Source organism: Lactuca sativa, chromosome 9 (genome assembly GCF_002870075.4).
Source record: "Lactuca sativa cultivar Salinas chromosome 9, Lsat_Salinas_v11, whole genome shotgun sequence".
In the NCBI taxonomy this organism is placed as follows: domain Eukaryota; kingdom Viridiplantae; phylum Streptophyta; class Magnoliopsida; order Asterales; family Asteraceae; genus Lactuca; species Lactuca sativa.
Genome location: NC_056631.2, coordinates 65,889,739 through 65,961,827, shown reverse-complemented (window position 1 = coordinate 65,961,827; position 72,089 = coordinate 65,889,739). Strand labels below are relative to the sequence as shown.

At 35.1% G+C, this 72,089-nt stretch overlaps 5 protein-coding genes across 6 annotated transcripts in view; 3 read left to right on the top strand and 2 right to left on the bottom strand.

Moving 5' to 3' along the window:
- Positions 1-18,168: 18,168 nt before the first annotated feature.
- Positions 18,169-19,672, top strand: LOC111920443 (non-specific lipid transfer protein GPI-anchored 16). The gene is made up of 4 exons (XM_023916026.3): positions 18,169-18,515; positions 18,599-18,625; positions 19,118-19,198; positions 19,291-19,672. Exons 1-4 carry the CDS (start codon positions 18,188-18,190, stop codon positions 19,500-19,502), a joined length of 648 nt encoding a protein of 215 aa, XP_023771794.1. The 5' UTR covers positions 18,169-18,187; the 3' UTR covers positions 19,503-19,672.
- Positions 19,673-23,716: 4,044 nt separating this feature from the next.
- On the top strand, positions 23,717-25,541 carry LOC111920409 (uncharacterized). The gene is made up of 6 exons (XM_023915992.3): positions 23,717-23,869; positions 24,426-24,502; positions 24,577-24,672; positions 24,797-24,900; positions 24,986-25,122; positions 25,207-25,541. Exons 2-6 carry the CDS (start codon positions 24,443-24,445, stop codon positions 25,287-25,289), a joined length of 480 nt encoding a protein of 159 aa, XP_023771760.1. The 5' UTR covers positions 23,717-23,869; positions 24,426-24,442; the 3' UTR covers positions 25,290-25,541.
- A 1,436-nt stretch (positions 25,542-26,977) lies between these two features.
- On the top strand, positions 26,978-37,637 carry LOC111920408 (MAG2-interacting protein 2). The gene is made up of 12 exons (XM_023915991.3): positions 26,978-27,249; positions 27,324-27,372; positions 28,555-28,728; positions 28,864-29,065; positions 29,218-29,441; positions 29,542-30,463; positions 30,636-31,552; positions 31,622-31,704; positions 32,464-32,823; positions 33,020-34,133; positions 34,525-34,790; positions 34,956-37,637. The coding sequence occupies exons 1-12, from the start codon at positions 27,145-27,147 to the stop codon at positions 37,488-37,490; spliced, it is 6,951 nt and encodes a 2,316-aa protein (XP_023771759.1). The 5' UTR covers positions 26,978-27,144; the 3' UTR covers positions 37,491-37,637.
- Positions 37,638-40,041: 2,404 nt separating this feature from the next.
- Positions 40,042-42,780, bottom strand: LOC111920407 (vacuolar protein sorting-associated protein 26A). 2 transcript variants are annotated; one of them, XM_023915989.3, is made up of 12 exons: positions 42,631-42,780; positions 42,322-42,380; positions 42,143-42,217; positions 41,966-42,040; positions 41,793-41,865; positions 41,666-41,710; positions 41,422-41,533; positions 41,234-41,297; positions 41,090-41,134; positions 40,905-40,960; positions 40,586-40,761; positions 40,042-40,497 (listed from the first exon to the last, which is right to left on the bottom strand). In XM_023915989.3, the coding sequence occupies exons 2-12, from the start codon at positions 42,322-42,324 to the stop codon at positions 40,316-40,318; spliced, it is 906 nt and encodes a 301-aa protein (XP_023771757.1). In that variant the 5' UTR covers positions 42,325-42,380; positions 42,631-42,780; the 3' UTR covers positions 40,042-40,315. The 2 variants fall into 2 exon arrangements, with proteins under 2 accessions (XP_023771757.1, XP_023771758.1); XM_023915990.3 differs by having other exon boundaries at positions 42,636-42,758.
- Positions 42,781-71,527: 28,747 nt separating this feature from the next.
- LOC111920406 (AAA-ATPase At2g46620) overlaps positions 71,528-72,089 on the bottom strand; it is a 2,010-nt gene continuing 1,448 nt past the window's right edge. The window contains exon 1 of the mRNA XM_023915988.3: positions 71,528-72,089. This exon is cut by the window's right edge and continues 1,448 nt beyond it. Coding sequence (XP_023771756.1) covers positions 71,626-72,089 — 464 coding nt within the window. The 3' untranslated portion in view covers positions 71,528-71,625.

Genomic DNA, 72,089 nt, shown 5'->3' with positions numbered 1-72,089 from the left:
AAAAGCCGCTGTCGAACTCTGATGCGTCCATTAGATATTGATCATTCTTCCGTTCTACAAAATATCGTATGAACTGAGACATGGATTATAATCATTCTCTCTGTTCATGTGTTGTTTCCTGATTTTCCATTTATGACGACTGGCTGATTGAACAAATCAAATCAATCCAGGCTTGGCCAAGTGCTTAAGGTGTCATCACTAAATCATCGAGGGCCCCACAGATATCGCTTTTATCCCTCTTAGGGTAAAAGGAACGGATAAACTTTGACTCATATGTTTGCTCTATTTACTCATCAAATCACACACAACAATACGTTTTATAACACCAAGTTACTGGTGCGTTTACATATTATCAATGTGCAACCGACTTGTAAACTATAACTATATGTCTCCGTTTGAAGAATATAAGATATTATTGTCTCACAACCACTTGTGATGAAATCCATAAAGTGATTCATGTGAGCATGGGATTAATCTAATACTCAAAATTTATTACTGGAGTACTCATGAACATTGTAGCAAACTTGTGCTATTTCTAAATGCTTAGACGATCTACACTCAGATTCATGACAGTCTTGCCTCATTACATACTTCCAAAGTATGATTGACTGTGGATGTTCAAATAACCTAATTATTCGGGAAGTAAAACATGCAAAGTGAAACACAAGAATAATTGAATCCAATATGGTTTCAAAACATTTGAATATAAATAAAACACTAATTATTTAATTCACCATATTGATTACACATTATTCATTGTATAAATTTTCGACTAATCAACTTAATACTTGAATTAAAACAATAGTTATCCCATGCTCCAAGCATGCACACTATGTTTACCTATGGTCCTTAAATTGTGAAAATAGATCAATTGTAAACATTTACAATAACACTCATTTCATAATTCCAAATCCTTATCGTAAGTATAAGAATACCAAGTTCTTGCCACTTACTATAATCTATTCGGTTCTAAACTTAAATGCAAAGATCCTTTTGTAATGACCATGTGCACAAGTCACAGAGACTTGGCAATAGATATTACAAAGTATTCCAATGGAGAGTAATTCCATGGAAACGAAGTCTCATATTCAAAGTACATTCCTTTGAACATCCTTCTTGCATTAAGGTTTATAATCTTACACATATTTTATGATTAACTTCCACTTATGGAAACATTTCTATTTTGATTATCACTTCTGAACAAGAGTTACCTCTTATCAGAACATGTCAATACGGTCCTTCCAAAATTATACTATACTTCCAACTGTCCATGAGCAACCAATCTTTGGTAAACCTCATATTGTCCTTGACAATTACTTAACCATTTTAGTCTTATCTTGTTCTAGTCCCTTTTCCCTCTTAACGCCCTAGAATTTGGAAGAATTCAGAGCAGGCGAATATTATGGCATATGTAATCGATCCTATACCCGAAGCATATGGGATACAATTCATAATGTCTCACATAAAGACATGATACTAGACCGGTCTCTTGCTATAATATTTCCATATATAGAATTTCAAATGTTGAAACATTTCAACACGACATTCACATATGTCTATGACTAAATTAAAATTTCAATATAAGCTTTTGGATTTGAAATGAAGTACAAATTCCTCTCCCTTAATTATAGCAAAACAACATTTCAAACTCTGCGACTTTGCGAATTGAGACTTTTGTTTTCTATAATTAACATTGCTTACTCACAACACTTAACGTAATAATTGTGCTCCCATTGACATAATAATTACATTATTATTAGCATAACACTTATGCTCCCACTAGCTTTGACATGTATCTAGAAATAAGCTGGACTTCTAGAAATCAATACTTATTGACTTTCTTACCAAAGTTCAGATTTCTGGTACAAGTTGCTTCGATAAGCCTTTATCTAGGCTTCTCAACCTCATACGCCTTTCCTTAGATAGCTCACATGTGTGCCTGAACAGTTTTAGAACTTACAGCAATAAGTCTCAAATGTTTAGACCTTTTGCTATTTCTCACAATCCGAACTATGAAGAGAGATTTCGTAATCATAATCGAATTTGAGAACGCAGCTAACACAACTGCTATCTCCTTAAGATCTACCAGTAAAAGCATTTCCTCAATCATTTTCATGAAGGAGAGAAACCTTTTTCCACTTAGATTTTATAGTGTAGGTGTTCCTATCCATGTGAATTTGTCATAACCATAATCACAAGACAAGGTCTGTGACAAATCCAAACTAATATGGACTGAACTTGTTTAATCTTAATTTCTTGCCATCTGGTAGTACAAGGGTCATACCATTGCTTCCAAGTTATTGTGCAACTCACCCTTATTGATCAATGTACTTTCACTAATCCATGTGCTTTACCTTATGCAAACAATTGAGAACTCATAGAACTCACATACATAGTCAACTTTAACTGGAGTGAGCACAGAAACAAGAATATGTCAACACGATAGGTTACAAACCTCAAGTCGTGCACTAGTGATTAATAGTAGGTTTACTCTTGATTAGTTCTTGAACTTTTCAAGATCTTTAAGACTCCCACTAACCTCTTGACATATAAGATTCTCTTCTCAAGAAACATTTCTTGACAAACAAATATTCAAGAGTTAGTGCAGATTCTTATCAAGAATGACACTTCATATAATTGTTCTCAATTGGTCTTTGTCTTATCCAAGACATCACAATTACCAATTATAAATGTGAATGGGTAAGAAAACTTTTCTACTCCATATTTCATGATGTGTTATAAACCAACTTAGGATATGTCACTCAAGACTCTAAGACTCGATTCTGGAACGAAGTATGACTCATCATTTTGATTTTAACCATTTTAACAATTCATGATTCCTCTTCTTAGCCATACAAATGTACTAAGATGTCCTTAGAGGATCAATTGCGACATGGTTCCATAATCATAAGGATGGTCATAAAACACGATGCTTAAGTACACTCATTTCCTTTCAGATTGGAGAAACTTTTATCTTTCTGTCTAATTGATTCTTCTAATTCGTTCTGCTATACATTGAAACTTTTATAATGATTCAGAATTACACTTAATCTTGTAAGAATAACCATATTTACTGAACTTCCAGTAAATCATGACGAATAGACTTTATCATTCTTTGTGGTGGATCCGACCAGTGCACATCAATGTGTACTAGATCCTTTATTCCTTCACTTGACTCACATACATATGCGAACAAGAAATTAGTCTTAATTTCCCAATGATGAAAAACCTCATTCATCACACAATACAAGTCGCATGATTCCAAATTTTGGTCCAATTGAAAATTGAGTAATGAGAATCCTTCCTTATTTAGTAAATTATGAAATTTCCACACGAATCAAATTCATTTCCAACATTGCTAATAATATATGAACACCAATGTTCACCAATGCCATCGCAAGGATAATATAAAATAATAAAAAATCAAGATTTTTCTTTATTTATAAAAATGCGGAAAACTTGTCCTTACAATGCAAATACATATGAAAACTATGTTTCTAAATATTCTTAAGCAATCTATCATAACTACTCAACAGCATCTCAAAAATCTGATCATCGAACCATGCGATCGAAATCCATCTCTTCGCGACCAGACTCAGCTCACTCTTCCTTTAAACTTCCTTTCTTTTCTTCGATCCTACAAAACATCAAAATGAAATCTTATCACATCATGTATTAAGAATCTATAAACAGGAACTTAATAGAGTTAGATAATGGACTTACCTGAAGAAGAGTCATACATTTTGACTTTACCATCCTTGTGATCCTTCAGGGAAATACGGTAGCTTCGCATCCAATGCCCCTTCTCTTGGCAATAGAAACAAACAGACTCTTTCAGAATGGTACACAGGACAATATCAGACTTAGCCTTTCTCTTTACCACTTGGTCAAACGGTTTGACCTTGGCAGATCCCTTTCCATTGGGGAGAGAAAACTTTTCTGGACTTCCAATGTTGACATTGTCAATGTCCATGGAAGTTTGGGAGATTGATCTTCCAATCAAATTTGCTTTACCAGTGCGCCAAATCATCGCTGATTCAGTAGCAATTAGCAAATATGTTAGATCAATGAGGGTCACGTCCTGATCTGTCATATAGTAGTCTTTAACAAACTGACCATACGACTCGGGAAGTGATTGAAGAACCAAGTTGACATCCAACTTCCTCAGGAAAATGACACCCAACATTCCCAGCCTGTCAATATACAACCTCATCTCCAAGATGTGAACATAGACAAACTTTCCATCTTCGTGTTTACTGGCCAATAGGGTTTGAGTGACCTTGAACTTTTCAAGTCGACGAACAAGAGGGTCAGGGAGAATTATTGGAGGAGGTGAAGGAAGTGAAGTATGATTTCCGTTTCCACGATCCAAACGTGGAACATCATCTTCATGGGGAAAGCTTTTTCCAAAAGATTCGGGAAGACCATAGTTGTCAGAATCAGACATCTATAAAGGGAGAAATTCAAGTGAGTTTATTTAATCCTTAATATAACACCCAAATGATATGTTAAGGCTAGGACCCAACACAACATTTCACAATTCGGAAGAGGGATTTCGTAATCCAATTGCAAATTATTTTTCGGTAGGTAAATGACGATTTACCAATTCCACCGCGAAAACGAATTAGGTTTTTAAATGAAACTCCTAGATCTTTTGAGATTCATTGAACCTTTTCAATGGTATGTTTAATCTCGATTATGACCTTCAAGTTTGTGACTGGGATACCGAGGATCACAAACAAGTAGTGAATAACCATGCAAATTAACTTGGTACTCTCGATGTCATTAATCACCTAATCAATATGCCGGTTAACCACACACGCTCCATTGATCAATTATAATTTACGAGAAACCCATTTCCATCCTTCATTAGTCCACATTAGTGTGTCGGTTAACCACACACGCTCCACTAACTGACCAATAAGGTGTAATGTACAATTTCATGGGTTAGCATCAAATTCACATTTTCCTAAAGTAACTAAGATCGGGAATTTATAAAAGGTTTAGTTACTTTATATTTCATTATACTTTTGATGAGGATTTAAATGTCTTATCAAACTCGTTCGGCTAACGACCCTCCACTGGTCAAGGAAGCGGTGGGTGAGAGTGGACACCCATTCAATCGTTGTCATTTTATAGGCAATTTCCTTATACCCCCTTATAGAACAACTTCATGAATGAGGCCTACTAACGGTAAGATTGACTTTTTAACTTATACATATATAATAAATAAGACTTTTAATTTTATATAGTATAAGGGTGTATTTTAAACATTTAAAATACTTTGTGGTTTAATCTATTAATAAATTAGACTTTTAATTTAATTAAACTTGAACCATGTCATTATGGATTTATTAATTCTCTCTTTTAGTTAAACACTTAACTAATTTAATAAAACCATAATGGTGTAATTTGAACTATTCAAAATATCAAGCTTCTAAATTTAAGATTTCAAAATTAAGGCTACTTAATTAAATTTTAAGTTACAAAACCAAGAGGTGCCTATTTTGAACCTTTTCAAATTACTAGAGTTTTAGAATTTAATATTTCAAAATTAAAACCTTTTCATTAAAGTTTTTAAATTCCAAAACTTGAGGGCAAGTTTTGAAACTCTTCAAAACCTCTTGTATTCCATAACTTAAGGAGTTAATGTTTCATGAATGAGACTTTTCATATTCCATAACTTGAGGACAAGTTATGAAACTCTTCAAGAAACATTTAGATCAAGTTTAACTAATGAAATTATCATATAATTTATTATTTACCAAATTGACCTAATTTAACTCGTAAAGCAAGATAACTTCAAATAACTAGCTTATCATATAAACTAGTAATTATCTTCAAATTTGACAATTTATCTTTTAATTGGATGGAGACAATCACTAACATATAAAAAAATTAGATTTTATGATACAAAACAGTTTAAGGTAATGATCCTAATCCAATTCTGTCCAAAAAACCTGAAAATCTGCCAACTGACTGTCCAACTCGTCAAGTCTAGCAATGGACTCGTCGAGTTCATTATGAACTCGTCGATTTCCATTATGGACTCGTCGAGTTCAGCCTGGCAGAAGCATATTTCCATTTTCTTTAAGTTTGAACAATTAACCAATGTATCAATATAACAGAAAACACCCTAGGCTCTAATACCACTGCTGGGTTTTGAGCACTATAACATTCCTATGGTGCAAATACAACTCTAATGCTTTGGATCTAATTTTTCTCTAGTTATACATGCAATATTCTTTTTCTAAAGCATGAATCCTAACTAGCATACAAATTTGATATTTGAATCATAAAAAACTAGTTAGATGATTACCTCTTGTTGTAACTTGTAAAGGTTGGCCTTTCAAGAGCTTAGCACCTTAAGTGTGATGCCTCAAATGGTTCACAAAATACCACCAACAATTGTAGGACAATGAGAGAGAGGCTAGGAACCACTGAAAACAGCTATCGATTTCACATGGAACACAAGTCACCATTTTAGGATTGAAGGGGTTACATATATTGTGTAGAATTCCAAGAGTCACTTATAAACCTTAATTCTTACACTTAGGCTTATGATCCAGTAATTTGATTTGGACTGACACTTCATGGACTATCTCATAAGCTTAGCCCATCACAAATCAATCACGGATCATTAGCCCAAACCATATGTATCACTGATTTACATAATCAGTCCCCGTTAATTTAATTAGTCTCTTTTGATCACTAAATTAATTCCAAAATAATTCTTGATCAATACTAATTAAATAATATGATTTCTCAATTAATATATTATACTTATAATATATTAATAAATCAAAAATAACCTCTTTCTCAAATATCCATCCTATCAAATTGTTCTGGTGAATGCAACCCAAAATGGATCATGCTACTATCAGGTCAAGTACATACTAATTATAGTTATGGGCTTAGACACCTAATCTAATAGTTCTATCATAACATCATAAACAAATAATAGTGTGGGAAATATAAGGTATACTTTCTTGCTCCGACTGATAGTACACATCTCATCCTTCCTTGGTTACTTTTCATAACAATTATGAAAACAATTTGAAAACTATTACAGATCCTTAGTTTGTGTTCGGAATCACACAAATGCTCAAGAAATTCTCTCAAACCAAGGCTCTAATACCAACCTGTAACCTCCCAAAAATCAAGGTAAAATTTTTATTTTCCCAAAACCATTCAAAACCATAAATGTTTACAAAACATAGTTCCAAAATATCAAAATCACAAATCAGAGTATCCCAAGAACAAATCTCATAAAAATCTGGAGGATGTAAACGATCAAGCCTTTGTATTGCCCCAATCATCAGAAGTACCTGAAACATAACACATAACTATAAGCCAAAGCCTAGTGAGTCTCCCAAAAATACCCCACGTAACAGATCATATACAAACATACATGTTGGGTCAACACTCGTCGGATTGGATTACCCTCGGGTCCATAGCCATTAGGCTGGATTACTCCTAACCGAAAGTCATCAGATTGGATTGTCTTGGCCCAATCAGTCATCAGACTAGAATGCCCCGATCTGTTGGCTTACGCACATAACAATGAAGCCTCAACTCAAACCGCACCGTGCTCACATATGCAACAGATAAAACGTATAACAATAAACAGATAATCATATAGATCTAAACAGATCACTACAACATAGCAACATTCTAAACCAGAATAACAATCTACTGGGTCGGCATTGGTGTCTTCAACCCACAAGTACAGTGAGGAACTCACCTCACAGTTAGAAATATATTTTAAATGAACACTACTCCGAATACTAACTCTACAGGTCACCTATACATCAAACACTGACCAAATCTCAAGCCGCAACTCAAAATACCTAAAATGCCCCTAAGTCAAACTTGGTCAAAATCCTGGTCAAAGGTCAAAAGTCTAAAAGTCAACAAGTCAACTCATACTGAGTACACTTAGCGTACTCAGCCACTATTCCCAACATAGTGCACTCTTGGCCAGGTTACGGGGTCTCAACCACGTACACGTGATGGTACGCCCAGCGTACTCGACTGCCAACTTTTCTTTCTATTAAGTTCTTATTTCATTAAGGCCAGGCACCAAACTTCAGATCTAGGTTAAAAATGATGTCCTAATTGATGAAGTCTCTGAATTTATCCATTTTCATGCATACAAGAGGGTAAAAACTAAAACCCTTGGCCCAAAAGTTATCCAAAGTCCCAAAACTTTTGCATGGTTCAAAGAGAATGCCAAAGCTCTATTTTTATGAATCTATGAGCTCAAAACTATAGAAAACTACATATCAAGGACTTGGAGTAGGTCATACTCTGCTAGATCAAACTATGGGACCAAAAATGTACACAAACTCTAAACTAGTAAGATCTAAGCAACTAATTCATCAAGATTCGAACTTTATACCTCCAAATCATGCTTGAGGGTGAGATGCTTCTGGATCTAAGTGGTCTTGAGCTTCCAAGGTGGTTCTTCAATCTTCTCCTTGCTTCAATACACACTTTCAAGCTCAAACTGCTCACACAATGGATTAGTGTTTGTTATGGATTTCTTGGGAGATGGAGACTTGTGAATGAAGGGGTCACAAAGAGATAATGAGGCTTAAATAAGGCTCAAACCCTAAAAATTATAGTTTGAACCTCAACCACTTACTCCTGACGTAAGTTGAAGTAAGCTCTGTGTACTAGGCACAACACACGGTTCCATTTAAATGACAAAGGGACCAATTTTGAAAATAAATTTCATACTTAAGGGTATAAATGGAAAATATCTAAACAAGGGTGTTACAATTATTCTCTACTTGAATTAGACTTCATCATCGAAATTCGCTGTTGCGGATAACTCAAGGTAGTGCTCTCGCATCTCTGCCTCCGGTTCCCAAGTCCATTTGGAGCCCTTCTCATGCTGCCATTGAACTTTGACCAATGGGATCACCTTGTTGCGCAAGGACTTCGCCTTCCAATCAAAATTGCCAATGACCTCTCAACATAGTTCAGGCAATCATCGAACTAATATATCATCAAAAGGAATCACTGCTAAATCATTAACTACACACTTCCATAGCAGAGAGACATGAAAGATGTTGTGAATCTAACTGAGCTCCTCATGCAGATCCAGTCGATAGGTTACCTTCCCAAACATGGAAATCACATAAAACGACCCAATATATTGGGCCCCCAACTTTCCCTTCTTCCTAAAGTGTATTACACCATTCCAAGGTGATACCTTCAGTAAAACCATATTGTCGACCTTAAACTCCAACTCAAATTGACGCCTATCAGCATAACTCTTTTGCCAAATCTAAGCTGTCTGCAACCTCTGTCTGATTTGTTGGATAAGCTCTATCATTTGGAGAACCACCTCAGTCTTTCCCATAACCATGTGACTGACCTCTCTCCAACAGACTATGGTACAACACTTCCTCCCATAGAGAAGCTCAAATGGCGGCGCACCGATATGGGAGTGATAACTGTTGTTGTAAAAAAACTCAGACAGAGGAAGGTAGGAATCCTAAATCCCACCAAAATCTATAACACAGGATCTCAACATGTCCTCGAGCATCTGGATGGCCCTGTCACTCTAGTCATCAGTCTACAAATGATAAACAGTGTTAAAATTCAACCTCATACCCAGTTCCTCGTGGAATCTCTACCAAATCGGGAAGTGAACCGAACAGCTCGATCAGATACAATGGAAACTAGAACACCATGTCGAGCGACGATCTCGTGTATATAAACATCGGCCAATTTCTCGACCGAGGAGCTCTCCCGAATAGCTAGAAAGTATGCACTCTTGGTCAGACTGTCCACTATAACCTATATCACATCAAACCCCTTAGTCGCCTGAGGTAACTTAGTGATGAAATCCATGGTTATCTATTCTTATTTGCACATGGGAACCTCTAAAGGTTGAGTTTTGCCATGCGACCTCTGTGCTCGGCCTTGACCATCCAAAAAATCAAGCACCTCTCAACATACGGGGCTATCACCTTCTTCATGCATGACCACCAATAGCTAAGTCTTAAATCCCGGTACATCTTGGTGGCTCCAGGGTGTATCGAAAATCTGGACTTATGTGCCTCCTCCAACACATTCGTTCTGATCCCGCAAAAATCTGGTACCAAACCCGACTGCATCGGGCCAATAATCCACAACTATCGATAGAAAATCTATCAATCTCACCCCTGATTCGTTCCTGTTTCCAATTCTCTTTCTTGACTCCCTCGACCTGAGCCTCCCTAATCAAATCCAGAAGTAACGAATTGATAGAAATCCTCATACATAAGTAACTAGCAGAGAAACTAGCCAACTTGCGACTCAAGGCATCAACAACCACAAATCGTTTTTCCCAGGTGATATAGAATCTCGCAGTCATAATCCTTTACCACATCCAACCACCTATGTTGTCTCATGTTCAGATTCGGCTTATCCATGAGATATCTCAAACTCTTGTGATCTGTGTAGATGGTACACCGGACCCAATACATATAATGTCGCCAAATCTTGAGTGCAAACACAACCGCCCCCTACTCCAGATCATACGTAAGATACCACACCTCGTGAGACTTCAGTTCTGGAGAAACATATGCGATAAACATGTCTCGCTGCATAAGAACTGCCCCCAAACCGGTGATGGATGTATCACAATACACAACAAAATCCTCAACACCCTCAGGAAAAGTCAACACTGGGGCCTCACATAACTTCTATTCTAGTGTCTCGAATGCAGCCTGCTGCTCAGGCCCCCAACGAAAATCCACACCCCGCATACTAGGCACAACACGTGATTCCATTTAAATGACAAAGGGACCAATTTTGCAAATTAATTTCATACTTATGGGTATAAATGGGAAATACCTGAACAAGGGTGTTAAAAATATAGAAATCCATTCATATATCAACTCCATATTTGTAGTTCTTATGAAAACCAGACCACAACAAATATTTTCATCCAAGTCATTATCCAAGAGCATCACCTCCACTCACTGAGAAACCACCTTTTAAATGCATTGGACGTTTATGCACATAGAGGCAAACCCTTGTTTCCATCCATACTAAATTATCATCAGCAATAAAATTCTTACAAAGTGGTTTGAGTTCTTAAAAATACCAATTCATATCATCATGTTTCCTCAACTTTGTATATGCACTTCTTGATTTGACTTCAATAAAAATCCATGCACACCCCTTCCAAAATATAATTAATTGCCAAGCCTTCAAACCTTCCTTTTTACACACAATGCAAAACATATCAATAAGATAAATGCCCCTTGACTTTTCCCAATACCATACAAGTAGCATCTAAAACAACCAACAAGTCTTACAGTTTAATTTTAATCTCATTCTCTATATTATTCATTTCATGTTTCTTCTTACCCTTCAATACCAAAGAAAAGGATTTGAAATTAAATAGGGGTGTGAATATTAACCGAAAAGTTGAACCAAAATCAAATTAACCGATATAACCGAACCATTACTAAAAGTTATGTATGGTTTCTAATTTTTATTAACTAAATACATATGGTTCAGTTATGGTTTTCATCTAAAACTGAATCACTATAAACGGCACTTAACCAATTATATTAAGAAATGATTTAATATAATATAATATTAAATATATAGTATGTAATTACGTTATGAATTGAAATTTTAAAGGGTAATTATTTAAAATTAGATAAGATAAATAATCTTAGAATAAATACAATTATATATATACACATTCATTCACTTTTTTATAACAATCTACTTTATATTTTTCAATTTTATAGAAAAGTATTTTTATTTTATGTCATTTTGGACTATTATAGTTAACCGATATTATCCACCTTCTGTTAACCGATTAAAAACATTAACCAAAACCAATATTAACCGTTATCCAATGGCTATCAAAACATATTAACCAATTGTAATGGTTAAGGTTCGGTTTTGACAAATAATCAAACCAAACCGTCCCATATATACCCCTAAAAATTATGTTCTTTATTGGAATTCCTTTCTTTGTTCTTCTTGTCAACTACCCCATGATCGTTCTTTTATTGATTTACATTTGATTTCTTTGTGTCTATATATATTTTCCAGAGAAGCAAACAAATGGTAACTTTCGATCCAAGTCGAAGACAACCTTTTCACTACTAAACTTGTATCTTCCACATGCAAGAATCTAACAAATGCGAAGCGCTTCCACTCTTGGAGAGTTTACGTAACATCTTCATGTTTAAGACCACTCCAAATTCTTCACAATGTTTCCATAGTGTCGTGCATTCTCATCCATGATATTCGGAAAGTTTGCAACATAAATTGAAATAAAAAAGTTTCTCTACATCTTTGAAATTAGGTTTGCTTATATAGTGAATGATCTCTCCCTACTGTATGTGTTTCTTGTTTCAATTTACGAAAAGTCCACATCCAACCCGTATCTCTTTCCATTCTTTAACAAACTCACGACAATCAGAAATTGTATCCCAATGACACCCCCCCTCCGATGCCCCTACCTACAGGACGTCGGTGATCAAGTATACACAATGACAACGACAAAAAAAAACAATCAGGAATCGAGAGTAATTAAAGCAGTGAGAGGAAAAGCCGCACATATAGTGTATATGCGGCCGATGAGAGCATGCAAGATTGAACTGATCAAGGAACACAACCAAGATGCTGAGATCTAAGACCATGCACCCTTGCGACAACAATTAAAGATGGTGTTGGCGTAGACGTTTGAAATCAACTAAACAAAACACATGAAATAATCTCATACAATAATATATTTATACATGAATGATCTAATATCTTCTTATTTGATTATAAATGTTGTTATATTAATTCAGAAGTTTAATTAATGCACGTTTAAGTATTTAGGAAGAATAAATCAAGGCCATGTATTTGTATTACCTGGCCTCTTTAGGAAATAGTTGTTAGTTCCTATTTTTCTGCAAGTTTTTTCCTTTAAAGTGCATGGCATAATGCTTGTTGTAGTCAGTCCTCTACTTTACAATTTCAGTAAGAACGAAAAGCATTTTGCCTCAGATTATTCTTTCTCTATCTTTATTTTACATTGTTTCATAGATCAAGCTTGTGAAAAGCTGATTAATACCAACATTGAGGTATCAGAGCAAATCCTGGTATATGCCCAAGTACCAGCCTCAAGAAGAGATGACAGAAACTAGTAGTAATGGCGAGAAAGATAGTCAGATCACCCTACACTATCCTATGTTGTCAAGGACAAACTATAGAGCCTGGCGATCAAAATGAAGGTGTTTATGCAGGCTCATGGTGTATGGGAGGCGGTGGAGCCCAGAAATGCAAACACGACTGTTGACACAAAGAAGGATAAAATGGCGTTAGCAGCGATTTATCAAGGGATACCTGAAGATCTCTTGATGTCATTGGCTGAGAAGAAAACAGCCAAAGAGACATGGGAGGCTCTAAAGACAAGATTTGTAGGGGCTGACAGAGTAAAAACAGCAAGAATACAAACTCTAAAGGCTGAGTTTGAGTCACTTACCATGAAAGAATCAGAAGGAGTGGATGAATTTGCTATGAAAGTTGATAATATTGTCAGCTCAATGCGTACTCTAGGTGATACCGTAGAAGAAGCCTATGTGGTGAAGAAACTACTTAGGGCAGTGTCAACTAAATTCCTGCAATTAGCCTCGACCCTGGAACAGTTTGGAGACCTAAATGAAATGACAGTAGAAGAAGTCATTGGAAGATTAAAATCACATGAAGAAAGAATGAAGGGCCATACAGAAAGTGATGATCGAAATCTTCTCTTGACATACCAAGAGTGGTCAGAGAGGAACAAGAAGAAGGGTGATGGAGACTCCAAATCCAAATCACATAGATGAGGTTTTGGAGGATCATGGGGACGAGGCAGAGGTAGAAGAAGGCATAATGGATGACATGATCATGGAAGAAGTGGGTCAAATCACCACAAGGAAGGGAATCATGGGGCCTCTAGCAGTCAAGACAAAAGCACAGTACAATGCTATAACTGCCAGGAATATGGCCATTATGCAGCTGAGTGCAAAAACCCAAGAAAACAGAGAAGCCATGAGAACAACCTGATACAAGAAGACTCTGAACCTGCACTATTGCTTATGTCCCTGTAAAGCAAAGAAGAAGTTGATGAAGTTTTTCGGAATGAGGAGAAAGTTCATCCAAAATTGAAGACAAATGGTGGAGAGACAAACAAATCAGGGACATGGTACCTCAATACAGGGGCAAGCAATCACATGACTGGTGACATGAAGAAGTTCCATAACTTGAACAAAGGAATACAAGGGTATGTTAGATTTGGGAATGAAACTAAAGTAAGGATTGAAGGGAAGGGTTCCATAATTTTCCAATGTAAAAATGGAGAACAAAGGAAACTTCAGGAAGTGTATTACATACCTGATTTATGCAGTAACATAATCAGTCTTGGGCAATTGTCTGAAAAAGGAGATGAAATTAAAATAAAGGAGCCTTTTCTCTAGGTCCATGATAGAAGAGGCAGATTGTTGATGAAGGTGCAGAAATCCCACAACCATCTCTACAAAATAGAACTAGAAAATGTTAGTAATCAATGCTTGATTGCTAAAATTAAAGATCCATCATGGTTGTGGCACCTCAGGTTAGGTCACGTGAACTTTGCCTCTTTGAAATTGATGTTTGAAAAGGGGATAATTGAGGGAATCCCTAAGATGATCATTCCATCTAAACCATGTGAAGAATGTCTCATGGGTAAGCAAAATCGGAATCCTTTTCTGTCGAGTACAAGCTTTAAGGCGAAGAAAAGATTGGAGCTTGTACATGGTGACTTGTGTGTGCCTGTTACACCACCAACACCAGCCGGCAATAGGTACTTTATGTTGCTGGTAGATGACTTCAGCAAAGTGATGTGGGTGTACTTGCTGAAATCAAAAGACGAAGCATTTCAGACTTTCAAGAATTTCAGAAAGAAAGTTGAGGCAGAAACAGGTGAAAAGATGAAATTGTTCACAACAGACAGGGGAGGAGAATTTCTCTCAAATCAATTTACCTTGTATTGTGATGAAACTAGGCTCAATCGGCATTATACATCACCCTACTCTCCGCCGCAAAATGTAGTGGTGGAGAGAAGAAATCGATCGATACTTGAAATGGTTAGAAGTTGTCTGAAAACCATGAAGGTACCAGATGTGCTGTGGGGGAGAAGTAGTAAACCATGTTGTTTATGTACAAAACAGGTTGAGCACAAAAGCTCTGAAGGAATCAACACCATATGAGATGTGGACAGGCCGGAAACCACACGTCGGACACATAAGAGTGTTTAGGTGTATAGCTCACATGAAGATTGTCAAAAATCACTTGAAGAAATTGGATGATAGAAGCAAGAAGGTTGTTTATCTCTGCACAGAAAAGTGGTCAAAAGCCCCAGGTTGTTAGACCCTGATACAAGATCGGTGTATGTAAGTAGGGATGTGGTATTTGAAGAAAATCAAACCGGGAATTGGGAGGAGAAAAACAAGATTAAATCAATTCCAGGTATGAGCTTCACGGTGGATGGTTTCGATTTCGTTGACTTGGGGGAGATTGAAGACGAAGATGAGTTTGACCCATATACCCCTCAATTTGATATCGGGTCATACGATGCCAGGTCGCCTGGTTCAAACAATGACGTGCCCACTACTCCCCAAATAGACTCACAAGGGAGCCCATACTCGCAAACTAGCCCAAATACGCCCACAAATCAATCGGTGTACAACTTGCCCATTACGCCTGAGTCACTTATTCAAGTTGCGTCTCCAAGCACAGCCTCAAGCTCCACTGGCGGTGGTGCCCCAAAACGCTATCGCACACTCACTGATCTGTACGAAAATACGGAGGAGATACTTCTACCCCCTGAAGAGCTGCTCATGATTCGAAATGATGAAGAACCAAACTTGTATCAAGAAGCAAAGACTAGAAACGAGTGGGTCAGTGCCATGAAGGAGGAATTGGCATCAATTGAGAAGAACAAGACCTGGACCCTCGTTGACCTCCCAAAAGGGTGAAGTGCAATCGGCTTGAAGTGGATTTACAAGGTCAAGAGGGAACCAGATGGGAGAGTCTCAAAGTATAAAGCAAGAATTGTGGCAAAGGGATACGTACAGAAACAGGGCATCGATTATGAAGAGGTCTTCACACCAGTAGCTAGAATCGAAACTGTACGTGTGATATTAGCTCTTGCGGGGTCAAATGGATGGTGGGTACACCATCTCGATGTGAATTCAACTTTCTTGAATGAGAGATTGGAAGAAGAGGTCTATGTAATGCAACCTGAAGGTTTTGAGAAGAAAGGAGATGAAGGCAAAGTGTATAAACTTTCAAAGGCTCTGTACGAATTAAAACAAGCACCTAGAGCTTGGAATGCTTGTCTCGATAAACATCTAAAAAATTTAGGCTTCACAAGGTGTTATCAGGAATATTCAGTGTATACAAGGAAGAAAGGGGGTAAAACTCTAATTGTAGGAGTTTATGTCGATGATCTACTAGTCACTGGAAGCTGCTCCAAAGATGTAGAGAATTTCAAACTGGAGATGAAAGCTAAGTTTGAAATGAGTGATCTCGGTTTATTGTCGTACTATCTGGGAATTGAAGTCAATCAAGGTGAAACTGGAATAACCTTGAAACAGGAGGCATACGCGAAGAACATTCTTGTCAAGACCCGCATGATGGAGTGCAATGCTTCAAGAATTCCCATGGATCATAAGTTGAAACTGGTCAAGGACGAAGAAGATGAATTTGTAAATCCCACCGAATATAGAAGTATAGTTGGTGCTCTAAGGTATCTAACATACACACGCCCCGATCTCTATTTTCCAGTTGGGGTAGTAAGCAGGTTTATGGAGAAACCAACGATGAAACACTTTCAAGCAGTGAAGGCTATTCTTAGGTACATCAAAGGTACTCTAAACTATGGTCTGTCATATACCAGAGGTAATGAAAGAATCACCCTCATAGGGTACTCCGATAGCGACTTTGGAAAAGATATGGAAGATGGAAAGAGCACAGGTGGGACAACATTCTATATGAATGGGAATTTAGTGACATGGTCTTCACAAAAGCAAAGAAGTATGGCTCTATCATCATGTGAAGCGGAATTTATGGCTGCAACTCAAGCAGCTTGCCAAGGTATTTGGCTTCACCGATTACTCACAACAATTACAGGGCAAAGGGTACCTCCAGTTGTTTTGTTGGTTGATAACAGATCAGCTATTGACTTAATGAAGAACCCAATGTTCCATGGGCGAAGTAAGCACATCCATATAAGGTATCACTTTATTCGAGAATGCATTGAAACAGGGGAAATTGTGGTTAGTCACGTGTGTGGCACGAAGCAGAAAGCAGACATTCTCACGAAGTCAATGACAAGGATAAAGTATGAAGAGATGCGAAATCTGATTGGAGTGGAACCAATAAAACTCTGAAATAAGGGGAGAATGTTATATTAATTCAGAAGTTTAATTAATGCACGTTTAAGTATTTAGGAAGAATAAATCAAGGCCATGTATTTGTATTTCCTGGTCTTTAGGAAATAGTTGTTAGTTCCTATTTTTCTGCAAGTTTTTTCCTTTAAAGTGCATGGCATAATGCTCATTGTAGTCAGTCCTCTACTTTACAATTTCAATAAGAACGAAAAGCATTTTGCCTCAGATTATTCTTTCTCTATCTTTATTTTACATTGTTTTATAAATCAAGCTTGTGAAAAGCTAATTAATACCAACAAATGAATCTCTTAACACCAAAGTTGGTTCTTAACTAAATATTGATTGAAAATATATTACTTGCGCATAAAATTAGTTCTTTTACTAATGGTTTTCGAAATCCGTTTATAAAATCATTTATTAAAAGAAAAACTATTATAATTAAACAACTCAACCCAAATTTGCTCGAACTCGTTTTAACTTTTAAGTTAACCCATTATCCAATTCTTCACTTATCCATTTTACCACCTACTTTAATGGTACATTCACAAGCAATGTGCCTGAAGTTTAACCTAATTTGACTACAATTCCTTAGCTTAGGTTCGTCAATACAAATCAACCAACATTCACCCAGCAAAGTCAAAGTAGTTGCACCCCTGAATAAACACCATAAATGGACAACCTAAAAAATTTCCCAATATATACTTCATAACCTAACCAACAAATTTCCAAAAACACCCATCATAATCATTCTCATTCTCATTGCCATGGACACTTGTACAACTTTGGTCATTACATTACTAGCCATTACAGTTATAACAGTTAAATGTCAAATCACCACTCCATGCACTTTGTCCATGATCACAGGATTTACTCCATGTGTTAATTATTTAACAGGAAGTAGTGCAAATGGGCGATCACCAAGTGCGAGTTGTTGTGATGCAATGGAATCACTAATGACTACAAGTATGGATTGTACTTGTCTTATAGTTACGGGAAATGTTCCCTTTTCATTACCGAATCCAATCAACCAAGGATTAGCTATTTCTCTCCCACAAGCATGTAATTCTGAGAGCATGGCGTTACAGTGTAAAGGTAACAAGTTAAATGAATCGTGAACATTATTTTCTTTAATCTCAAATTGGTGCATGGACTTATGTTTCTCTTCTGTATTGCAGCTTCTGGTGTTTCCTTGCCACCTCAAGGTATTTTTAGACTATACTAAAAGTAAATGCATAGCGTACCAATCAGAGAAAAAACTAAAATATAACGACATGATTGCTATATGTTTTTCATGTAGAATGATGACAAAATGGACAAGTTATATTTGTGTCCATTTTGCTGAGTTTTACAAGTATTAATATAGTACTCGTTGGTACATAAACTAAACTATTAAAATAATAAGTTATTTTAATATAACAATTTAAGATGTTGTAAACAATCTTTATTTTTTTTTTACTAGTATTATAGACCCATTAGCTAATTTCAAGCTCGTTTATCTTTATTACCATATATGGGGATATTTCACCCATCACAAAAACTCCTTTTTACATCAACTTTGATGTTAAATGACTCCATTCAAACACAATTCTTATATTATTTCGATGTATATAAATAATAAAACACTTGATGTTACATTATATATTTAATCAACGCCCAACAAACGTGATGTATGATGCGATACATATCATGCACAGGCCCAATGTTATTTGCTCCTCCTCCGCCTAAAGCCATTGCACCTATCGCGGATTCTCCGGAATATCCACCGAGTCCAAGTGGTAAGAACTTAGATTTGGGTCTAAGAATATAGTAATCACTAATTGCATAACAAGTGGTATTGATATTATTCATTCATTACATGCTATTTTAGTTTTAGGAATGATTGCCATGACACCAACAGAAACGACTATGGAGGTATCTATAAATACGCTAGAGGCATCTGCACCTACACCGGTTACTCGTCTGGGCCCTAGAGTAACACCAAAGATCAGACCATTGGTTTCTACAGCTTTGGCATCGAACCCGTTGTCCATCTCATCGACTATTGTTTTACTAGTGATACTAGCAAACTACTATTTTTGAATTTTGTTAAAAAAAATTGTATGTGTAATGTGTGCCTTGAAGACATAGTTTTCATACATTGTGACATTGTGACATTTAACTTTTATTTTTGGTCTAATTATGAAAAAAAAAAAAGCCCAAAAATAATGGAAAGAAAAGTCAGAGTTTGTGAATTTGGTGATTCCAAAACATGTTTATTCTTTTACATTTCTATTTAATTTGTCGGTCCCATTTCAATTTGGAAGCCGAGATAACCAAATGTTTTTCTGTTTCAACACTCAACCAATAGATATTTTATCATAGACATGTTGTCATACAGATGATCCAGAGACAAGGTTGTCACTAAGAAAAATAATCTTTGATATAACAAACCGAAAACCATAAGTAAATTAATTTTTTAACAAACAACTCAATGTTTGTTGCATTCCGTAAGAATTGATAATTCACAGAGGTCGAGTGAAAAATTAAAGTAAAAAACCAATTCGAATCAAGACTTTGATATAACTCATCAAAGAAATTTCATTATAATAAACAAGTTATCTAATATTATTTCAAGTTTTAAAACACAATCATTTTATATATTATGTCTCATCCAAATAAAAACATCATTATCTAACATTCCCAATAACATTTACAAACGTTAATATTTCCAGGAAGTAGTCCTTCATGGAAACATTCTGCTGCAATATACGGATTATGCCTTTCCCCACAAGCATCCCAGCAGTCCACTGATACTCGAGGCCCATCACACCAATTCGGCTGCATCGGTATTAATTCAGAGCATGCTTTACGACCCATTGTTGGTGTCATCATTTCGACTGCAACATTAGGTAAAAGAGTACATATTAGGGCTTCAAACGCTTTTTGATAATTTCTTTTGAATTCTATAAATAATTAATGTGTTATATATTGTTAGAATCATAACGATTATGCATTTGAATGGATTATTAACATGTTTGACACAAATGATTAACCATGTTTTTACTTCACTAATTTGACCCATGAGAGATAATAATAACTCAAATCAATACCTGATAAGACGAGGGCTACGAGAAGCACCATATTAAACACACCAATTGCCATGTATCGTGCCATTATAAGCTCGTGGAATAAGAAACAAACAAATCAATTGAGCTAATTCGAATGAATATTGAAAATGTCTCAACGAATATATAATGAAATTTTAAATCTGGCAGGACAATTTTTAATTAATGATATTAAACGTATATTAATTTGTCAAAAACACACTTTTACGTTTCATTAATAAATTGTCCATATTTAAAGCAATTAAATCATGTTAAGAGTTTTCAATTAATGCAAACAAATCAGTTTTAGAATTTTCAGTTAACTCAATCATATCATTTAATATTTTTAATATTTGGATGAATTCAAGCAAAACACATTTTATGGATCTTAAAGAGCAAAAAGTTAACGACCAATGACACTAGAATACCACATGAAAAGAATTATTCAAAACAAGATGGTTCTAAAAATACGTAAGAAAAATAGGTGTTATTTCATCTATCGTACTTTGAGTTTTAGTTACGTATAGGAGATTTGGATTGATTTTGTAAAAAAAATAAATCGGTTTTCTTCTTGTAGTATTGTGACCCTACTCAAACATCGAAATTCGAAACCCTCAAAGCATCGACCTTTGTAGTTATAAGTATATTTTTAAAACATTTGCATGAAAAAAATGGGATCCTTATATTTATCGTAATAAAAAATGGCATATCGTAATTCAGTAATTTTTATAAAACAAGAAAAATAAAATGAAATCAATGAAAAATAGTTTCATCATTTACATTCCAAATCAATTTTTTTGATGAATTTACAAACCAAATGGAAACCATCAAACCAACAACCAAGTTATTTGAAAACTTCAATTTATTTTTAAACATTTTAGCAAGCAAAACACTTGTTGTGGATTAAGGTAGGGGTGTCAAATCGGACAGTCGTTTCGTGTTTTTATAACAAGACACAAAATTTTTCCCTGATCCGAACACAACACGATGTCGTGTTTTTTCTCAAACATGAAAACGACCCCAACTAAAAATCGACAAACACGACAACACAACAAAAATAACATTATATTATATATATATATATATATATATATATATATATATATATATATATATATATATATATATATATATATATATATATAGAGAGAGAGAGAGAGAGAGAGTTAGGTTCAAATGTATTTACTATCTATTGTGTGCCCGTATAATTGATTCTGGACCAATCATTTTAGTTATTTTAAGAAAGTAATTAATGCATATTAAATGCTGAAGATGTAATTAATACCTATTATATCTTCAACATGTAATATGCATTAATTACTTTCTTAAAATAACTAAAATGATTGGTCCAGAATCAGTCATACATGCACACAATAGATAGTGAAAACAAAATAACCTAACCCTATATATATATATATATATATATATATATATATATATATATATATATATATATATATATAGAGAGAGAGAGAGAGAGAGAGAGAGAGAGAATTACAAAAACAGCCAATTTTCTTAATTACTTTATAGAAAATAGCAAAAAAAACTCAATATTACAAAAATAACCATCAAAATCGCAGATGGATTAAGCTCATCTGCGATTTCCCTATTTGATTTGCGAATGTATAAGTCGGTAAAGCATGGACGCACATTATGAGTTGTACGTTCTCAGATGGTTTTTTTAGTTTTTTTCGATATAAATACCCTTACACTTGACTAAAATCACATACGAACTTAGTCCATCTGCGATTTCCTCTGAAGTTCGTCTACAATTTTAAGGTTTTTCGGTTTTTTTTAACGAAAGTACAAATGTTTAAAGCACTGATAAACAGTAGTTCAAATGGGGCGTACTAATCCGATTTAGAAAACGTGTGTTACCTTAGAGAGTGTATAAGCTCAGTAATATTGACATTACTCGGACTAAGAAACGACAATGGAGGTGTTAACTCGTTGAAGGAGAAGCCAGAAGATAAAAACATACATCTTGAGCATCATCAGTTTTTGGTGAATATTCATCTTTAAGAGCGAACACAACATGAACATCGTTATGTACATCATATTTTCATATATTGCTTTAATATCTTCTACACCTACTTTAATATCCTCATTTAAATCATCATTTGCATTAGAATCTTCAATTCTTAAAAAAAAACGAGGAAATAAAACAAAGGAATAGGGGATTCAGTAAATAAAATCTGCATGTGAATATGGTTGCTATCACAAAAGAATGTGATCTTGAGCTCTCTTTGAATTCATAAGGTATAACACCAAGGAAACCACCTCCGTCGTTGAACCAACCCCGTCGTCTTTGTTGCCAACTCTAATATTAGGTGAGCCGCCTCACCCCCAAATCAAAATTGAAATCAGATTGCCTCTACAAGATAGGGAAGTTCAACTTGATACTTAACTTTAGAGGAAAATATGGGGAAAATGAAATCAAAACTTCATCAGAGTTGGTTTCATGTTGCGTTCATCTCAACTCATCCCTCACCGTCAACTATCTTTTTTCTTTTTCTCGATTTCAATATCATTCACAAAACGGTTTCTGATTTGCTCATAGATGTTGAACCTATTTCACTCGTTTTGTCATTCTTCTTATATGGAATTAGTTGGTGGGTGTGGATTTCTAGTTTTATGTTTGAATTATCTGGTTCAATTTATGAATCAAAATATGAGTGTTAGCTAAAAAGAGAACGAAAAGAAATAAAAAAGTAGGGAGGGGTTCTTATTCTTTTATTTTAAATAATTAAAAGAAAAAAATAAAAGAAAAAGAATTAAGAAATGATAAAGAAGTCATTTCATGTAGCTTAGAAACTATTGATGCAAGTTTTAGAAATCAAATAGATTATTCATGCAAGTTTAGAAACCATAAAGAGCATTTGAATAAAAAAAATTATATGGACTAAAGTTGTAACTTTTTATAAACCATAGGGACTATTTATGTAATCTTTTAATTTTAATTCTCACTTTTTTTTAGTCTTTTATTTAGTTAAAAGTATCAAAAAAGGCTCATTGACAGAATTTGAAAAGATTTTAGACATCATAATTTTTAGAAAATGAAGAACCATTTTTATACAATTTTAGACCTCGTCCATAATTTTTAGAAAATAAAGAACCAATTTTTTACAATTTTAGACTTCATCCGTAATTTTTAGAAAACGAAGGACCAACTTTGCAGTTTTCGCAAATAAAAAAGAAAAAATAAAATAAAAAGCCTTCAAGTGTGGTGGCCGGTGGGTTCCTTCACTATCGCCTCCCTACTCTAGACTCTGGAGTCTCGACAATATCGCTGCACCTTGAATTTCATCATCTTTCTCGGCCTCTCACTCATCTGCACTAGTCTTTCCGCCTCTCAAGTTTCAGGTAAGTATAACCAAATTCATGTTTTTTCTAAATTGTTTGATCTAATTCTTCTGATGTATTGTATGTTTTTGTATATACCCTAAACTATCTAACCTAAGTTTTGGGGTTAATTTAGTTTTATATTATATGTGGTTTTTTTACTTTGTGAAATCTAGCCAAGCAATGGTTATCGTTCTATTGTTTTGTCTGAACATATGACAATACATTGAATTAATTTGATGTCTATAATGCTAAAAACAAAGGGGAAAAGACCTTGAACTCATTTGATGACTAAAAATGACAGTCTAATTTCAAATGTGAACCTGTTACACTGCTCTTATATTGACCTCAAATGACAATACATTGAATTACAACGGTGTCAATTTGCTTACAACCTTAAAACAGACTGCTTGCTATTCAATTCATAAATATATTTAACCCAAGCATAATAATGAAAATATTAGAAGAATTTTGGGCATGCTTTTATGGTGAAATTGTTGACTTGCTAATAGAAACTTGTAAATAAGTTTTATTTCAGTAGTAACTTAAATGGCATCTTGTTGAATATTGATTTCAGACTAGCAATAGCATACAATGGGATGGAAAGCAGCTCAGAAGCTCATACATCACTGGAAGATTTTGAGAGGAGATAATGTATAAGAATTAAGAAAACTTTTACTTTTTTGCTCATGTGTAAGTGTAAATGATTATTCTTTATTGCATTGCAGGTAATGATTATTAGGGGCAAAGATAGAGGGGAAAGTGGAACAGTTAAACGCGTGATTCGCTCCCAGAATCGTGTTATTGTTGAGGGAAAGAACTTGGTAAATAGTCTCCCAAATCCAATCCCAGTTTCTTTTATGTTTGCTAACAATGATTGTTAATGCATATATACATATTAGATATTACATAACCAAACTTTCAATCTGAATTTGGTGTTATTTGCAGGTAAAGAAGCATATAAAGCAAGGGCAAGGGCATGAAGGTGGGATTTTTACTGTAGAAGCTCCTCTACATGTCTCAAATGTTCAAATTGTCGATCCTGTGACAAAGTAGTAATATTTTTTACATTTTTTTTTTATTTCCATTTAACACTTGTGTAAGATGATGATGATATATATGTATTTTAAATTGTAGGCAGCCATGTAAGGTTGGGATAAGGTATCAAGAAGATGGAAGTAAAGTCAGAGTTTCAAGAGGCATAGGGGCATCAGGGTCAATCATCCCTCGTCCTGAAATTTTGAAAATTAGAGCTACTCCACGCCCAACAATTGGTAATATCTCATTTATTTTGTTGTTTATGTCATAAATCACAATAGCATTTCTTAGAATTTTTCTCATTGTGTTTTTAACAACAGCTGGTCCAAAGGATACTCCTATGGGGCTGGTGGTGGAGAAGACGTATGATGTGAAAACCGGGAAGGGCATGCCGGATCTTTAATCACCTCTCACTTTTTTTTTTTTTTTTTTTTTTTTTTAATTTTTTAATTTTTAATAAGATGTCAATTTTGGGATTTTGTTGGTTTACCAATAAATTCTCTTTGAAGATTCGAGTTCATGGGTTATAGAATGACATAATATCTTAATATTTTGCGAGAAATAGAAATTATATTTTTTAAAATTTTAAGGTTTTGGAGACTGTACATGTCCGAATGTGGTATGTGTTTGGGTGAAGTTGTTTTATCTTGGATTATATTGTTTCTTTAGTGTTTACATGGTTTAATATGCAGACATTTGATAAAATTATGATCTTATATGATACAATATAAATTTGAACGTTTGTTTTATATGTGTAGTGATTTGATAAAATTATGATTTTATATCATACAATATGAATTTGAATAGAGTGAAAAAAACACAATCAATCATAGAAATGACATTGTTATCCGATAAATATAACATACATAAACAAAACTCACTAAATTACAAATTAAATGATGAATGGAGTGCGATATACTTAAAATTTAAAAAAAAAGATATAAAAAATTAAAATATACAAATTGTTTATAAACTTCTAAAAAATTCTCTATATATAATATTGAAAGTTTTGTTTATAAATCTACCATCTCTATCTAAAATGAACAATTTTAATCATTATCTATTTCAAAATATAGTTAAGACAACATACAAATTGTCAAAATCTTTGATAGTTACTTGCATGAATGTTACCAGAATACGAGGTACCACTAATATGTATTTATGATGAATAAATGTGTGAACTTAACGTACATCTAATTAGTTATTTACTAAATTTATTTAGGACTCACACCGAAAGATGCATGAATAAGTGATTGTGTATATGTCGTATATTGTAGATTTTTTGTTTAAGAAATTAGTTATAACATAATGTTTTTTGGTTTTAGTATTGCTAAATATGACATTTATAAAACAACTAAAAAAACCGTATGAAAGATACATGAACAAGCCATTAATAAGCGATTGTGTATGTGCCATAAATTGCAGATTTTTTATTTAAGAAATTAATTACAACATAATATTTTTTGGTTTTAGTATTGCTAAATCTGACATTTATAAAACAACTAAAAAAAACCATATTAGTTGCTGACGACTATTTAATTTATTAACTTTTAATAATTAATTTTTTAAAGTTTTAACTGTTATCGAAAAACAACACGTTACTAATGAATCATATAAATTTTCTGAATTAAAATTTATATTTACAAATTCTAATTCTAATTAGATTACCATGTGTGTTAAAACTACACGGGCTAATAAGTATCTTTAATTACATCGATGGAAAAAATCCATTATACATTCTGATTTCTTAATAGACAAAAAGAGGGATACTTGTAAGAAGATCGATCTGCGTTCAAATCCTAAGGAAGAAAAAATGGTGCACAGTGGCTGCGTGGTCGTCTAAATATTTGGTATTACGTGGAGGCACTGTTCGGATACGATTAAAGAGATGACCCTCCGATGAACAACAGGTAAATAATTAGGGTTTTTTTTTGGTATTACGTGGAGACACACTTTAGTAATTTGACCATGAATAGGCTAATAAATGAAAAGATGGCCCAAAATACTGTCATGGGCCACGTTATAGTGGATCGGATCTGTGCACAGTTTTGGGTCCGCACTCTCATACCGACTAAAGGAGAAAAAAAAAACCCCAAACGGTATCATGTGATTCTGACCCGGTTTTCTGTTTCAATGGAATCGTCTTCGTGTCCCGTACGACATTTTTCTTCGTAAGATCTCCAGGGTAAAACCACCAGATTTTGATTCTGTAGAGCAGCAATACCAGTAGCAGTAGCAAGTTGTTCATATACTCTATAATGGAAATTGAGGAGGAAACAAGAACAATTCCTCAAGTTCTCTACGAGACTCGTCATCACGCGTCTAGACCTTACTCTCCAAATTACCCCCCTGTTCATCACCAGGTTCAGTTTCCTTAACAATGATCATTGTTTGTTAGTTCATGATTTTAATAAAAGTTTTCAAATTGGAATTTCAGCTAAATGAAGCCACTAAAGGAGGTTTCCTCAGGTTTCTTTCGGCGCAAGGTGCATTCCGATCTTTGCCTTTTCTCTTAACTGCATTTAGTAATTCAAATTGGCTGATTATGTAGTATTTGATTTACCTGCGTATCCATTGAAATCCTGATTGCTTCGCTGCACTTGGACTTTGGGCGTCATAGGAGTTGATTTTCAACTTCGAAATTGACGTGTAGTATAAACTTATTAATGAAGTTCTGCTAATTACATTCCACTTGATATTAACTACTTCATGTAGAATTATATAAGATGTACAGCAAGATTAAAAAACTAATTCTGCATTGATATGTGCTACGTTTGTAAAATCGATGCCTAGGTCCTTGTTGGGAACAGAGGGATCTGGTCATATAGGATCAAAATCATTCACACAACTTGAAGAACTCGTAGTTATTTTCTTTCTTTAATTGCTGAAAGGTCTTGAACTCACAACCACTTGGTTTAAGGGACTTGATAGGTATCGGTTTGTGCGAACTAGTTATTATTAGTAGTTTCTAGAAGGTTCCATTAGCATGCGTGTCTTTGGCCTTTTACCCCTATTGTAGACCACCAAGTTATTTTAGATAGTAGGCAAAACTAGAAAATATGTTATGTATTTCAGTATATCTCTGATGAAGTGAAAGGTTAGGATAAGCTGCTGTATAAATTATCTGTAGCAAGCACTTGGAAAACAACAGATTTGTCCATGTGTTGGAGATGAGTGATGGCACTATGGTGAGATGTGATTCTGTGGGATTATATCATTTTAATGGATAGAAGGGTCATGAAAGTAGCATTGCACTCTCTAGTTCCATTGCCAGTTATAATGCTTTATATTTAGATCAGATGAGAGATAATAAGTATGTTACGGTCTTGTGTTTTCTTTATCGTATTTTAGTCAACTTAGAAGCAATGAGACATGTATCACTATTTGTTCCTATCACTAAAGTCAAACTGATGTTTTCCATGCTGCAGCTTTTGTAGCTAAAAAATAATTACTGTAAACATATGAAAAGTTGATCTGTCACTGTCCCTTGCCAGTTATAATGCTTTATATTTAGATCAGAGGAGAGATAATAAGTTTATGTGTTATCTTACATGTGATGTGAGTTTCTCAAGATGATCTACAATGGATATGATTTTGCTTTTTTTTATTGGTTAAATATGATAACTATTCTCTTCTTATACCTTTATTGCTTCTACTATACCATGAAGGTCTGAATGAGTTTAGAGAAAAATGGGCCACAAGTAAATATCCACAGAAATTGAGCAAATGGATATCGATGTTTGTTTCGCCAAGTGGCGAACATGTGGCTATAGCAGTTGGAAACGAGATAACTATTCTACAGAGAGATGATAATTACCAAGAGCCTTGTGGGATATTCACTTGTAAGATTCCTAAATGCTTGTCATTATATCTTATAGTTTACTTTAATACCATTATTATATATATGATTGTGGATCTTTTCTCTTTCATAAAAGAGAGCTTAACGACACACGACTAATTAAGCTCTGTGAAACCAGGCAGCTACCCTATCACATACACGTTTGGAGCCTGGTCAGAAGATCATGGTGTTCTAGGAATTTTTGATAATACCGATACCCTTTATTTCATAAGAGCAAATGGTGAAGAGATAACCAGAATTACAAAGCAGCATTTAAAAGTGCCTTTGCCAATTATCAGTTTTGTTATTCATGACGATAAGGATGTGAAAAAGTCTTGTTTGTAAGTACTATGACTCTGTCTCAAAACTGAATCTCTAACCTAATTTAATATTACCAATTGTGTTCATTTACTTGCATGCTTGTTTGATTAATTTGTCAGTGTTATTATCATTTTGAATGTCTATGTTTCTTAAAGTGAACACATTTTCACAGGTGTACGTTTAGCATCCTTGCATCAGATGGTTCAGTTCATGAGATTGAGATTAGTCAGGACCCAAGTGCCTCCATTTCCACAACTAGCAGCTCAAATGTTGGTGCATTGTTACAAAAGCAATTCCCTCAAAACATTTCTTGTTGTGGGTCCCATCCAGATAACTCATTGTTTGCTGTAGTTAGTAGTGCTGTTAGCATCACATCAACCTCCAGCCTTAGCATTGGTAACATTCAATATCTGTCTTGAATCTTGATTGATTATTCCTGTTTATAACTGAGATTGAATTACAAAAATTGCTCATCTACTTTTTTTATCTCTTCCAGGACCTTACAGTATTACTCTTTGGCAATGGTGTAGACAATCAGGCTTACAGCAACTGGCTTCTGCTGAGTTTGAAGGTCTATATACCAAAACAAAAGGTTATACAGATCAAATGTCATGTCCAAAAGTTGTATTCTCACCACAAGGAGAATACATTGCTACACTGGATTTAAGAGGATGTTTAGTCATCTACAAGCTTGATGAAAAACACTTGCTTCCAGTAGTTCATTACAAACAAAAAAAAGACTTGACCAATATATTAGATTTCACTTGGTGGGCTGACCATATCCTTGTTGTTGCCACTAGGACTGGCAATATCACTATGATTGACATTCAAAGTGGTGTTAAAATCTTGGAAGATGATTCTGAATACGCTTTGCCTACTTTAGAAAGAGTAACACAGTTGTCAGGATGCATATTTATCCTAGAAAGCAAGAATTTTGAAGCTTCAGATTTGGTTCTTTTTGAGCCAGTAACCCTGGAAAAATACAAGCAGTTTGACTCTGCTAAATTGCAATGGAGCTTAATTTCATTTGCAAAAAGATCTGTTGAGGAACTATATGATATTTATATCAGCAGTCGACAGTTTCAGGCAGCATTAGAGTTAGCTGATCGTCATGGGTTGGATAAAGATGAAGTGTTGAAAGCACAGTGGTTGTGTTCTTTACAGGGAACTAGTGAAATTAATACATTACTTTCGCGTATTAAGGATCAAGATTTTGTACTTTCTGAGTGTTTAGATAGAGTTGGACAAACAGAAGATGCAGTCAGGACTTTACTTTCTTATGGACTCAATTTAACAAACCGTTGTAAATTTTCTGATGTGGAAGATGAAGAGGGTAGCCCAAGTTGGGATTTCCGGTTAGCAAGACTTAAAATGTTGCAGTTCAGAGACAGGCTGGAGACATTTCTTGGGATAAACAGGTAATAAGGCTATTCATTTCCCATAATTGCATCTTATTTTATTATCTGGTGCATAATCCTCTATATGTTTTGAGGGCTAAATGCATGAAATAACAACATGCTTTCATTTATTTGTGTACATTGCTATTTCTTGCATTTGTTGACTAGAACACATTGACTTAGCCTCTTTCAGATTTTCTGCACAAGATTACATCAAATTTCGCTCATTACCCATCCATGAAGCTGCTATTGCACTTGCAGAAAGTGGGAAACTTGGAGCTTTAAATCTTCTTTTCAAGCGCCATCCTTACTCAATATCTCCTTCCATGCTTGAAATTTTGTCTGCTATCCCTGAAACAGTCCCTGTTCAGACATATGCACAGCTTCTTCCTGGATCTTCCCCTCTTCAGGTTACTGTTCTTAGGGAAGAAGACTGGGTTGAATGTAAAAAGATGGTAAATTACATTAATACCCTCCCACAGAGTGACATCCAGATCAGAACCGAACCAATTGTGAAACAATTAACAGGATTCACATGGCCATCAAGAGACGAACTATCTACCTGGTACAAACATAGAGCTAGAGATATGGATACCCTAAGTGGACAGCTGGACAACTGTCTTTCTTTAATTGACTTTGCTTGCAGAAAGGGGATCAAAGAATTGGAAGATTTCCACAAGCTTATTTCTTATCTACACGAGCTTATTTACTCTGAGGATGATGATGATCATGATATGAATTTTAGCATGAGTCTGGTTACATGGGAACAGCTGTCTGACTATGAAAAGTTCAAGTTGATGCTTAAGGGGTACAATGAGGAAAATGTAATAAAAAAGCTACGAGATAGAGCAGTACCATTTATGGAGAAGCATCATGGTCCTAGCGCTGACGTGGCGGACACTGTTGATTCGTTTTTGGTTAGATGGATGAAAGAAGTTGCTATGGAGAATAAGATTGAAGTCTGTTTGGTTGTTATTGAAGAGGGGTGCTACTTTTTCAGAAATGAGGCTGAAGCAGTAGACTCTGCTCTTCGGTGTTTGTATTTCTTTACTGCAACTGATAAATGGAGTACCATGGGTTCAATGTTGTTTAAACTTCCACATTTGCATGGTGACTATTTTCACATATTTTGTAATTATTAGCATTTGCAATGTACATTGCCTTACTTTGGTTGGGCAGGTTCTGAAGTGGATGACCTCAAAAAGCGGCTTAAACTTGCAGAAGGTCATGTTGAGGCTGGAAGGCTTTTGGCTTTTTACCAGGTATTCATTCTGTTCCACCACTATTAGAACATGAAACCATTTCTTGCACCAAAATGCTGTAATATATTGGTGCAAAAAGTGTTTCATCTCCAACCCTTACACCATTTTCAACACCAAAAGGAATATTCTCTAGGTATATATATTTTTTTTCTAACTTATATATTGATTTTCAAGAATATCCTTATAGTTATTAGCTTTTTACATCTTTTTTTTTATTACTATAGTTTTATAAATTATATTATCAGGAAATTATAAACAAAATATATTATTCGCATGTAATTAATTTAGGATTATCATATCATTAAAACAACCATTTTATTAAACAAAAAACAATTACATTCAACACATATCTATATTAATATTACACATGCATTTATAAAAGTATTATACATGTATTTAAGAAATAGTTCTACATCTATCAAAAGGTATTATTTTTTTTTTAAAAAAATGAATAAATTTAATATATATCATCAGTTAATGTGTCGATTTTACATATAATATAATATTCCAAAGTAACAAGTATTACATATAAAATATCATTATACAAATAAACTAGAAATGCATAAAATTCTAAGTCAAAGGACCAAATTGTACTAAGAAATTTTACACCAAATTTGGTGTTGGGTTGGAGATGGCCTTATAAACAGATTAAAAGCATCAATTTAGGTTCAAAAGAACCTTTATTTTTTCTTTATTGAAGATTATTTTAGATATATGAAGCCAATTGCATTTCATTTATTAAGTTATTTTTATCTAAAGGTTCCAAAGCCAATTGCTTTCTTCCTGGAGGCACAATCAGATAGCAAAAGTGTGAAACAGATTCTTCGCCTTATACTTTCAAAGTTTATTCGTCGCCAGCCTGGCAGAACAGATAATGATTGGGCAAATATGTGGCGAGATTTCCAGTCCCTACAAGAAAAGGCATTTCCTTTTGTGGATTTAGAATACATGTTGATGGAGTTTTGCAGGGGGTTACTAAAAGCTGGGAAGTTCTCTCTTGCTAGAAACTATCTAAAAGGCTCTGGTTCACTTGTGTTGCCAACAGATAAAGCTGAAAATATCGTCATTTTGGCAGCAAGAGAGTACTTTTTCTCAGCATCAAGTCTATCTAGCTCAGAAGTAAGTCGCGTTTGCTCCATTCTTTTTTATCAGGGTTTATTGCAAGAAATAGCAAACATACTTTTATGTATTTATTGTAATCCATCCCACTTTCATTTCTTTCTGCTATAGCATTGTGCTTTGAAAAATCTACCCAGTTGGGTATTTCTTGAATAATTCTATTATATGAAATACAAAATTGTGGGACTTGTTTCAGATCTGGAAGGCGAAGGAATGTCTAGATATTCTTCCAAGCAGTAGAAACGTAATGATAGAGTCAGACATCATTGAAGCCCTAACAGTGAAACTCCCAAGATTAGGAGTACACATTCTACCATTACAATATCGCCAAATCAAAGACCCAATGGAAATAATCAAATTAGCAATCACAAGCCAAACCGGAGCCTACCTCAACATCAACGAGCTCATTGAAATCGCCAAACTTCTCGGCCTCAACTCACAAGATGAAATCTCATCCGTTCAAGAAGCTATTGCTAGAGAAGCAGCAGTTGCAGGAGACCTTCAACTTGCTTTCGATTTATGTCTTGTCATGGCCAAAAAAGGACACGGCCCCGTTTGGGATTTATGCACTGCACTTGCAAGAGGGCCCGCACTTGAAAACATGGATATAAATTCCCGAAAGCAACTCCTAGGGTTTGCTTTGAGCCACTGTGATAAAGACTCGATTGGTGAACTTTTACACGCATGGAAAGATCTCGATATGCAAAGCCAATGTGAAAAGATATCCATGTTGACCGGAGACCACCCCCCAGTTGACCAAGTTGAAGTAACAGATTTCAGCAGCATAAAAAAGACACTCTCTGATGTATCTGACTACGATTCCGATTCCGATTCTATGCTCAGAGAAAACGGTAAAATTTCATCTTTTTTGGGTTCATGGCTCCCGTGGTTGCTTGAGGTGAGTCGAGAAGGGGATAATGGTAAAAGGTTTGTTTCCGGAAGCTTCCGGGTGAGTGTTGGAATGCGAGCAATGGCGACTGTTGTGTCATGGTTGGGAAGGAATGATTTTTGTCCTAAGGATGATTTGATTGGTTCTTTGGCGGAATTGATTATGGAGCCACCTGTTACGGAAGAGGAAGATGTTTTAGGGTGTGCGTTTTTGTTGAATTTGAATGATGCGTTTTATGGTGTGCAAATCATTGAAGAACAGGTGAAGTCAAGAGAAGATTATGAGGAGATATGTAGTATGATGAATTTGGGGATGATTTATAGTTTGCTGCATAACTCTGGTGCTGAGTGTGAGGGTCCTGCTGAGCGGAGGGAATTGCTGTTAAGAAAGTTCCAGGAGAAATACTCTTCGCTAAGTTCAGGTAATTCTTATATAACCATTTTCTTTTTAGGGTTAAATGCTAATAATAGCAATGTACTTTCATTTATTTGTGTATTATGTAGCATCCTGTTTTCATTTCTTTCTATTACAGCGTTGTACTTCCAATTGTTTTTTTTTTTTTTATTAAGGTGTTTTCGTTTGAAATTATTATCTAGTTATCTAATCATGCATTTAGTTCTTTCCAAATACACTGTTGTAATAGGAAGGAATGAAAGTAAGATGCTATAATAAACAAATCAACAGAAGTACTTTTCTGTTTCATGCATTTAATCCTTCTTTTTATGCTCTTGAAAGTTTTCTTTGAAAAAATTGATGCAAGTGAACTATCAGTCTTCTGCTATTTACATTTTACACCCTTATTTTGAATGTAGATGAACGCAACAAAATTGACCAAGCACAGTCGTCATTTTGGAGAGAATGGAAATTGAAATTAGAGGAACAAAAGCGAGTGGCTGATCACACAAGAGCAATTGAGCAAATTGTTCCTGGTATTGAAACATCACGCTTTCTATCTGGAGACATCAACTATATGGAGAGTGTGATTTTCTCCTTCGTTGAGACAGTAAAAACTGAAAAAAAGAGAATCCTCAAAGATGTCATGAAATTAGCTTCGGATTATGGCTTAGATCAAACCAAGGTATGCCACTGTCTCTGCTATATATATTGCACAAAATACAGAAACACTTTTATTTTCACCAATCGAGTAGTTTTCTGTAGCGATTATATTTAAACCATTATACTTTTTTTTTACTGTTTATTATTTGTTAAACAATGTTCTCATCCTCATGTCCTTCAAATTCAGGTATTACTAAAATTCCTTTCTTCAACTCTTCTCTCTGAAATCTGGACAATCGATGACATCAAATCCGAGCTTTCACAATTCGAAACCAAAATCCTCCTCAATCACCCCGAAGACATCTTCAAAACAATCTCCTTATCAATATACCCTGAAATCAATGGCCAAAACAAAGAACGCCTCTCATACATCTACCACCTCCTCTCCATTACCTTCCCAATAATCGAACAAAAAAACAAACTATTTGACACCATCGCCACAGATCCATCACACCTATCCATCAACGAGCTCGATAACTTCTACACCCTCATGGAACAAGAATGCAGTAAACTTTCATTCATCAAAGACCTCAACTTCAAAAACATCGCAAATTTAAACGGCCCAAATTTAGGATGTGTTACAAATGAAGTATACGCGCATGTCAACGAAGATACAGTTGAACAATTAGCAGACACAATGAAGACACTCACGGGAATTTATAAAGATCATGTCCCTGAGGGTTTGATCCCGTGGCCATATGTATACGGATACTACGTGTCAACTTCGTTGACTTTCTTGGAAAACAGCGCAAAGTCAAACCATCATTTTCAAACACCCGAAAACCTTCGCTTCTTCATTAACGACCTCGAGCTTACATATGATAAATGCAAAAAGTACATCAAACTTATCGCGTACCCTGGTGCTTCTGTGATGGGTATAATGAAGAAGTTTTTCAAGATAACTCCATCTTTGAACGATGGGTTTGATCATTTATCTCATGATTCAAAATGGAAAGAGGATTTGCTTCTTCTTGTGAATTTCTGGCTCAGATTGATCGATGATTTGAAGACGTTTGTTTCCTCGAATGATCTCGAAGCGAAATTCTCTCCCGATTGTGTCTTGATTTGTCTTGAATCGTTTGTCGAATTGGTAAAAGACGAAAGTATCCCTACAAGCAACGGATGGGCGGCTACTTTTTCGTATATTAACTTCGGTCTCGTGGGCGATGTGTACACGGAGATTCTCACTTTTTGCAGATCGATGATGTTTTCCGGGTGTCGATTTAAAACAATCGCTTGTGTTTATCACGCGGCGATTTCAAAGTTTCCACCCGACACGAATTTGTCGGATGAGATTCGAAGGCATTATGAGAACATCATGGGTTTGTCGCGTCTTTATTTAAGAATCTTGGAGACGATTTTAAAGGATTTGGCTCGTGGGTCCCTCGACCACCAAAATTTATATCATGTGTTGTCAAGTTTAAGCGAATTGGAGGGCGATTTGGACGAGTTGAAGAAGGTTAGAATTGTAATTTGGGAGCGACTTGCGGAATTTTCCGATAACATGGAAATCCCGAGTCATATTCGTGTTCATATGCTCGAAGTTATGCAATTCATAACATCAAGTTCTTTTTCCACCGAGCTTCAAGAAAATGTCGTCCCGTGGGATGGGTGGGGTAATATGGGAATATCAAGTTCAAATACACCGAGGGTAACCGATTCATCAAACCGATTTACACATACTTTAATCGCTCTTAAATCATCACAATTACTATCAACAATCTCACCGACCCTCGAGGTATCTCCAAACGACCTCTCGACTATCGATTCCGCGGTTTCTTGTTTCTTGAATTTATCTGAACATGCGGTTTTGCGACCCCATGTCAATGTTTTGATGTCGGTGTTAGGAGAATGGGAAGGGCTTTTTGGTAAATTGAGCGTGAAAGAGGACGTTAAAAACCCGCCCCCTGAGACCCCCGTAAATGATTGGGGAAACGACGATTGGGATGAAGGATGGGAAGTAGAAGAAGATTTAGTCGAGAGAGAAACGAAAAAAGACGATAATACCCTTACGGTTCACGCTTTACACTCATGTTGGGCGGAGATTTTCAAGAAACTCATATCTTTGTCTCAATCCAAAGACATTTTAAAAATCATCGACGATTCGAAACCTAAACAAAACGGGGTTTTGGTGAACGAGGATTCCGCTTGTGAGTTGACACAGTCTTTACTCAAAATGGATTGCTATTTAGCGCTTAAGGTTGCGGTTTTACTTCCTTATGAGAAGTTACATTTGGAGTGTTTAACCGTGGTTGAGGATAAACTAAAGGAGGGTAACATTCCAACCACGGTTTTAACCGATTACGAGGTGTTCATTTCTTTGTTGGCTTCCGGATTGGTATCGACTATAATAACGAAACCATGTTATGGGAATATTTTCTCGTATTTGAATTATATGGTTGGGAGTTTATCTCGGAAGCTTCAAGAAGCGGATTTTTTGGTGTTTAGAAGAGTTCTTTTACCATGTTATTTATCGGAGCTTGTGAAGGGAAATCAGGTAATGTTAGCGGGATTAGTTGTGACAAAGATTATGCATACCAATGCTTCTCTTGGGTTGATTAATGTGGCTGAAGATAGTCTTAGGAAGTACTTGGAAAATCAGCTTCAAGTTTTAAGTCTCACGGGGTTTGAATTCGATTGTGAACCACTTGTGAATACGGTTGCCGAATTGAGTGGAAAGTTGGAGAATTTGATCAAATCTGCTGTGGAGCTGTTGAGTTAATTAATATGATATCATATTTTGATGTGTAGATATATTATTTAATATATGTTTGGATTTTGAGGGGATTGCAGTTACTTCAGTTTCTTGGATACAAAATGCGTATCAGTAGGAATATATTTCATAATATATCATTAGATTGTATACTCATTTTGTTAATGTGAAAGATAATGAATGAACTATGATGTCATCATAAATATTTCGAAACAAAAGAAAGGACAGAAGTAAATTCAAATCCCATCAACTAAGAACAACTGGAAGATCAAAGAGCAATTAACATTGTAACGATGAGATGGTGAAGTTAATAAACGAGATCATTACTGCGACTTGGAAGGATATATAATCAGCTTCAAACATATAATTTCACAATAAGCGTACCTTAATAAAATTACCTTATACATCTGACAGTTTTTCAATCTCAGAAATGTTGATGTAGACAAAAAAAAAGTATATTGCATAAAGTTACTATGTTTTGATTTTCTTTTTCGATTTTGTTATTGTTCTTTTTTGCATCTGATTTTTTCAATTTGTTTCAATCTTGTTGTCTATTTATCCAGATTGTCGGTTGAAGTGATATTTTTTAATGACATGTCACTATTTTGTAACATCTCTTGGTTGTCAAAATTGAAAAAAAAAAAAACAAAAACAAAAACAAAAAACAAAAAAACAAAATATAGTTTTTTGTGATATCCAAAATATAGTGACTTTTATACAATTTGGTTTCATCATAAAAATAGTGAAAACTTCAACAAAATAAATCATCTGGTCCATTTTGAAGTTAGGCAATATACATATCGTCTAGATTAGGGTCTTCGTATGTATATTGTGTTGATTGTTACAATGTGATACTAATAACTAACTAATTTTTATATACAACCCTTTGATGCATCTTGATTTTTGTAGCCCAAATTTTTTTCCCATCCATGTCATTGTCTTGTTGGAGGAGATCTCTCGAAAAGTATTTAGTGCGCATTTCGGTCAACTCTTCATCATCTTCCTTTGGCTAAGCGGCATGTATTTTCACGGTGCTCGTTTTTCCAATTATGAAACATGACTAAGTGATCCGACTCACATTAGGCCTAGTGCCCAAGTGGTTTGGCCGATAGTGGGCCAATAAATTTTTGAATGGTGATCTCTCGAAACGGTTGATTGATTGTATGAAATAGCTCACCATAGTTACACCATAATATTCACAAGTATAGATATGCTTGTGAACATGTTGATCTAGAATAAAGAAAATAATAAGTTAATTATTCATCCAAACACAAAATTAGGTGCAAGCTATAACCATAAAACCCAATATGAACTAGATTTGAAATAGTTAAAAATAGAGAAGAAATTGAACTAAATAATCGAGTTAAACAATTATGCCATTCTAAATGACAGACTATCCCTTTAACCAAGGTTCTAAGGTACAAGACAAAAATACCTTCACCTAGGTATCTTATTACAGAAAGGCAAACAAAATCAAACTAAATGCTTCTTTCTTCTAGTATACTCTAAATGACTTACTAAGGTGTAGGGCTGTCAAAATTGTACCACGAAAAACCAACCAACATACTACCAACCGAACCAAGAAAGTTAGCAGCCAACATATTTGGTAGCCAACATGTTTGGTTGGTAGTACCATACCAATTGAACAATCTTGGTACGGTAATGGTATAAATTTTTTAATACCATGATAATACGGTACCAACCAATTTATATATATATATATATATATATATATATATATATATATATATATATATATATATATATATATATATATATATATATATATATATATAAACGAAATCGCATATTTTAGTTGTCAATTGTGTTTAGTGTTTTAAGAATATTATATTTGGTTACATTAATCGATAATTATTACCACATTAAAACACAAAATCAAAACTTTACTTTAACATTACATCAATAGAATTCTTTTATAAATTAAAACAACTATGTAACTAACTTCTTTAGTAAACGTCAAAATTATCCGATGTATTTGTTTGTTTTAAAATCTTACAATAGAAAATTAAAATACGTCGATATATAACATTACCAATTTGTACCAACCAAATTTATTGGTAACCAAATATATTGGTACCAAGTATACTTGGTATGGTACTGGTAGGAAATTTTTGTATACCAATTATAGTTAGTACGATATACGGTTTAAGGAAAAACAAATTGATACCGTACCAATTCCATCCTACTAAGGTGCATCAGCAAAATACTCTCATCGTTTGAACTTTATTTTTATCTACATGTAGAGCAACAAGGGAAACCAAGATACATCAAATGATTGGTTGTACATAAGGATTAGTTAAGTCATTATTATCACACCTGTAACAATCAACACACTACACGAAGGCTCTAGCCTAGGTGACGTGTATATTGTCTAACTAACATTAAAAAAGTATATTGATGATTAGTTTTGTTGATTTAGACTCATTATTTTGTTTAATTTTTGAGGTGTTAGAGAGCGTGTATTTGCATCGTGTACATTTGCAAAGAAGTCACGGTTTATGGTGGTTAGAAACTAACTAGCAAACTAAAAATACATCACTTATATCAACTCCATTATTATATTAAACACTGCAAAAACAATCCCAACAAATAAAAGTAAAACACACACCACCCCTGACCTTTAATGGATTCATCTATCTTTCCCAACATTAAAAGTTAAAACTTAGAACCATATCCACTTACAATGTTTATTTGCTATTTTTCACTCCATAATACAAAAAAAAAAAAAAAAAAAAAAAAAAAAAAAAACCTCCTCCAACATCAACAAACATCATCACAATATACAAAACAATCCCAAAGCCAGATTAATAATATCAGGAAGCAGTCTCTGCAGTCCTGTATATTGTAATTTCCTGCTGCTTGAAATACCTGCGATCTTCTTCATCAACAAGCACCAGATTCAAATAATACTTCACACTAAATTTGTTGTTAATATTCTTATGCGTTGGTGTCAGTTCATATGGGCTTAAAAACAGCCTGATTGGTATCGATTCACCTGGCAACATTATATATATATAATTTTATTAATCAACTCAAACTCAAATCATCTGAAAATTACTAAACAAATAATATATTAATAATACCTCTAACAGGAGCACCATCCATCAACTCAAACTTTGCTAGGGTTTCTGTCTCTACATGAGTGTTTGCCCCTGAACCAGTTGATTCCCTTCGCCTTATCTCAAGATCCATGTTTTTTAACTTTATTCTAACAAGTAGAAAATATATCTTCCCGATGATTACGTCTTTTAAATGATACCTGGATATTATTTATTATTTATAAAAACAGATATCTGTTAATCAAAAAGACGTATGTATAAAACGGAATCACAAAGGAATGGAATGAGTCATTAAATGGAAAAGAATTTATTTTATAAAATTCTTGTTAATTAAGCCACTTACTTGCTCTTGTTATACTCAAACTCAATATGAAGACAGTCTTCTATTCCAACTTCCATCTAAAAAACCAACATGCATAAAGGCCAAACTTGTCAATTACAACTCACATTATTATCTATACAATCATATTCCCTAATATATATATAAATTTAAAAATCAAATATGAGATATGATGGCAGGTTAATGACCTTAATGCTGTTGTTGATTGATGGAGGAGGGCTATAATTGCGAACCTGAAAACACACACACACACACACATATAATTATAAATAAGCCAACACTAAAAAGAAATCATAACAATATTGAGATTAAAAAAAAAAAAAAAATCTTACCACAAAATCTTGGTATTCTGTTATGTTGCTATAGCCCCGACTGATAGTTACCTTTAGAACATACCTGAGAGCATATATTAAATGTGAATGTTTTAAAAAAAAATGAGTACTTTTTATATGCAATTATGATCATGGTTTGATGTTTTTTTGTAATTTATTTGAGAATTTAGATATAAGATGGTGTTTACCTAAGTCGCACATTGACACCGTTGTATGTCTCATAAGGCATTTCAACTGAAGAAAATTCAAAAGGAAATGTTTTCCTTTCATATATTTCACCAGGAACATCCAGTTCACGAACTACATAACAAAGGGTAAGATAGTAAATTACTAATGATGTTGAATTATCAATTAGCAATGAAAAAAACAACATAAAAAGTTGTTATGTCATCAGAAATATGGAAAAGTTAGCCTCCAAAAAAATGGACTTACCAAGAGAGGTAAAGTCATAGAAGTTGCCTCTGTCAAAATAAATTTCTGCAAACAGAAATAAAATACCAAAATATTATTAACATTGATTTGCATGACAATTTCTCCTAAAATTAAGTAGAAAACTCACCAATTTGACCAAGGAGTTCTATTTTAATGCCATTATGTTCAACCTTCTTCCCTTGCACTGGGTCTACAGATATCTGCAAAAAGGGCAAATAAGTAAATTCAACTTGTTTCAATCACTAGCTAGCATGTAGGGGGTTTATTATCCAACAAAATTACAAAACCATCAATAAATACCACTCCAGCAATGCTTTCTTGACTTTGGAAAAGAGGCACCATTGATATCTGACCATTTTCCTTCTTCAAAGGAACCTGATGATGAATTAGTAAAGAAGCATTATTATAGAAGGACAAAGTATTGATATACTAAACAATAATCATCTATCTAGAATGAGAACAATAAGAATAGCATACCTGTTTGCGAGTTTTCACATCATTAAGTGTAACTGAAATATTACAAGAAGGCTTGAAAGCTCCTAAAATATAATTCTGATTAAGAAAAAATCGAGGGAAGCAAGTCATATTCCATTGCAATAAGAAATGATGTAGTGCAGATTACAGAAACAACAATCAAGGTTTAGCTAAGCTGTTACCATTCCGCCAAAAATCGATTCTCACCCCCAAAATCTTTCCTTAAACTCTCTGTTAAAACCTAAAAGCAATTACAGTGTGTCATTCCACCAAATTCAAATAACAAAATCAATAATATAAGCTGTTAATCAGCCGTCGTAACACATTACATGCCATTTGAACAAATCAAAAGCCTAATTGATTAAGATTGTAAAAAATTCAAAAAGTTTTCTCCACTCTCCGTTCGAAAACCTAAATTTCTCCTGTATCTAGTGAAAAGGCAATTGGGCTGAAGGATATAAGCATACAAAAGTAAGGAAGAAGGAGAATACCTCACCGGAACGGTGGTCGGAGAAAACGGTTGCCGGATCTGTGCAATGCGGAAGTGATCTGGTGAGTTGATTTATGGCAGAAAAAGAAAAAAAGAAACAAGTAGACAGATGGCTGTCGCCACCAGTTCCCACAGCGGTGCGTGTATGTTACGAATGCGGGCGCGTTTGATCTGATTAGACCCATTGGATCAACATCATTTTGAGGCCCGTTGGACCAATATGATTTTGAAGTCCATTTGACCGATATGACTTGGTGATGTTATTGGTTTATTGGCTTATTGCTTTTCATCCCCGTAAGATCTTCGTGTCTAGTTACAGATCTTGGTTCTCGAGCATCGGGGTTGTCGGTTAGTTCCTGGATTGAAACCTTGCATCCCTAATAGAAAGAACCATCATTATGGTCATCCTAGGGCTTATGTTTAAGAAGCATACTCTAACAATAGAGTTGAGAGATCGAGTAGGTAAATATATGTGTGCATTAAGTGGTAGCATGATGAGAGTATATGACTATACTTGGGTTTTCCTTGCTTTGCTATGATTGAGGTTGATATAGGGTTCATTGAGGTAGATATATAAAACTATAAAGTAAAGAGGCATTTGTGGATTATTGATATGTTTGAAAACCATAGTGCAGTTATAAAGAGACAGTTTTGTATGTAAAAATTGTATTGTTACAATCTACATGGTCTTTTGTGGGGCTACAATTGTCTTATCACTAACATATGTTCGGCTATGTGTTTATTACTTATTAATGGCCTTGAGCTACCACTTCAAAGCGAACTTGGTTTGACCTTACACAATATGAGGCATTGTTGTAGAGCGGCTTTGGTTCGGCCTCATGATGATCCAAGACACTGATCATGAGTTTGTCTTGGTTTTTTCTCAATGTTGTTATGAACTCGATGTAGAATCGTGTTGACTTACTTTAATTTGGTTTAGTTCAACTGGTGTAACAGCCCAAAAACCAGGAGAAAATTTTTCATTTTTAATTAAGGTTTACAATCATAACTTTGATTCCAAAATCCATTACATAATCATCATATCAAATCATAAGAATGACAATATCAATAAATGTGGAAAATGGTGGGGAGTGAATGTTGCGCCATCAAGTCGGATCATTCCCCTTAGTATCGAAAGTACCTGAAACCACAATACAAACTGTAAGCAAAAGCTTAGTGAGTTTTCCCAAAGTACCACGTACCAAACATACAGTTTGGCCAACTTCTAAGGTATATTCCAACCCAATAAGCAAATATGGGCCCCGCCATGGGGCCTCGCCCTAGGGTATATTTCAACCCGATCATACGATAGTATGCCCCACCCTAGGGTATATTTTAACTCGAACATACCATAATGGGCCCCACGTTGGAGTATATTTCAACCCAACAAGCCATATTGGGCCCCGCCCTGGGGTATATTTCAACCCGATCATGAAAACACAATATATATATCACACTACAGCTAGCATACTACATAACCGAATAATGGGTCGGCCTCAGTGCCTTCGACCCATGGATACAGGGAGGAGACTCACCTCGGTCTGTTGGTAAATAATAACTGCTCGACTATTGATCCAGGAAATCCCACACTGAACATACACAATTTACCCTAATTAGGAATACGTTAACAATCGTGACTATGGGCCTAAATTCCAATCCAACTCCTAAGGTCAAGGCCCCCCTTCACCTTACCCTTAATAGACTTAATCATCCTTGGCCCAAAACACAATAATGAGCCCTAAGGCCCAAATCATAACACTTAAGGCCCACAACAAAAAATCTAAGGCCTACCTACCCTAAACAGGCCAAAACCCAAAAAGTAGCTAAGGCCCAAAAGCCTCAAAAGTCCAAAATTTGTCCAACGACCCACTGGGGAGTACGCGCAACGTAATACCAATACGCTTGGCATAATCGAATCCGAAGCAGTACGCACGACGTACATCTTAATATGCCTAACGTACTAAGCTATTAAGCACTTTCAGCCAGTAAGTGCTTAATCCATGCAGTCTCTCACCCCATCCAGATCTCGGTCATTTAAGAGGTCTTAGGGCATAAAGTTGGCAACTTTATGCCTTTGCATGTCTTATGGGAGCCCGACATCCAATTTTGTCCATCAAGATTCACTTTAAGGACCTAGATCCGTGCATGGTGTCATAACAACCATCAAGATAGCATTTTTATGCCTCTAACACTGTAACACCCCAAAGTTTGGAAAGCCAAGAAAAGAAAGAAAACTTCAATTTTAAGGAGAGACTCGGCGAGTCCAAGGAGGGACTCGGCGAGTCCGAGCGGGATCCGGGTTGAGGTGTTAGCGACCGACTCGGCGAGTCGGCCAAGGAGACTCGGCGAGTTGGGTCTGAACGAGGAAAACCCTAAATCCGGGACTTGGAGCCTATTTAAGCATCTCATCCTCTTTCCTAGGGTCCCTTTAGTGCCTCTTTACCCCCCAGAACATCAACCCTAGCCGCCATATCCGTTTTTGAGCTAGATCTTGCATCAAAGAGAGAGCTACAAGCTTGGAGAAGAAAGAAGAGCCTTGGAAGAGCAAGAAGGGGCTGTAGATCTGGGATTGAGGAGTCATTTCAGACCAATTGGAGGTAATAAGCTGTTGCTTGGACTCCCTTTGCATCTAGATCTATTCTTATGTGTGAGTTTTGGTCATTATTGGTATGTTATGCAACCAATTTGAGTTGGAAGTTCAGATCTGAGGTTGCTACCTCAGATCCATGTTGGTTTTAGTCTTGAATCCCCTAAAGTATCAGCCCTTGGTATGTTGAAGAAGCATGTTTGCCATAAACCCTAGTTTAGTGTGTTTTGAGCTTAGATCTCTCAATCTACACGTAAAGTTTGCCACTTTACGTGGGGAATAGGCCCTAGAAGTATGGATCTATGAGTTGGAAGTTCTGTTTGGCTCGAAAAGCCACTGCATGGATTAAAGACTAGGTAGACTCGGCGAGTCCTTCGAGTGGACTCGGCGAGTAGCTTGAAGATGAGGAGGAACTCGACGAGTAGGATGAACAGCTCGTCGAGTCGGTTGAAGTTAGGCATGGACTCGCCGAGTTGGATGAACAACTCGACGAGATGGTTGAAGATTGTCTTGGACTCGGCGAGTCTGTTCTTGGACTCGGCGAGTCAGATCGCGAAACCCTAAACCCTTTGAGTTGAGACTCGAATCAGTGAGTCGGGTGGTGACTCAGCGAGTTGGACAGGACAGGTCATGGAACTAGTTGGACTCGGCGAGTCATGGACTGACTCGGCGAGTCGAGTCGCGAATAAGAAAGACCCTGAGCTTATGAACTCGGCGAGTCTTTGGGAAGACTCGGCGAGTAAGGTTGACCTGGAAGGTTGACTTTGACCAGAGTTGACTTAGTTGACTGTCAGACTAAGTGTTATGTGTATATTGATAGCTCGGAGAGCTAGAGGAGCAGCGGTTCAGGGGATTGTCGAGTAGCAGCCAGAGGTTTATCAGCAGGGCTCAGCAGTTCAGGTGAGTCTCCTTCCAGTAGGAATGGGTCTAAGGCCATAATGCCGGCCCGTTTAGCTACCAGTAGTTTTCGGATGTTAATCTGATTCAGTAGTTAGTATGTTTGATGCCTTTGTGGCTCAAACAGGATTTATGTGTTATGTGTTCCGGGCTACGGCCCGATGTAGTATGCAGAATATGTGAGTTGTGACAGTTGATATGTTATGATATGCTGTGTTCAGTTAGCTTCGGACTTCGGTCCGATGGAGGGGACAAGGTCCCAGACAGTCAGCTTCGGACTTCGGTCCGATGGAGGGGGCAAGGCCCCAGTTAGTTAGCTTCGGACTTCGGTCCGATGTCAGCTTCGGACTTCGATCTGATGGAGGGGGCAAGGCCCCAGTCAGTTAGCTTCGGACTTCGGTCCGATGTCAGCTTTGGACTTCGGTTTGATGTAGGGGGGCAAGGCCCCGTTAGTCCGGACTTCGGTCCGATGCAGTGGGCAAGGCCCAATATGTGCTTTATATGTTTTTGTGAAGTATGTTGTAGATTGGGGGAGCTCACTAAGCTTCGTGCTTACGGTTTTCAGTTTTGGTTTCAGGTACTCGATTTTCAAAAGAGGAGCTCGGGAAGATTGCAGAGCACACACCATAGTCAGTTAGCCTGGGAATGTTTGACTCTGATAATGCTATTATGTTTTGAATTTAATACTCAAAAGTTATGTTTGATTTCTGATACGTTGTTTATAAATCTATTTTTAGTGATGTTTTAAAAGAAATTTTTAGTCGTGATTTTTGGGTCGTTACCTGATCCTACATCGGCTTGGAAGGAGAACGAAACATCTCTATATAAGGGGTGTGGATACCTTCCTTGTCACAACGCGTTTTAAAGCCGTGAGGGCAGCAGATCCCATAAGAACTCTGCAGTTAAGCGTGCTCGGGCGGGAGTAGTACCAGGATGGGTGACCCCCTGGGAAGTCCTCGTGCCGAGTGGCCCAAAGCGGACAATATTGTGATACGTGCCAGAGGGGGATGTTACAAATGGTATCAGAGCTAGGGCACGGGTCGATGTGTTCGACGGGGACGTCGAACCCTATAGTGGGGGGTGAAGGTGGGTTGCACCTGATCCTACATCGGCTTGGAAGGAGAACGAAACATCTCTATATAAGGGGTGTGGATACCTTCCTTGTCACAACGCGTTTTAAAGTCGTGAGGGCAGCAGATCCCATAAGAACTCTGCAGTTAAGCGTGCTCGGGCGGGAGTAGTACCAGGATGGGTGACCCCCTGGGAAGTCCTCGTGCCGAGTGGCCCAAAGCGGACAATATTGTGATACGTGCCAGAGGGGGATGTTACAAACACACCAAAGGGACTAAGATCTAGCATTACAAGCTTCTGGAATTGCCAGAACTCACAAAAGAGAATCCATGGACCCAAAAGAACTCATAAGCAAACCCTCACTCTAACTATCAAATGAGACAACAAGGTATGAGCGTTTTAACTTCAGAAGCTTCCTAAGATGATGTAGATTTAGGATCTTGAAGCTCAACCACTTCCAAGCCTTGCACACCAAGTTCTTCTTCTTGCAAACACACCAAAAAGGCCACCAAAGTTACTTTCAAGCTCAAATATCACTCTCGCTAGCAAAATAGGGTTTAAGGGATGATAAAAAGCAGTGGAGGTTGATAATGGTGAGGGTCCAAGAGTCATAAGTGAGCTTAAATAGGGCCCATGCCCTAAAATTAGGGTTTTAGCATTGGCCACGTACACCCCGCATATGCCTCGTAAGCCTCGTGTACGTGGCTCAAGATCCCGCTTCCACATACCCATGTACGCTAAGCGTACAAAAACATACGCCCAGCGTACATGGGGACTCCTTCTGAAAATAAATTTTGCTTCAAGGGTAAAAAAGGGAAAATAATTGGGTCCAAGTGTTACAAATCTCCCCAACTTGAACTACACTTTGTCCTCGAAGTCCGCTGATGCGAAGAATTCTGGGTAGTGCTCTCTCATCTCGTCCTCCGGCTCCAATATCCACTGAGAGCCCTTACGGTGGTGCCATTACACCTTTACTATGTTGACCACCTTGTCACACAAAGTTTTAGTTTTCCTGTCAAGAATCGCAACCAGCTTCTCCACATAACTCAGGCTCTCATCCACTTGGATATCATCCAAAGAGATCACTGTTGAATCATAGACTACATATTTCCGCAACTGGGACACATGGAAAGTATTATATATCTGACTGAGCTCATCAGGAAGGTCCAGTCGGTATGTAACTTTGCCCACTTGAGTAGTAATCCTAAAAGGACCAATGAATCGGGGACCCAACTGATGGGTTTTGATCATTCTAACACTCCTATGGTGTACGTGCAACCCTATAAATATTGGATCTATGTTTTCTCTATTATACATGCAAACTTTCATTTTCCAAGGTTTTCATCCTAACTAGCATATCATGGGGTATATGTAATATTAAAACTAGTAGAATAACATACCTTTCTTGTAGCTTTGATTCCTTTAAGACCTTGTGAGCTTAGCACCCCCAGTGTGATGCCTCAAATGTTTCACACAACACCACAACTATTGGAATTACTTGAGAGAAGAACACTTGTATTCAAAAATTCGGCTAGCCCTCACTTGTATATCTAGTGGCCGATTTTACTTGCTATGAGGTTCTTTATATAGTGTGTCATATGTAGGGTTATACCATGCAAACCCTAATGTGCATGACTTTTCATTTCCTCCAAGATCCATGGGTTTTAACCTCCATGGAGCATCCATGGATCACCCTATGAGTTTTAGCCCAATCTAATGAACCATGGATCATAAGCCCACTATATAAGAATGAATGATTTACACAATCAATCCCCATGTATTTAATTAGTCTCTTTTGGTCACAAAATTAATTCCAAATTAATTCTTGATCAATACTAATTAAATAATAGGATTTCATATTAGTATATTAGAACTTATAATATATTAACAAATCACAAGTATTCTTTTCTCATATGTCTATCCAATTGTTCCGATGTCATGCAACCCAAATGGACCATGCTAAGCCTTGTGAAGTACATACCAAATATAGTTATGGACTTAGACACCTTATCCAACACCAACTTACCTTGCTTCCGAAATCGGAGGACACCTTTCCAAGGTGACACCTTCAACAACACAAAGTCTCCCACCTGAAACTCAAGGTTTGAACGACGTCGGTCAGCATAACTTTTCTGGCGACTGTGCGCTACCCGCAACCTGTCACATACCTGCTGAATCAACTCGGTGGTCTTAAGCACCACCTCGGTGCTCCCCATGACCCGATGTCCGACCTCCCCCCAACAAACCGGGGTCCTACACATCCTTCCATACAACACCTCGAATGTTGGTCGATCAATACTAGCATGATAACTGTTGTTATAGGAGGACTCTGCCAATACAAGGTAATGTTGGATTAGGTGTCTAAGCCCATAACTATAATTGGTATGCACTTGACCCGATAGTAGCACAGTCCATTTTGGGTTGCATTATCTGAAACTATTTGATAAGACAAATATTTGAGAAAGAGGTTATTTGTGATTTATTAATATATTAAAGTATAATATATTAATTGAGAAATCATATTATTTAATTAGTATTGATCACGAATTAATTTAGTAATCAAAAGAGACTAATTAAATTAACGGGGACTGATTAAATAAATCAGTGATACTTATAGTTTGGGCTAATGATCCATGTTGATCATGTGGGCTAAATCTTTGTGGAGTCCATGAAGATTTAGTCCAAAGGGATTATCATATGGATTATTGGATTAAAGGCCCAAGGAAGTGGATTAGGGTTTACAAGTTAAAACTCTAGGAATTTCACACTATAAAAGTAACCCCTAACACCACCAAAATGGCTAATGATTCCATGGGAAAACCCTAGCCGATTTTGTATGCTCTTAACCTCTCTTTCAAAGTCCTCTATTTGTTCATGGTGTTTTGTGAACCATTTGAGGCATCACACTTGAGGTGCTAAGCTCTTGAAATGCTAAATTCTACAGGCTACAACTAAGAGGTATTCTTCTAACTAGTTTTTTATGTTTCAAGTATCCAAGTTGTATGCTAGTTATAGATTTCATGCTTTGGATAATTTTTGTTGCATGTATAACTAGAGAAAACTTAGATCCAAAGCATTAGGGTTGTATATGCACCATAGGAGTATTATAGTACATAAAACCCAACAGTGGAATCAGAGTCATGAGTGTTTTCTATTATATTGATGCATTGGTTAATTGTTCAAAGTTGAAAAAAATTGAAAAATTGTTGTCTAGACTGTGGACTCGACGAGTCCCATTTGTAGACTCGATGAGTTGGGTCATTTGATGATGAACTCGACGAGTTTGATCATCAGTTGGCAGTTTTTCGGGTTTTTTTTTTGGCCAGAATTGGACTAGGATCATTACCACAAACTGTTTTGTATCATAAAATCTGATTTCTCTGATATGGTAATGATTATCCTCATCCAATTAAAAGATAATTGTCAAAATTTTAAGATGATTATTAGTTTATATGATAAAGCTAATTATTTGTTAATTTTTTATTTGAAATTATCTTGCTACAAGATTTGCATTAGGTCAAATTGGTAAAAGATAATATATATATATATATATATATATATATATATATATATATATATATATATATATATATATATATATATATATATATATATGATTATTTTATTGGTTTAAAATTGATTCAAATGTTTTGAAGAGTTACAAAACTTGTCTTCAAGTTTTGAAATTCAAAAGTTTTTTTAAAAGGAGTTACAAAACTTGCATCAAGTTTTGGAGTCAAAAGGTTTGAAGAGTTACAAAACTTGTCCTCAAGTTTGGAATTTGGAAAGTCTCTTTTATGAAACATTGAATTCTAAAACATCTAGTAATTTGAAAAGATTTCAAAAGGTGCAACTTTTGGTTTCATAACTTAAAAAAATTAATTAAATAGTTTTAATTTTGAATTTTTATATTAGAACCTTGATGCTTTGAATAGTTCAAGTTACACCCTTATGGAGTTTATTAAATTAATTAAGTGTTTAATTAAAAGAGATGATTAATAAATCCATAATAGTATGGATTAAATTTAATTAAATTAAAAGTCTAATTTTATAGTTTAAACACCTAGTATTTTAAATGTATAAAATACACCCTTATACTATATAACATTAAAAGTTTAATATATTATATATGTATATGTTAAAATTCAGTCTTATTGTTAGTAGGCCTCATTCACGAAGCTGGTCTATAAGGGGTGTTTAAGGAAACAGCCTGTAAAATGACCGCCATTGGGTATCCATTCTTACCCACCACACTCTTGACTAGTGGAGGGTCGTTAGCCGAATGGGTTTGAGAGGACATTTAAATCCTCATATAAAGTATAATGAAATATAAAGTTACTAAACCTTTTATAAATTCCCAATCTTAGTTACTTTAGGAAAATGTGGCTTTGATGTTAACCCATGAAATTGCACATTGCACTTTGTTGGTCAGTTAGTGGAGCGCATGTGGTTAACTGGCACACTAATGTGGACTAATGAAGGATGACAATGGGTATCTCATAAATTATCATTGATTAATGGAGCGTATGTCACGGAGTTGATTGCTCTGAGTTTGTACAGAATGATGTTGAACCAAAGAAAAATTTGATTTCAAAAAATTCAATTGAATTCGTTTGAATTATAGAAAACAAAGGTTCAAGTGTTTTAAATGAAAAAGCAACAGTTTTTCAGAAAGTACAAACAGTCCCGAACCAAGTTTTTGTAAAAACAAGACTTAACAAAAAATATACTTCAGAACTAATTTCCCTAGTTGATAGCGATAATGCGAAACGTTGCGACGAAGTCTTCTGGTCAGGACCAATCGACAATGCAGATGAAACAAAAGGTTTATTCGAAATAACCTCGTGGAAAACAAAAGGGAAATATGTTTCAGAACTATTGAATCGTGTTGACCTTTGTTACGATAAAGCTGGTCTTAGTGGCACTAAAGGTGTTCCAAGTGAAACCTCTTCAGAACAGACTAATACGCCAATCTGAAAGGAAAAACCAAAGTCTAACATTCACAAATCTGCTGTTGAATTAATTGAAAAGAAAAGGCAGTTGAATGCTAGATATAGGAAGAATCTGAAAGAAAGAAAACGTTTTTGGAAAAATAAGAATTCAAATCAAAGTTCTATTAATTCAAAAAGAGTTTCAAATCAAGATACGAATTCTTCTCCAATTCCGAAACCACAATCAAAATCCTTTTCAAAACCTCATAAAACAACACCACGGGTTTCAAAATCACATGTTTCGAAACCAATTGATAAGCCAAAATCTAAGTGTTTTCCAAAATCCAACATCCCATCAAAAAAAATGTTAAGGGTAAAAGTAAAGTAATTTCGGAACCAGAGATTTCTCTCAAGGAATATGAAGCGAATTTGAAAAATGAGGAAAAGGAATTTTCAAAAAGAATTGCTCCAAAAGTCAAAGAATTTGTTCAACGAAAAATTAATTTTGTTGAAATAAATCTTTGTGACCACAAAATGGAATTTTTCAAAATTAAAAAAGGGAAGAATCATGTTTTGAAAAGAAAATCTTTTTTGGGTTGAAAAAACTAAAATATTTCCTGTGCAAAAGAAGTTCTCACAAGGACCCAAGATGGTTTGGGTTCCTAAATCTCTCTAAATCTTTCAGGTGATTCATGACGAACGGTACGGTTCCGAATGGTATATCGACAACGGCTGTTCACATCATATGACTGGGAGAAGAGAAGAACTGAGAGAGTTTAGATCTTTAAAGGATGGCGAGAGAGTAAAGTTTGGAAACAACTCCACAGGAGAAATCCACGGCTATGGGATGATTACGAATAGAGAATTCTCTATTCGTAAGGTAACGTATGTCGAGGGCCTACAACACAACCTAATAAGTGTTTCGTAACTGGTAGTAGGTATAGGACTGAAGGTGTCGTTTGACGAAGAAGGTTCGGAGATTATTGAAAAGAAATCTAAGTCAGTGCTTCTGAAATCCAAAAGGAATGGAGAAATGTATCCTTTGAATTTGAATCAAATCACAGGAAAGCTTGCTATTTTCCTGTTTACGAAAGCATCTTCGAATGATAGTTGGCTATGGCACCGAAGGCTCTCCCATCTGAACTTCAAGGATATAAACAAGCTCGTAATAAGTGATCTTGTTCGTGGTCTTCCTCTTCTGAAATTTGAAAGGAACATTTATATATTGCATATGAGCTTGGAAAACAAAGCAGGAAGAGTCACTCCACCATCATCAATACCAAAATCATTGAACCACTAGAACTATTGCACATTGATCTTTCTGATCCATCAACCATCGAAAGTATTGGTGGTAATAAATATATTCTGGTTATTATTGATGATTTTTCAAGATCTTCATGGGTGTTCTTTCTTAGACAGAAATCAAATGCAACTCCGAAGTTGATTGATTTCATCAATCAGATTGAGCTTCAATTACAAAGGCATGTTCGGAAAATTCGCAGTGACAATGGTTCGGAATTCAAAAACCAAGTGTTTTAAGAATTCTTAACTAATAAAGAAATTGCTCATAGCTTTTCCTCGCCTTACACTCCACAACAGAATGTTGTAGTGGAAAGACGAAACCGCTCTCTTTGCAAAGCTGCAAGGATGATATTATCTTTTGCGAATCTTCCTCTCTATTTATAGGTTGACGCTATTGCAACTGCTTGCTTCACACATAACCATTCCTTTATCAACAATAGATTTCTGATTACTCCTTATGAGATTTTGAACAAAAGGAAACCTAACGTTAAATTCTTTCATGTGTTCGGTTCCATGTGCTTCATTTTCAATTCCAAAGAACATCAGAACAAATTCGACGTGAAAGTCGACGACGAAATTTTTCTGGGTTACTCCTTAACATAAAAGGCATATCGAGTTCTAAACAAGAAGTCTAAAAAGATTGAGGAAACCTACTATGTCACATTTGATGATAACTATATGAAGAAGTATCGGAACGTTGATTATCAATATGAGGACATCTTTCCATCAATGAATCCAATGACGATTCCTCTCTCTAATCTATATGAGGAATTTATGAACTTGTTTGATGAACCTAATAAATCCATCTCCTCAGAATCAAAGGCAAAAGATAATCAAACCGATGAGTTGAAGATGATAGTTGATGAAGCTGCTAAAAATACTGAGACAGATCCACCAATTTCGAATGCTTTTGAATTTCCATCTCAATAAGAACATTCTGATTCTCCATTCCAAGGGGAGGGTTCAACTTTAATGTCCAATACCGATGTTCCAATCCAGGGGGAGGATCTGATTCAGAATGAAGAATCACATGCAAACTTCTAGGGGGAGAAGGAAAATAATGACTCAGATGTTCAATCGAAATTCGAAGAAGTGAATGTTGAACTTGATCCAACCTATGATCAGGATTATCCTCCAATGACAAGTGAACCAAAGATCATCCAAGATCTCAAGTAATCGGAGACTCATCTCCAGGCGTTCTTACAAGGGCTCAACAAAAAGCAAAACAAACTGCATTATTTTCAAAGTTGGAATTTTGCATGTTTAATTCATTCATTTCTAAAATTGAGCCTAAAACTGTGAAAATTGCTCTTGATCATGATGATTGGGTTCAAGCAATGCAGGAAGAACTTAACGAATTTGAGAGAAATAAAGCATGGATATTAGTTCCTACTTCGAAGGATGCCTCTGTTGTCGGAATGAAATGGGTGTTTTGGAAAAAGATGGATAAAGAGGGAAACGTGATTCGCTATAAGGCATGTTTGGTGGTTAAAGGATATTACCAAGAGGAAGGAATAGATTATGAAGAGATGTTCGCATCGGTTGCTAGGTTGGAATCCGTTCGGATTTTTCTTGCATATGTCGCTCACAAAAATTTTGAAGTCTATCAGATGGATGTGAAGTGTGCGTTTCTGAATGCCGAACTCGAGGAGACTGTCTATGTGGAACAACCACCAGGTTTCGTGAATGAAAAATATCTAAATCATTTCTATGTTTTGGATAAGACAGTGTATGGTTTGAAACAAGCTCCATGTGCATGGTATGAAACTCTGACTCGCTTTCTTAAGTAGTCAAAATTTAAACAAGGTTCGGTTTACCTAACCTTCTTTCACAAGAAAGATGGTGACCATTTAATGATCGTCCAAATTTACGTTGATGATATTCTTTTCGGATCCACTAATGTCAATTTTGGTGTAACCATGGGTCTAGGAACCTCTATAACTTCTCCATTACGTGACGATGATCCAAACATCCTTTTTAGTGTTGATCCATAAGCCTTTACCAATTTCATTTTTATCCCCTTCAGGGTTAATGTCAACAGTGATGATGATGATTCCCCCATGACGAAAGGGCAGTTCAAACAGCTCAATGAAAAGTTGGATTCTATCATGGAATCTTCCAAATCTTCATCCAACTGGGAATACATGCTGACATCCCACCGAGTTGCAATGGAGATGCTGACAGAGGAAAATGCCAAAGCTCTTGAAGCTGCATCTAAGGCAATTAAAGAGTCCGAATATGCAATTTCTGAAGTGACCACAAAAGTCGAAAAACTACATGATGAAGTGATAAAATTCATGGCTGCATTCAGAAGCTCTTCTAATGAAAATACCGAAGTTGTCAATAAAGTTATTGCAGGTCTTGGTTCCATTCTACAAGCTGAGAAGGAGGCACTTTCACATGTGCGCTCTGATCTCCGAGGGGATAATGTTGAGCTTAGTGCTTCTATCCTTACAAAGATTGAAAAGCTTCAAACAAACCTTGCTATTAAAAACAATATCATGGATCAACTAGCAGAAAAGACACAAAAGGCCAAGGTTCTTTCGGTAAAGTTGCAGTATACAAATAAGTGTGTTGATGACTTGGAATTCAAGAAGACAGTTGTCAAAAGTTGTGCTTCTAAAATTAATCAGTATCTGCAACTTCTTGTCGAGACTCGTGACTTCGTATTCAGTCTCTGTTAGACAACATCTTTCGGATAAACTTCAATTAGTGTTTGCCATGTTAAATCAAATAGAAGACGTTTCGGGAAGTGGTGTTCTTCCGAAATAGGGGGAGAAGATAAAGAATATAAAGGAGAACCCCAAGCAAAGCAAACCATTGGTGAACAAGAACAAAAACAAAAACCGAAGGCAAATGATTAGAAGGATAATGAAGCTGCTACATCAAACAAAGGAAAAGGGAAAGTTGTTGATGATGAAGAAGAAAAAGAAGAAGAAGAAGAACTTTTTGAATAAGAGAAACTTGTGCAAATGAAGAGAGACAAAGAGTTGGATGATCTTTTGAAAATTCGTAAAGAGTTGGAAGCATAGGAAGCAAAGGCTAAAATTGCAAGTGTAATGCTTGAAACTCAGAAATCACTTTTTCCTCCATGGTCAATTGATAGAATTTAGAGAGAATCCATTGATGCTTTGAACGTCTATTGGATTGAGCATACGGTATCATTTGATATGAATAACGAAGCAGACTCTCAGTTTGACTTTCCGATTACTCCCATGGCTTTTCTGTTTTGGTGGTTTGTGAAGATAGAAAAGACTATGATTTTGGACAAAGGGGTGAATCTTAAACTCTTTAACTTCTACTTGCAGTTTGCCAACCCTCGCTATCATTCTTGGAGCCTAAAAAGGATTGTGGGATTGAAGGTTTTCTCAGCAGCGCCTACTGAAGACTTTGTGAACATTATATTCAAGGGGTTTCGGGGAACAGATAAAGTGTTGGATGAATTTACTTTGGCAGACTTTCCGTTCATGCATCCGTACAAATGGATCTCATTATTCAACATTGTCATGAAGGATGAGAATAAATACAAACCCATAGTTGCCCATCTAAAAAAGATGCTCATCTGTTATGTCTTAGAGATTGCGCAGATGGATGTGGAAATAGTATTGGTGTTGTAGAAAAGGCCCATTTTGGAATCCGAAGAGCAGCCTCAGGATGTTAAGAAGATGAAGTTGGGAGTTATTCAGAAAGAGAAATGGAGTGTTGTGTATAATCGTAAGTCTGGTGAAAAGGTTCAGAAGAGTGTGTTCTTTCTGAGAGACAAATATCTCTACTCAACCACTGCTATGAAGACTATTCTCGCAATGGTTGAAACTTGCAAGACGAACTTTGGCGCGGATCTGAAGTGCTTTTCGGATATGATCAATTGGTATCTCTGTATCCGAAACGTGTTTCTGAATTTGATGTCCAAAATTTTCAACGCACAGAGAAGGCAACAGTGAAGACTCTCCTTCGGAATTTGACACAAAAGGGGAGATTGTGTGGGCTTATTTATGTTGTGTCATATGTGTGCATAGTTTAGCATGTTTTATTCTGGTTTGGGCCTGTCCATTCTCGGATCCACTTAGTTTCCTAGACTATTTATATTGTGCATGCATGTAACTTTAGGGTTAATGTTTTGTAACCCTAATTATCGTATGCTCTCACAAAGAAGTTATTGAGAACTCTTCTAGAGCTGTTTAATCAAAGCATTTGGCACACGTTTGATCTTCATTTTTCTTGTCTTTAATTCGCTCCGTTATTACAGAATCTTTCGGTCTCATTTATTGTTCTTATAGAGGATTTTGTGGTATTTTATGATGCATCCATCACCGGTTTGGGGGCGGTCCTTATGTAGAGAGGAAGGGTGATTGCTTATGCTTCATGGCAGCTGAATCCGCATGAGACATGATATCCCATGCATGACCTGGAGTTGGGGAAAGTGGTTTTTACCCTCAAGATTTGGAGACATTATCTATATGGGGTCCATTGTATTGTCTACACAGATCACAAGAGTTTGAGATATCTTATGCATCAACCGAACCTAAACATAAGGCAACGTAGGTGGCTGGACATGGTCAAGGATTATGATTGTGAGATCCTTTACCATCTGAGTAAAGCGAATGTGGTAGCAGATGCTTTGAGCCACAAGTTGACTGGGTCTTCGGTTTAAGAGGTGTGTTTGAGGATATTCATTGATACTTCGCTTTTAGGATTGATTAGCGAGGCACGTGCAGAAGGAGTTCAGAAGGAGAACTGGAAATAGGAGAGAATCAGGGGTGAGATCAACCGGTTTGTCGTTGACAGTCAAGGGTTATTGACCTGGTAAGGTCAGGATTGGGTTTCCGTTTCTGGTGGGATCATGCAGACAGTGTTGGAGGAGGCTCATAAGTCTCGCTTTTCTATACTCCAGAAGCCACCAGGATGTTTCAGGATTTAAGATTGAGTTACTAGTGGTCGTGTATGAAGAGGGAGATAGCCTGGTATGTCGAGAGGTGCTTGACCTACAGGATGGTCAAGGCCGAGCATCAGAGGCCGCATGGAAACCTGCAACCTCTGGAGATTCCCATGTGGAAATCGTAACATATCACCATGGATTTTATCACCAAGTTGCCGAAGACGGAAAAGGGTTTTGTGCTATATGGGTCATCGTGGATCGATTGACCAAGAGCGCCCACTTTTTGGCCATTCGGGAAAGCTCTAAGGCCGAAAAGTTGGCAGATGTGTATATTTGGGAGATTGTTTCTCATCATGGGGTTCCGGTCTCTATTGTTTCCAATTGAGATGTTCGGTTTACTTCCCGTTTTTGGCAGAAGTTCCATGAGGAATTGGGCACGAGGTTACATTTCAACACTGTATATCATCAGCAGACTGAAGGCCAGAGTGAGCGGATTATACAGGCCCTCGAGGATATGTTGCGGGCCTGTGTTATTGATTTTGGTGGGAGTTGGGATTCCTACCTACCTTTTGCGGAGTTCTCCTACAACATCAGTTATCACTCTAACATTGGTGCTCCACCATTTGAACTCTTGTATGGTCGGAGTTTTGTACCCCGGTTTGTTGGGAAAGAGGTTGGTCATAGGGTCATGGGAAGGACCGAAGTAGTCCTTCAGACCACAGAGCTTATTCAGCAGATCAAGCAGAGACTGCAGACCTCTCAGAGTCGGCAGAAGAGCAATGCCGGCCGACATCTATTAGAGTTGGAGTTTCAGGTCGGCGATATGGTACTCCTAAAGGTCTCGCACTGAAAGGGTGTTATACGCTTCAGGAACCCCCCCCCCCCCCCAGTTTATTGGGCCTTTTCGGGTGATTGTCAGGGTCGTAAGGGTGGCTTACATGTTTGATTTTTCCGAGTGAGATCAATCAGATCCACAACACTTTCCACGTCTCTCAGTTGCAGAAATGTGTGTTGGAGAGCGAGGTAGTGGTTCCGTTGGATGATATTCAGGTCGATGAGCGCCTGAACTATGTCGAGAGACCGATGACTATCCTAGAAAGGAAGATGAAGGTCATGCGTAACAAGGAGATACCTTTGGTAAAGGTCCAGTGGCAACATCATATAGGCTCTGAGTGGACCTGGGAGTCGGAGGCTGAGATACGAGATCATAATCCTGAGCTATTCGTCGCCGACGACTTCGAGGATAAAGTCTAGATCAAGTGGGGGAGAATTGTAACATCCCGATGGTAAGGTACTTCTAAGCTTAGACTCTATAATTTTATTATGTTGCATTTTGGTCCCTAAGTTAAGAAAGAGTGAAAAGGGGCCTAAAGTGGCATTTTGGCAAAAGTTGGGAAGGAATGAGTACGTCGTGCATATGTGTGTGTACGCTAAGCGTACTAAGGCTTGCCTTAGTACATTGGACATACACTTCATACGCAGGGGCGTACATGGAATGCATACAGTCTGTAATGTTAGGGCTTTGGCTCATATTTAAGCAACCTTATGGACTATTATCCTCTTCTTACCTAGCCTCCTTCTGTGATTTCGACCCTCAAGCAACCCTAGAGCTAGAGAGAGCAAACTTTAAGCTTTTAAGTGAGTTTTGGAGTAGTTTTGTAGAAAGAAGAAGGTGGTGAGAAGTTCTTGGAATTGAGAGCACTTTGGATATGAGATTTCTCCTACGTTTGCAACATATTGAAGGTCTAAAGCTTGCATCTTTACCGCCCTGTTTTATCCATGAAAATGAGATACTTATATTTCGTTACCAAAAGGACAGTGTCTTTACCATAAAATCATCTTGGTTTCTTGTGTTACTATTCATAATAGCTTCAACCACAAGTCTATAACCTCTATATCGACAAGTGCATGTTTTCAAATGACCATATCCAACAATATTTACATGTATCAGAATCTTAAAGCTCTCAACTTTAGTTCGAAAACCTTCTTGCAAAGAAATATGTTCCACATTCAACCTGCATAAAAAGTTCATACAAACAAACAGAGGGTAATTAAAGTGAAAAAAAAAAAAAAAAAAAAAAACTTTGGATTTTTTAGATAAGGATATATTGGGATATGGAACGAAGAGTCATTTAAAACATATTGTGATGTTTTGGTTTGATTTAGGGATTATGAACTTCTCAAATATGTCTATTAGATATGATTTTTGGTTTATTTTCGGAGTACTTTGCAAAAAACAATTTCTTTTTTTCCAGTTTGCTAGAAAATGCAACCAAAAGTAATGACATCAAATGAATAAATTATCCAAATAAAAGTAAGAGGTTACCGACACATGATACACTTAGCAACTCCATATTGGAATGTCTTCGCATGCAGTCTTAATCAAGGAGTGAAAGTGTTTGTTTATTTAAAGTGCCAAGATCAACTATTATTATTTAATCAAAGATTGTATCTCTAACTTTTTAAAAATTTAACGTAATTAATAAATTTATATTTTTCTACATGCATGATACATATATACTTTTCGTTAACAAAAACAAAAGGAAACGTCCAAAAGAATAAAATTATAATGAACCTTCAAACGCAATAATGCAAAGTTGTTTGGTAAATTTATAATTCATTAAAAAATGCCAAAATATACGTTTATTATTTTATTTTATTTTTATTTTCTCGTGACATTGTAATTTGAAAAATCAATTCAACTATAGTTGTATAGTTTTCTTTAACAGCTTAAAACTATAGTTGTATAGTACAAATATAAAACTATTCCACTGTTATAATTTGAAAGCTAATAATAAAAACCAAAATACATACATACTATAGCTTAGTAAATTTTTTAAAGTAATACCTTACTAAAATAATAATATTTTATTATTTTAATAGAAAAATATTGTCGTACATAAAGATAAAGTTATATTTTTATTTATTGATTTTAATCATTAAACAATTAACAAGAAGTTTAAATTAACAAATGAATAAATGATTCTCCAATAAAGCATATTTTGTTGACCAGGTATATAAGAGGTTAAGTTTGTTTCTAGTTTGACCGAAAAATATTTATTATAGTCTGATTTTTCAAGGTACACTATTTTGACCGACACCAATGATCCAATATCCATAGTGTACATGATTTTTAGTTTTTTTGTTCAAAGCTTGTTATATTTCAGAAATAAAATTGGACTCAATTACATTTTAATTTTTAATTTTGATTTGAAATTTGTGCATTTTACACAAATGCTTATATATTATTTAAACTATTAGTGTAAGGCAAATGACATTAAAGTTTCTAAGCCTTAAATATGTTGATTTATCTTTTTTCGTGTATTTTAGGTTTATTAAAGTTGGATGTTTGTAATTTTTTTTTCTAATTTTATACTTTTTGCGGGTTTACTTGGTCAAATCGAACATTTCTTTCAAACTTAAGGGTTTCAATGAACTATGACAAAAAATCCAAAACGAACATTTCTACAACAAGTAAGGGCCAAAATAAAATTGAAAAAAAGTTGAAAACCCCTGATTGAATGAACCTAAAATACGCAGAAAGCTAGATCTACATATTTATGTCAAACTTAAAGGATTTTATGTCATTTGTCCTAATAGCCCTCAGTGTAATTTCATTTTTATTAAGCGACTAAGGCTATGTTTGGCGTTCTAGCTGAAAAGCTAGTTGTTAGCTGAAAAACTAAGTGTTAAATCAAAAACTAACTGATAGCTGAAAAACTAGCTAATAAAAAATGACGTTTGGTAAAACTAGTTGAAAAATATGAAATGACATAAAAGGACATTAAAATAATGTGTTTATATAATAAATTAAGGGGTATATTTGACAATTTTTAAAAAAAGCTCATAAAAAGCTAGTCTAAATAGTTTTTTTCAAAAGCTTATTTATAAGCTAACTTTTAAACTACTAAGGGGTTGTTTGGCAAGATCTGAAATTTTAAGATTTTAATTTTTAAGAGGTCTGAATTTCTAAGAGGGTCTGAATTTTTAAGATGTGAACTTTTAAATACTATGTGGTTGAAACATATGAATTGTTGTGCTGAATAATAAAAATGACTATTTTACCCTTTTATGTTATTTTTTTATTTAAGTATATCACTAATTATAAAAATTCCAAAATCAAAATCAATTGCTAGAAAAAAATTATATATTTACATAATTACATGCTAAACATACAAACATTCAATGGAGTTTCAAACTTTTAACAACAATTTCACCTATTAAACTTGATTGGAGAGCAATCCACGTACTGTTAACTTGATCGACAGTCAAAAGACTAGCTATATATAACTTCAACAATCAAATGAATCAATTATCTTCTCCCTAACATGATCTTGTTTTCCATTTGGTACCACTCTTGTTAATACATACCTGAAATGATCAAATGGTGACCAGAAAACATCTCAATTTGATCAAAACTATATTGATTCCAAATACCAGAGCAACAACTAAGGAGTCGCCAAATCAGCCATCAACGGACATGACCTTGAAGTTTTTGAATCTAGTAATTCAAAAACCAATTTGAGCTTAAATAACTTCAACTAACCAAGACTTGAAGACAAATTCACATAATAGATTTCACAGAACATATTTAATTTCAACAAAATGAATTACACACACCAAAATCACAAATTACACAGGAATCATTGGCAAAGGAACTCCTAAACTTCAAGAACAGATTTCACAGCAATCAATTTTTGGAAAATCAGAGAAAAACAAACCTGGTGGGTGTGCGAGGTCGACGATGTAGTTATAAATCGAATGACCGAAGAGGATGACGAATCACTTGTTTCTTGTATTCCATGCTCGAAGAGGATGACAAATCACGTCTTATTTTTTTGTTCGGATGGGTTTTGAAGTCTAATTCGGTAAGATGTCTTTTTACAATTAAGATGATTAATTAAGTAGCAAACATACACACTGAATCTTATAGATTAAGATGTGCCTCTTATTAAGAGGCATTAAATGGTAAACAAACAAAACCTAATTTAAAAAAGCTCAAAAAATAAGCTAGCTGTGGCACGCCAAACACAGTCTAAATAGCCAAACCAATGAGAATAGTGGTTGGTCATCGTCTTTTGTTTAGTTTTAAAATTTTATACATAAGACCACTTTAATCTATATTTTTTATATTTAAAACTTGGATGCTATTTTATGTGTTACACTAAAAAATAGCTACCGTATTTTTATTAAGTAACTTATAAATATTATCAAAAACATCATTTTATTTATTAAATTTTAACAAATACTTGTTATATCTTTTTCGTTACAATAATTTTATAAATTGTATTATACAAAATTATAACAAATAAATTATAATTATAGAATATCAAAATCTCTTTCTATCAATTCTCAAAATGGTCATTTCGAAATATATAATATAACCATGTTTTTTCAACTAAATGTCACATTTTATTATCTTGTATAGTATATATACTTCCTATTTGCTATATTTCTCTAAGATTTTGTTATACTTTAGTAAAAATACCAAACATTTTCTCAAATTTTGATATTTGTTGATCGAATTTTGGACATATTCCTGAAATTTTGGAATTTTTTCATTCTCAAACCTGAAATCTAACTTAAAAATATATTTTTTTTGACAAAATTATACAGTTGATCCATGTGGTTTGCCAAAACAGGCTAATTTAGTCCAATTATCAAATCATCTACACAGTTTGTCCTAGTTGTTTTATTTGTTGCGTGTTTGGTCTTTATTGCATACAAAATGTTGTTTCTACCTGATAAGTCTATTTTATGAACATAATAATTGTACTAAATTTGTTGAATTGATGTGTGATTGCCCAAGAATGGTACTATTTTGATGAAATGTTGAACTTTATATGCAGGTCATTATATACGACTAAAAGTGGGTGGAAACTGCAAGAAAAACGAGCAAACTGAAGCTAACATGCATGGGAGACGAATTGTTAAAAGAATGAAGAAAAATGATGCTGAGAAATTTGACCACTCTTCAATATTTTGATCATATCTCAAGATCTAGAGCTCCGATTGACATGAATGAAGAAGTTCTGAAAACTAGAAAAAATTTCAAACAACTTTCATGTTTTATGTTTTTACTGATTCTACCGTTTTCATCACCAAAAGGGGGCAACAAAGATTAGGGACATCCTAGAACGCGTCTAAGACGCCCCCTAGGACGCCTACCCGTTTTAGGCCATTTTCTAGTGCAAATCAAGGACGGAAGAAGACATGTAAAACGTCCTGAAGGACGCCCAGACGTCCTACTTGACGTCTAAGACGCCTACTAGGACGCCGACCCGGAAAACAGCTCCGAAAATCAGTTTCTTAGCACCTATTTAAGGGAGATTAAACCCTAATCGAGTTTGGACTTCTCCCCTGCGATTTTCACCAGTTTTGGAGGCTTCCAAACCTTCTCCAAACACGTTCTTGATCATCAATTTCCGAATCAAAGCCAAGAAATCATCAAATTCATTATCATTCAACGTTTGAAGATTGTTCAACCAACGAATCTACATTAATTCCATCAAGCTCCAGATTTGATTACTTCATCCCTAAGGTTTCATCGTTCCATAGTTAATTGATCATTAGACTTCATTGATTTTATGATTCCAAGTTGGTTTGTGAATTTTAGCATTAATTCCATTGTTTATATTGAAGTTGTGTGTTTTGTTAATCATATGGAAGGCTAAACCACCTAGGTTACTTCCAGGAGCGTTGTAGGATGTTAGGATGAACATGTTTTGATTATTACTTTTATTCTAGTCAACTTCAGTTATTGTTTCATTCTTAAAGTTATGATTTTTACTTACAGTAATTGGAGTTGGGTTTTATTATTGTGTGATATTGCAACTAAGATAGTGTATTGTTAATTCACTAGTCATTCTGAATTCAAGTGGTTTAGGAACTAAGATGACCAGTTGAACCCACATACATTATTCCAAATTTGTAGTATTCTATATTCAACATTGTAATTGGTAATCATAAGACACATTATTGCCAAACCACTAGTTGTTCCTAATCCAATTAGACATAGGGAGTATGACAACTAGTTGGGATAACATATTGTGTGCTCAAAATTATTTTTTGCAAGTTAATCAACCTTAATTATGTATAGGTAATTAAACTGGAATTTAAGGGAAGAAAAACATGTAAGTCCAACCATCTAAACAACTAAACCGGAAGTATCTTGTTTTTTTCTCATTGATAGTAGTTTGTTTTAGTAGTTCTTGCATTACCAAGTTTGTAGCTTTTTCATCAACTTTTAGTTTAAATAATTTCATGACAATTTCTAATAGTTTTCGTTAACTATTTTAACAAAAAGTTTGACCACAAACTCCTCGTGGATTCGATCCTTACTTACCCTGGCTATCTAGTGGTTTTGAGGTTATCTTTGATTGGGACAACGACCTCGATCACTACCCTTTTTTATTTATTTATTTTTTACATTTTTTTGTATATTATTTATTTATTTTTTGATTAATAAATAAATACATTTATTCCCACCACCCCAAACACCATCCTCCATGTTCCTCTCTCTTACCCCACCCTACCTCCCCCCCTCCAAAGTCCAAGATTCTAGTTTCCGGTGATCACCATTGGTCACCTTCATCAACCACTAACACAAAATCAAACAAAAACAAAACCAAAGACATACTTGAAACCTATAATCAAAATAAAAAACAAAGTTAATCATAATCAAACGAACTTGTGAAAAACAAAACCAACAGATGAAAATCATAACCAAACCTTTTGAAAATCAAAATTAAACCTGATGAAATCTAGAAAATCAAAACCCATAAAAACCAAACCCTCCCGATAATCAAAATCAAACATCATGAAAATCAAATCTAAACATGATGAAATCAAAACCAAAAACGATAAAATCATAATTAAACAAAAATTAAAATCAAAATCCCACTTCAAAATCCAATACAAGTTCTCACCACCAATCTATGAAATCAAAATTGAAAACAAATGTGAGGTTTATGAAAGGGAAAATGACATAAAAGTTGAAGGTTTGCAACTTTTCTTTTAATTTATCATTTTTGCGGGTTTATCCTGTAAAACTGAATATTTCTACTTAACCTAATAGGTTTGATTAAAAAAATGGTAAAACGGAACATTTATGTCAATCATAAGGGATTTAATGAATCAAAAACACACAAAATGGTAAAATTGAAAAAAAAAAGTAGCAAATCTTTGGTTTTAATGAACCTAAAATACACAAAAACGTAAATCCATATATTTATGTCAAACTTAAGGGCGTGTATGTCATTTTTCCCTTTATGAAATGACCATCGATTTTAGAAATATTTTATGAAATCGATTTAGAGAATATATCGGTTTTTGAAATTCAATACAAGAACCAGGTAGAGTTTGTAGCAGTGGCGATTCGTCGTAGAGATAAAGTTGTGGGTTCGTCGAAGACAACACTAACGACAAGTTTCAGCGATCTGAACCGGAGGTCTTTTGTCAGAAGATAAGGGGGAGAAAAGGGAAATGGTAGTGTTGTGGGCTTCTAATCAGAGAAAAAAGATGAGAGGGTTGCAATTGTTAGGTGGAGGAGAGAGAGATGGTGGTTGAGTGAGGTTGCAAGAATTGTGGTGAAGAATGGTGGCACCTCAATCTTTTAAATTTAAAATAGAGATGATGGAAGCTTGAAGGGAGGGTAGGAGTTTTTAGTTTTCACACTCTAAATAGTACAAGATGGGTGTGGTAAATTAAGGGGTATTTTTAATTAATAAATATTATTTTCAATATATATATATATATATATATATATATATATATATATATATATATATATATATATATATATATATATATATATTGTATGCTAATTAACTATTGTGTGGATATAGGGATCAATGTAAACCAATAATTTTAATTATTTTAAGTAACAATTTATCTATCTTTAAATTAGGAAACACATGTTTAATTTATGAAAATTTCGGATTTTAAGGGATATTGATTCTTTTAATTTTGAATTATGATTTTTTTAATTAATTCATTTAATTCTAACATAATTTTTTATTTTTACTCGATTTTATTCTTTTAGAATGCAATTCTGTTAGAACGATATTCTATGAAAATGTCAGAATATATTATGATAGAGTACATATTTTGATTTAAATAACTTCTGACAAAATTGCAAAAATGGTCCTTATTGTATGCATTTTTTTGGAGTTTTAGTCAAAACCCCGACTTTTTTGGATTGGTGATCCTTTTGAGCTAGTTTGTTTGCAGTTTTGGTCCCTGTCCAAACTAAAAAGACTATTATACCCTTAATGGATTTATTTTTCATTTTTCTTTCACTTTTTAAAATTATTATTATTAAATATAAAAATGGGCCCACTTATCCTCTCTCTCTCTCTCTCTCTCTCTCTCTAGGTACATTGATATCCCTCTCTACCATCATTTTAATCACCATATTTGACATTTTCTAAAAATCTAAAGCATTTTTACCAAAATCTAAAGCATATTTTGATTAAACACACATATATACACTCTACAATGTCGCTACAACACACGTCCAAATGAACTCCGTGAAATCTAATCTAAAATCGATTTGGTGTGTATGCGTGTGTCTTCATACTCATAGTTTGAAACTGAGATTGGTTTTCGTTTTTCTGTTTCTAGAAATTGATTTTGTTTTCAAATCTAAATCGATTTTGTTATTCATGAACTCAATACGAAATTCATCAGAAGCATCTTTCATTTTTCATTTTAGGAGTAGGAGATCTGGGTGCAACTGTAAAATAAGCATCAATCCTACCTTCATTGATGTTCACTTCCCCTTCCTCGATGACCCTCCTCATTGTTTTTTAAGGCGACTTCGAGCTTCATCTTTGTCCTTCTGCGACGACGACTAGGAGAAAATAAGCGGTGGTATTGGGATCAAATTCCACGTCATCCATTGTTTTTTAGGCGATGATGATGATGATGGTATCCCCAATGATGGTGGAGCCAATGAGATGGCGAGACCAGCTGAATGATGCATCGATATATGCTGAATATGAAGGGGTTTACCGGAATACGATTTCTTCTGTTTGTATGGATCGACTGGGGATGTCAACGATGGATTTGGGGGATAAAATCTTGAAGATGAAGTGGTATGGGTTAGGTTAGAAAAAGAGAAAGAGAGAGAGAGAGAGAGAGAGAGAGAGAGAGAGAGAGAGAGAAGAAGAAGAAGAAGAAGAAGAAGAAGAAGAAGTGGCCAACTTTATATTTAATAATAATAATAATAATATTAAAAAGTGAAAGAAAAATGAAAAATCAATTCATTAAGGGTATAATAGTCTTTTTAGTTTGGACAGGGACCAAAACTTCAAACAAACTAGCTCAAAAGGCCCACCAATCCAAAAAAGTCGGGGTTTGGAATAAAACCCCCAAAAAATGCATACCACAGGGACCATTTTTGCAATTTTGTCATAATTCTTGTAGAAAAACAATATTCTTGAACCTTCAGTTAAAATATAACATGATCCTTATATATTCAAACATTGTAATGCAAATATAGATTGATACATATTCTTACAGAATAATAGTCTAAATAACATACTTAAATATACAATTATTGAACAAATATATTTGATTACTAAAATTAATTAATAGATAACATTAAAAATTTACCTTATTTAATTAATTCTTAAACTATATTGCCTAAATTAAAAAGATTAATTAAATATTTATTTGATTACTAAAATTAATTAATAGACAACATTAAAAAATTTACCTTATTTAGATTTTGAAAGTGGGTCCAAACCCGGACCGGATGGACCTGGACCCGGAAAACCCCGAACTGGTTAATGGGATTTTGTAGAACCGAAAACCGGACCGGTATATAGGAACCGGTTCCGGTTCGGTTCCGGGTATGGTTCCGAGTAAAGTGGGTCTAGAACCGGAAAACCCGGAAACATCAAAGTGGGTAGGTTGGAACCGGATAAAGTGGGTTTATAACCGGAAAACCCGGAAAAACCGGAATTTTTTGGTAATTACTTACTACTTAGTGGGTTGAACATTGAAAATTTTCATATTGATATCCCGACTTAGGGGATTGTAACTCATTGAATATGAAACCAAAATTAACAAATTTATTTAGTCTAAAATCATGTAGAAACTCTAAAATAAACTCTGGAAATAACCGCATGTAAATCCGACTTTAAACAAATGTGTTAACATTTTGACATAATACAAAGTACAAAAACAAATTGCTGAAAAGTTGAAAATTTTCAGTTTTGATATCCCGACTTCGGATGACTGTAAATCATTGAATGTTAAACCAAAAATGACAAAATTATAGTCTAAAATCATATACAAACTGTAAACTACAAGTTGGAAAAAATTATATGTCAATCCGACTTTAAAAAAATTAGATATGCATGTTCTAAAACTTTCACCGAATACAAAAAAACTAAAAAATTAAAAATTTTCAGCTTTGATATATCGACTTTGGGGGACTATAAGTCAATGAATATAAAATTGATAATGACAAATTTATAGTATAAAATCATGTACAAACTCTAAAATACATGTTGTAAAAATCGTATGTCAATCGGAGTTGAAACGAATGAGATATGCATCTTTTAAACGTTTCACAAAAAAACGGTTCCGGGCCTAAAAGTGGTTTGGTTTCCAAAAACCGGTTTCAGTTTTTAGACCCGGTTTACCCGGACCCGATGGACCCAAACCCGGATTACCCGGAACCCGGATAAAGCTAAATTTTAAACCCAGAACCTCCAGTTTCTCGGTTCTAAATTTCATCCCTAAGTTGTACCAATGTAGTCTATTTTGATAAAACATGCAGACCAACCATATAATTTTCTTTCTTTTATTTTTTTTATAGATTTTTTAGTGTCTTTATAAAGTTAGTACAAAATAGTAAAAAAACTCATATTTCAAGGACGATAATTATTTTAGTAAACTAAAAAAAGTTATATATGTGTTCCAAAATTTCAAATAAACCTTTCGGTAATATCAAAAAAAATTGGATTATATATAATACTATATATGGATACAATAAATATAATTATAAGACTCTTTTACCATCAATGTTGTTTAAGATCGTTTTATAATAAGATCGTGATTACAAAATCATATTGAAATCGAAAGATCTTACCAAATTGAGTTAATCTTCAAATTCAAATGTATTGTCTTGTTTGTACATTATCTATTTTAAATTGACGTTGATATGGTTCTATATATGGATCATAATTATTAAATATGAATCATAATTATTATAGTTGGAAACTATAAATTTGAGAATAAAACATTTTAGGGAAAAAAAAAAAATAAGACCACCGTGACCCTATACAACTAAAGGCATAAGATCACAAAATAAATAACATGAATATCATGATGTTCTGTCTAATTGGAAATGTATAGATGAAATGATAATACTTAATGAGACTTATTGTGATCAATGTTGTCAAAATCACGATCCTAATCGTAGGATCGTACGATTATAGGTATGAAAAACGATCCAGATCATAAAAAGATCGTATTTGGGGTAGAATCGCAGGTAGGATCGTAGGATCGATATTCGATCCGATCCTACCTCCCTTGATTTTTTATTTATTTATTTATTTTTTTGCGACTTATGACTAATATTTTGAAGTTTTTATAACTTTTGAACAAAAATTGAATGTTTGAACTATTTTTCATGATTAAAAATTATAAAGTAAAATTATATTTTATTTTATGGGATCTTAGGATCCCGATTCCGATCTTGCAAACCCAAAAACAATCATACGTAGAATCCCGATCTTGACAACCTTGATTGTGACATGTGATATTCGATTTTAAGTTGAATGGAAAAACTTTTAAGGCTCGACTACGTAATATAATGATTGAAGAAGTAGGATCTAATCGAGTTAATATCTTAAGCTTTTGGTCGAGATCCTAAGATCTCAATGTAGAGCTTCTTTAAAATTAAAATGATCGATATCATTTATTGTTAGTAGGATTTTAGAATCATAAGAACTTAAGATTAGAATGCTACATATTTAGTATATTTTCTTTTAGCTAAGCTTTTAATGCCATTTGTCTCTCCCTAAAAATAATTAACAATCGAACGGGTAATCAAAATATTCGCGTTATTCTTAAAACAGTAACAATAAGTGTGAATTGAGAAGTGGTTTCTACAGAGTCACATTTATATTAAACTCATTTTTTGTTTTTCTATAAATCATCTACCACCCCCCATTGTACAATTGAAAGTTCTAAAAATAAGAGCATGTTGCTAAAAAGGGAACAAATAAGAAATTGTCTATTTTTAGTTAACTAACAAATGATACGAAATTTTACAGAATTAAAAAAAAAAAAAAAAATCTTTAACATCGTAACACTTTACAACATGATGTCATGTCGAGAGTTTTCCTTCTCTGATCCATCAAAATTCATGAACTCCTTCTTACTATTCTTCGTCTTCAGCAATCCATAAAACTTTTTAAATTCTTTAATCGTCGGAATACGTTCCCGTTGAAACAGACGTGTTTCACGTGATTCTTCAACAGTCCTGGCCGATCCACTATGCATCAAACGCGGTGGTGGTAACCCCACCGGACCACCGTGCCCAATTAATCCCGATGGCACACCAAGTGCACCACCAACTGAAACACTATGTGTCAGTCTTAATGGTTCCTCATTCTTAGCACCAGATATTGTTTTGCTAGCGATTACTGTATCGTTGTTTGATTTTAATGCGCTAATCACAGTTTTAAGAGCTCTGGTTGGTGAACCTCGGTTGAAGATCATAATCTCGCCGATCTCCGCCGGGCTTAAGCTAGCCCCGGTTTGAAAAATCTCTTCAA

Coding starts and splice junctions, on each gene's coding strand:
- LOC111920443 (XM_023916026.3), top strand. CDS start 18,188: ATGGACACTTGTACAACTTTGGTCATTACATTACTAGCCATTACAGTT. Junction 18,516..18,598: donor CATGGCGTTACAGTGTAAAG/GTAACAAGTTAA, acceptor TCTGTATTGCAG/CTTCTGGTGTTTCCTTGCCA. Junction 19,199..19,290: donor ATATCCACCGAGTCCAAGTG/GTAAGAACTTAG, acceptor ATGCTATTTTAG/TTTTAGGAATGATTGCCATG.
- LOC111920409 (XM_023915992.3), top strand. CDS start 24,443: ATGGGATGGAAAGCAGCTCAGAAGCTCATACATCACTGGAAGATTTTG. Junction 24,673..24,796: donor TTGTTGAGGGAAAGAACTTG/GTAAATAGTCTC, acceptor TGTTATTTGCAG/GTAAAGAAGCATATAAAGCA. Junction 24,901..24,985: donor ATTGTCGATCCTGTGACAAA/GTAGTAATATTT, acceptor TTTAAATTGTAG/GCAGCCATGTAAGGTTGGGA.
- LOC111920408 (XM_023915991.3), top strand. CDS start 27,145: ATGGAAATTGAGGAGGAAACAAGAACAATTCCTCAAGTTCTCTACGAG. Junction 28,729..28,863: donor GCCTTGTGGGATATTCACTT/GTAAGATTCCTA, acceptor CTGTGAAACCAG/GCAGCTACCCTATCACATAC. Junction 31,705..32,463: donor GGCTTTTGGCTTTTTACCAG/GTATTCATTCTG, acceptor TTTTATCTAAAG/GTTCCAAAGCCAATTGCTTT.
- LOC111920407 (XM_023915989.3), bottom strand. Junction 41,711..41,792: donor AGAACTCCTTGGTCAAATTG/GTGAGTTTTCTA, acceptor TTCTGTTTGCAG/AAATTTATTTTGACAGAGGC. Junction 41,135..41,233: donor CAGAATACCAAGATTTTGTG/GTAAGATTTTTT, acceptor GTGTGTTTTCAG/GTTCGCAATTATAGCCCTCC.